The 70,543-nt window shown below is 45.5% G+C and overlaps 3 protein-coding genes and 1 long non-coding RNA gene across 14 annotated transcripts in view; 2 read left to right on the forward strand and 2 right to left on the reverse strand.

Annotated features, from left to right (window-relative positions):
- Positions 1-6,075: 6,075 nt before the first annotated feature.
- GPR27 (G protein-coupled receptor 27) lies at positions 6,076-8,292 on the reverse strand. The gene has a single exon (XM_014873584.2). The coding sequence runs from the start codon at positions 8,275-8,277 to the stop codon at positions 7,135-7,137; it is 1,143 nt and encodes a 380-aa protein (XP_014729070.1). The 5' UTR covers positions 8,278-8,292; the 3' UTR covers positions 6,076-7,134.
- A 14,790-nt stretch (positions 8,293-23,082) lies between these two features.
- Positions 23,083-40,228, forward strand: EIF4E3 (eukaryotic translation initiation factor 4E family member 3). Its single transcript, XM_088171254.1, has 7 exons — positions 23,083-23,150; positions 31,622-31,694; positions 33,563-33,657; positions 35,704-35,764; positions 37,005-37,071; positions 38,118-38,273; positions 38,786-40,228. The coding sequence occupies exons 1-7, from the start codon at positions 23,101-23,103 to the stop codon at positions 38,815-38,817; spliced, it is 534 nt and encodes a 177-aa protein (XP_088027380.1). The 5' UTR covers positions 23,083-23,100; the 3' UTR covers positions 38,818-40,228.
- A 19,718-nt stretch (positions 40,229-59,946) lies between these two features.
- Positions 59,947-68,054, reverse strand: LOC148222466 (uncharacterized). Its single transcript, XR_015805978.1, has 3 exons — positions 67,955-68,054; positions 61,823-63,125; positions 59,947-60,073 (listed from the first exon to the last, which is right to left on the reverse strand). It is a non-coding gene; the product is annotated as an uncharacterized LOC148222466 (long non-coding RNA).
- FOXP1 (forkhead box P1) overlaps positions 67,490-70,543 on the forward strand; it is a 379,555-nt gene continuing 376,501 nt past the window's right edge. For 4 of the 11 annotated variants that reach the window (XM_088171255.1, XM_088171266.1, XM_088171265.1 and 1 more), the window contains exon 1: positions 69,584-70,176. The gene's annotated coding sequence lies outside the window, so the exon portion shown is untranslated. The other 7 variants (XM_088171257.1, XM_088171260.1, XM_088171261.1 and 4 more) reach the window with 6 other exon arrangements.

Raw genomic sequence — 70,543 nt, forward strand, 5'->3', positions numbered from 1 at the left:
TGGGACCAGAAGGGTCAGCTCAGGAAAAGGCATTGGTGAGGCAGCTGCCAACATTCTCACTCTTTCCAAAAATTTCACCACATCCTGTCAAATTAGTAGGTTTTTAGTTTTTTTCCTCCCCAGTTTCTTTTCTCACGTGGATGAAACCTTGACAGAAAGGTCCCCCACCCCTTTAAATCCAACAGCAAAATTTCCAGACTGTGGTGGTGTCATAATTCCAGCTCCCTTCCCCACCCTTTCATTAAACTCCCCAAAGTTGCTAACAAATCTTTTACACATTGCAACAGAGCTTTCTACTATTTGAATTTGGTTTACATCAGCACTTTGGCTTAGACAAATATTGCACAAACAGTAAGAAAAGGTCTGTCCTGCTGAAAGTTTAGGATCTACTGGGGAGGAAAATTCTTGCCGAGCCCTCCATCCTCACTAGCAGCTCTGTGGCAGGTCCTGCAGAGCCCAGTTTCTGCAGCCTCCCTCATTGCCCTGCTGGGCTGCACTTTGGTGATGCTCAGCCCAAAGATTTCACATCACAGCTCCAGCTTTACCTCTGCCAGTGATGCCACTGGTTCCTTGGCTCAGGTGCCCATGTTGTCCCCCTGTAGTCACTGCAGCTTGGCTGAACATCTTCCCTCTTCATCCGCCTTCCTCCACACCCAGATGTCTCCTGGGCTCTGCTGGATGTGGCCCCCGGGGGCAGCTTGGCCCTGTGGGCACGCAGAGCTGGTCTCTGTGCCCCAGGGCCACTGCAGCCCTGTGGCACCAGGGGATGTCCCCTGGCCCTTGGCACAGCACTCTGAGGGACCTGCTGGGTAATGTGAGCGTGCAAAGCCTAATGAGGGAGGGAAAGGAAAGGAAAAGGAAGAAGCCCAGTTGATTTACTCGACTATCAAGCTACTCAACAGTTTCCTTTCCAGCACCCTCCTGCAAGTGCTCAGTGACAGATGGGGACAGATTGAGTGGTTCGATGCAGTGAGGTAATATTCCACTAAATCATTCCTCCTTCTCTCACTGTCAGAAGGCACCCAGACTTCAGCCTTTCCTCTGAATCTTCCTGTGTTTCCCTCTTTAATGACAAAGCCATTTTAGCTCTACCTCTGCTAAAATTTCTGAGAGAAGCGAGCACTGCTGTTTATATGCTACGATAAAATGGGTGTTGTAAAACAGCAGAAGGAAGGAGTGAATCACCCTGAGACAGAGAGGTTCTGGTGCTGTTTACTGGTGTTTCTGATCTCTTTTTCTTGCCTGTGTGCTGGGGCTGAGCCCCAGAGCCCTGCCCAGGGACCCTGGCTGGGCAGGCAGAGGCTCTGGGCAGGTGTGCCGTGGGCAGGCGCGCAGGCTCACACTGCACGTCTCACAGATGGAAGAGCCATTTTTTTTCTCTGGATGATTTGTTCCAATGGTTAATCATCCTCACACAAACACAGGATTATTTTTTTTATGATATACCAGTAAATAACGTTCAGAAACTTTAGGATGGGCTTTCTCTCCACCGAGTAATCTCTTGATTTCTGCCTACTCTATGAATGCCATGATGACTGTCTAAAATTAGCTGTGACTTCACAGCTTCCCTGTGCCCTTGCAAGACTAGCTTTGAACTTGAAAGCCTCCTACACAAAGTGCTTTGTGCTATCAACCTGGTCACGGCAGACAAGAAAAATGTGGCACTGAAGACAGTGGCCTTCCAATAAATACATCCACAGTACAGCCATGCATGACTCGAGATCAAAGACAGAGTGCAAGTGCTGAGGTCATTAAACATGAATAGAAATACAGAAATGCAACAGCTTGCATGAAAGGCTGAGCTTGACTTTAAAGTGATGAAAGCTTGTGTAGTCAGCGATTGTTCACCCGTGATAATGCTCTTGCCATCAGTGGTTCTCTGTGTTAGAAAGGTGAATAACTAATCATTCCTGGGATAAAGCATCGAGGTGTGGGGCAGTTAATGATTTGTACCAAGTGAAAATAGGCTCGGATATACTCAGCATCAGCAGCTCTAGGGAAAGTCAGAGCACAGCAGATGCCAAGCTGGAAAATCAGCTCCCAGTCACCAGTTCTACAGCTGATGGATGAGCAAGGATTTACCCCACACAAATCCTTCAGGAATGACACGGCATCAGAGGTCACCAGCATGAAAGGAGGTTTGGGGTAAGATATCCATAGGCACAGGCCCAACCTAGCATGACTCAGCACCAGCTCTTAGGAGACCATCTTCATGGATGGTCTTTCTCAGATGGCTGCATTTCTTCAACGTGTCATAGATTTTTTAATATTCTGAAGCATTAGAACATCATAGCACTGGAAATGTTTCCTGGTTCCTATCACAATAGAGTTAATTATAGCCTGTGCAGTGTTTTGAGCAACTACAAAGGAAGCTGTGCTAAAAATCATGACTTTAGGAAACCTCTATTAGAAAACAGCCCCCCTGCCATGTTTCTAATAATTTTTCGATTAGCAGCATAACTATCTAATAAGGTTTCTGGGGTATTCTGATACTGTGTAGAATGATCCAATCTGCAGCCTGAGCTAATGAAGTGATACTTAGCATTGCATTCTGCCAATATGTGTCTGTTACTCTGTCTGGAGCCACTTCCCTCAGGGTGGTTTGTTGGCAATTCTGAGCAAGTGCAGGTGCCTCCAAAGAGCAAGGTGACTGTGCTTAACCGTGTGGGGTGAGTGGCAGAGGTCCAGCCACATCCTTTCCTGGGAAGAGAGGGGAAAATGCCAGCTTTGCTCTCCTCTGAGCTCCACACAGTGTGTCCCAGGGCAGTCCCACAGCATATGGCAGAGCAGCCTTCTGAAGATGTAGCTGTACCACATCCAGGTAGAGCCTCAGGAAAGAGCTGTTGCTATCAGACAAAGCCAAATTCCCTTTACCCTTTTCCTCGAGGCTACTGGCTTCACACCATTTTGGGAGGCAGCTTTGCCTCCTCTGTGCAGACCTGGTATTGGAAAAGCAAATGATGACAGCTTGTGGGCTATGCATACCCTGCTCATCCTCCACCTCTAGCACGACCACGGAACGAGACCTTTACCCAACAACATAATTTGGCTGAGGCCGAATGTTTCAGCTCCTTTCCAAGCAAACTCTTTCCAAATCTAACAGCAGAGCTACAAGCACCCCAGCATGCTGCAGGCAGTGAGTGCTGTAAATCAGAGATCATCCTAGCTGCTAACTGGGATTTCAGACCAGTGTCATTTTTCAACCTGGCCTGACATTTAAGTCTATACTAAAAACCTCCACCGGCTTCAAGATTTTGACTGGAAACGCTTGTAAAGAATGTGTTAAATACCTGGTGAGTGAGTGAAGATGCCAGCAGCAATCAAGATTTTTCTGGAGCAATCCCTCACCACAGATATGCAGAAGCAGCATGCTGTGACCTCTGAGCCAGACTGTGAAGAATCTCTGGGGGAGATGATATTGGTATTTCCTGTGGTACTCAGCAATTCTGGTGCCCAGAATATGGAAAACTCTCATGTAGCTGCCTGGAGGGGTGGAGAGAAGATTGAATGCACATTCTGGTGAAGCACAGGTCGATGGAAGAGCTGGGAGAGCCCTGCTGCTGTGCAGACCACCAAACCTTTGTGTCTTGGTCAGTGGGGATGGGGGAGAGGGGTTCACACCATCTGAGTTTATGTAAGAGAGCCCAGGACTTGTACAAGCAGCAATAGCTTCTCATGTGGGAGTAATCATTAATGCCCAGCTCTCACTGAGTGACACTCCTGAGTGAGACTGAAAGCGCTCTGGTTTTTGTGGGATGGAGGATTTACAGCCACACCTCACAGTCCCAACAGCAGCAACCATCTCTGCCTGTGCTCATTCCATTCTCCCCAACATTATTTCTCTCTTTGTTTTTTTAATCCAGAGCAGGTTTTCATCCTCCCCGACACCCCTTCTCTGATCTTGGTCAAAGCATTTAATCTCTGTGACCCACTTTCCCCATATGCAGACTAAAGGCTGCCGTGAGAACATGCTAATGCTGAGCTTTGGAAGTGCTATTTTTTTGGCAACTTTCTTATATTTTCTCAGATTTCAGAAGTAATGTTTACCCCCTCTGGTGCTTCTCCAGCCCCTCTGGTTTTCCATACTTTCTTGGTGCACTCTCAGCCAGCAAAGTGGTGTTTGTTGGTGTGCTGGCACTGAACACGCCTTAATTTTCTGCTATGTCCTTGATATTTAGTTTCACATCTTTTGGAATTAAGCCCTATTGTACAACACCCATTTACACCCTGAATTAAAGCAACTGGAGCTCCTTCTCTTTTGTACTACCACAGCCAGGATCATAATCTGACTGACATCATACGTACCTAAAATATAAAATTAACTTCAAACAGCACTGATTTTGCCCTCTGAGTGGGCAGGAATCCTGAGACAGCCCTGGAAGCTGCGTGCAAGCAAAAGACACGGTATACAGATAATTTTTTTTTTTTGTATGCTTGTGCTGTAGCAAGGCTGGATCTGGCTGCCACTGATGGGTGATTGCAAAGCACCCCTTATCTTCACCAGATAAGAAGCAACTCACCCATCTCGTGAGGGCATCACTGAGCCAGGGGATGCCTCTGCACAGAGGCTGGCATTCAATACAGCAGCACTGCTTGATAAGCCGAGCCTAAATAAAACCATCAGGTCACCCAAAGGTGAGTTTTCATCCCCCGCATCTATGACTGACTCTACAACTTGTGCTCATTTTTTTCTAGAAGTGAAAAATCTGGTCCTTGTAGCTTTTAAGGAGGTTTTAAAATAACTATTTTCCCATCTCTGTGGTTTAAATAGAATCATAACCATACTACTTATAGCCTGGAAGAGAGAGAGGATGCTAAAATATCAGACGTTTTAATAGAGTAAAGAGAAAGAAAATATTGGCTTGGTTACCAGCAGGATTAGGAAAAAGATTGCAGGATCTGAGTTACAGATCACAGTTCTAGGCCCCTACTATGTAGGCAGCTTCTGAGGGAAATATGAGATATGAGAAAAGTTCCAAAAGTTAGAACTCTGCAGAAAAGACCTAGAAGTAAATCAGGGGTGTAAAGTATACTTGGAACACAATTTCCAGCAACAGCATCCATGCCTTACACCATAGTCTTTGTAACACAGCTCTACCCCATTACTCTCCAAGACTCACTAAGCTATCATCTGATATTCCAGCCTGAAAATGTAATTAGCACTGATAACCAGCTGCTGCTGTGATCTGAAGTATGTGACAGCTTTCCTTCTGTACCCAGGTGCATTTTCAAAATGCTTTGGAAGCTTTAGATATGATCATTAAGTCTCTCTTTGTTTTAAAGATACCCATCCATGGTCATATTTCTGAGCCCAGTTCTTTCAGCATTGGTACTGCAACTGTACCAAAAAAATCAAATTCCAACCTTCTCCTTATGCACTGCAGGAAATGTTGCCTTTCAGGCATCCAAATCCCAGCTGGGGATGGAAAACAACTTAAACCAAACCAGGAGTCCCACCTCATTTCATTCCCTGCCACAATCTGAAGGTGCCACCTTTGCCCTCTTATGATGTGCCATGTCTCATTCGTGCTCCCTTCACAGTCACAGGACAGTCACTTATTTCTCAGTTGATGTCTACCAATTTTGAACTACTCTCTACAGAAATACTCAGCAGATGCAGATTTCTTCACATCAGCTGAGGTTGTATCCCTGCCATTTTGTGTGTGACTTGCTCCAGCACATGCTTGTTAAATGTTACATGATCCATCAGAAAGGGAAGCACCTCAGGGGCAGCTTCCTCTGAGATAGCTAAGAAGCTGGGCCAGGATCCTGCCATCAGGTTACTAGCTGAAATACTTTCAGAGGCGTTTTTGTAGAACAGAGCAGGTTAAAATACCATGCTTAATAAATGTAAGCTTCCCATTAAGAATATAGTTTATAAATGAGTATGGTATTGACCAAGCCACAGTGTTAAAAAACTGCTTTGCCAACTGAAATTAGCCATCCACAATTACACACTCTTTCCTATCATTAACAGAGAAGCAATTAGCTACAACAGAAATTTGGTTTCAGCAGACACAAAGAATTGTGCTATTTAAACCTGTTGCCCATCATGAATTTAAGTCTTCTTAAAAATAGCTTTAGTCACTTTTATTGGTATAAACACCTAAATTGAGATCTAACAGCAAATAAGGATTGTGCTTGTCCATAATAACCTTAGCTGTGAAATCTACTCAGACACAAGACATACAACCTTCCACATACACAAGTTATTTGTCAGCAAAGCAGAATGCTGCCATTCTGAAACAATTACATACAGTAAAGGTTTTCAATATTTTATTAAAGAAAACAGTCAAAATGTACAAGTATTACCCAGGTTTGTAGATAACTTCCTATAAAGGCAGTAAAATATGAATTTCAATCTAGGTTTTAAAAACTGCTATAGTTGCTTATTTTTAAAGTTGGTATTTTAAAATCACGTTTCACAAATAGTTCTGAAATATTACCAAATGAATAGTGCAACAAGAAAAATTGAAATTAGTTCTACACTGTTTGCATGTCAAGCAAAAGTTATAACTAACGGCTTCAAATACTCAAACCATTTGAAAATGAATGAACCCAACAGCTCCCACCAAAACTGACTTCTGACCACATTAGGAACGTCCTCTTCATGTTCTTCACTTAAAATCAAATAATAATAATAAAACAACACCCCTTGAGGTCATCAAAAATAACTTTAGTATAAAATTGTCTTGGCCCTTATCAAATATTACATGAGTAAAATTGTTAAGCCTTTATCAAAACAGACAGGAATAGGGAAACAAAAAAAATGTCATGGCCTTAATCCATATCTGTTGGAATCATGTTTAGAAACGTTAGAAGCAAGACCAGAAACTCGGAGCCCTGTTTTGTTTTTAAAAACCACACAATCACAAAGAAAAAAACAGCTTCTTACTGCCTAAGGTTTGGGGGTGTTCTGCTCAAGTACCTGGTCCCATAGACAGCAACCTGTTATGTTCTGAAGAGAGCATACGCAAAATATAGAAAAATAAATAAAATAGCTTCTTACAGCCTAAGGTTTGGGTGCTGGGTGGTGGTTTAGTATGTCCCCCACAGGTCATGCTCTCTTGAGCTCATATGCAGAAACATGGAAATTTATATCCATCTTTCTTTTTTAGAGAGAGAAAAGCCCCCCTACATCCCAAAGCTCTTGAGATCACAAAGAATGGTGCCCTGGGTGCTCTGGATGCTTTGGCAGCATGGGAAGTGGGCTCGGAGACAGACCCTGAGCTCCTTGTTGAAGATGAAGCAGAGGATCGGGTTGACCCCTGCCTGGGCAAACGTCATCCAGACGGAGGTGGTCAGGTACACCTGGGGGATGGAGCTGGCCTTAATGAAGACCCGCAGGTAGCAGGCCACAATGTAGGGGGACCAGAGCAGCAGGAAGAGCAAGGTGATCATGTAGAACATCTTGCAGAGCCTTTTCTCCATCTTAAACTCCTCCAGCACCAGCAGCCTCTTGATCTGGCTATGGGTGGCCTGCCTTATGCCCACGAGGGTGGGCGGCGTGGGCCCCCTGCCAAAGCCAGCCGTCCAGTTCGCAGCCGCTTGGCCGGTGGCTCCCGGCCCGTGGAAGGTCCAGTTCTGGCTGATGGCCGGTACCAGCTGGGCCGGCTTCATCTTGCGGTGGCCGTGGATGAAGAAGAGCAGCTTGATGTAGACCAGGTGGGTGGCGGCGATGACAGCCGCCAGCATGAGCATGAAGCCCAGCGTGTCGTTGGCCTTGACGTAGCGGTGCTCGAAGATGCACTGTTCCTCCTCCCGGATGAACTTGTAGGTGCCCACGTCAAAGACGGGGGGAAAGGCCATGGCCATGGAGAGGGTCCACACCATGCACACCACAGCCAGGCAGGTCCAGCCCGTCATGCGCTTGGCGTAGAAGCGGTGGTGGGCGATGGCCATGTAGCGTGTGACCCCCACGCAGAAGAGCAGGAAGGCGGCGTGGAAGCAGAAGAGCACGGCCAGGAAGGCCAGCACCTTGCAGCTGAGGGGCCCGTGGGGCCAGGCGGCCCCGCTGCGCACCGACAGCATGACGAAGGGGAAGCAGGCGAGCGAGCGGAGCCCGTCGGCCAGGCAGAGGTCCAGCAGCAGGTAGTAGGGCGCGCGGTGCAGGTGCCGGTCCTTGAGGATGAGCCAAGCGAAGAGCACGTTGCCGGCCAGGCTGACGCAGAGGATCAGCCCCAGCGTGGCGAGCTTTAGCCCGGAGGCGCTCAGCAGGCCGCCGGCGCTGGGCAGGTGCGGGCTGCTGCTGCTCCCCAGCTCGCTGCTGTTCGCCATCGGGTCCTTCCTCCTCCTCCTCCTCCTCCTCCTCTCCTCCTCCGCGCGGGCAGGGCCGGGGGCTCAGTCCGGGGTCTCAGCGCCGCGGCAGCGCGCCGGGGCCGAGGGCCGCGCCGCCCGGCGCCCCCATGCCCGCAGCCGCCGCCGCGCTGCCGCCGCCGCCCCGGCCGCCCCGGCGAGGCGGGGCGCTGCCGCCGCGCTCCCCGCGGGCCATGCGGCTCCCGCGCCCGCGCTAGCTCCGCGCCCGCCGCCGCCGCCGCCCCGGGGGCATCGGGGATGCGCTGGGGGGGAAAGGGAGGGTGGGGGGGGGGGGGGCGCGGAGCGCAGCGGAGCCTCCCCTTACCGCCGGCAGCTGCTCCTCCGCGCCGGGCGAGGGGCCGGGCGAGCCTGCGCACAGCGGCGGCGGCGGCTCTGCCCAGCTCCTGCCGAGGACAATGGGGTAAATCCCCCTCCCTCTCTCTCCCTCCTTTTTCCTTTCCCTCCTCCTCCTGCTGCTGCTGCTCCTCCGTCCCTCCGCCCACGCCTCCGCCCCCCGCGCAGCCCGGCCCCTGCGGAGCGCGGGGCTGAGCCAGGCGCGCAGCGGCGCGGAGCGGCGCGGAGGTCCCGCTGCCGCAGCGGGGATGGGAGCGGGGCTGGGCTGGGCTGGGCTGGGCTGGGCGGAGCCGCCCGCAGCCGGACCCCCGGCCCCCGCCCTTCTCCCGCCGGGGGCGAGTGCCGGGGTGGGGCTCGGGGGTGCGGTGGGGTGCGGTGTCCGACCCCATCAGCCGAGGCGGGGATCCCCTGCATCCCCTTCCGGAGGAGCAGGGGAGCGTGATGCTCACACACACAGACATTCACAGCTGATGGAGACGGTGTATCTGGGCGTAAGACAGGTGTGTATGTGCCCATATACACACATACCGGTAGCCATGGCATGTGTATTGGCTCGGTATAGCCGGACATTAGTGGTACACCCGTGTCACAGTCACCACCAGTCTGCTTCTGCTAGGTTTGGCCATACTAAATGGCCATTTAGCTTCCTGCTCGCAAGCAAGGCAAGACCAGCAGCACCTGTTGCAGTGCAGCATCCGGGTGTGCTGTCCCTTCCTTGGCAGGGGGGGCTGGAGCAAGCAGGGGAGAGCAAGGGGAGGCTTGCAGCAAGCTTACAGGGCAAATGTTTCAGTGTGAACATCAAGGAAAAAGTGCCTCTGCAAGTCAGGTGCCTGACATTTGGGTTCCTAGTTGAACCTGTCACTTGGGGTCTGACTAGGGTTCTTAAGAAGATCAAACAGGATGCCCTCCATGTTTCTGTGTTGTTCAGGGGCTTAGCAACTCCCAGGCTTAGTTACATGGGACCCACGGAGGGCTGGGCAGATTTTATGAGTTGGATAAACCACATTTGACCCGACCAGCACAGAGCATCTGCTGATGCACCTGTGCAGTTGGTGCAAGTTCATAATGGGCAGTTTAATGTAGGCCAGTGAGACACAGATCCTTGTCCTCTCTCTCCCACTTTGCCATCCTTGTGTATGTAGGGCAAGGCCTCTCTGCGTGCCTTGTAAGGCACACACCAACGCACGGCCCTGGGCTCACTGGAGATGCTAATGCAATTATCGTACTATTACTGAGTTTCCTTCATGGCCTCTTGTGAAGGACACGTCTGAAATCCTTTCTGAGTATTCTATTAAAAGCCATCAGTAAATTCATCGTTATTCCAGAAACTGTAGCAATTAAATCATCTTCATCAGCCCCAAAAGCGAAGGTTGGTGGTGCATCTTTTGGGCAGATCTTTCTGGCTGGTTTCAGAAAGTCTCTCTGCATGTAGCAGGGACCAGGCTCTGACCCTGACTGTGCCACCAGACGTCCAGAGTAGCTTTGCTGACTCCTAACATTTTAACAGTGGTGAACCAAAGCCAGACTTTGGCCCAAAGATATGTCGAGGGCAATCTGTACCACACAGGACTTCATGGATCTGGTTTGTGTCCGTTATTTATTGCAGTGTTAGGAGACCAAAGAAATCCTGAGAGGGGAAAAAAAATAGGTGGTAGATAATTGAGGCTGCTTTTTGCTTCCTACCAGTGCATCTGAGCTGTTTTCAGTTGTTAGGTTTCTCATTTGCACCGAAGTTTTACTGTGACAGAGAATTGCCCACGGGTTGTTCAGTGCTTTGTGCAATTTTCCAGGCGTTTCTCACATTGATGCAGTGACTCGAGTGCCGGGTTCGCGGTGTCCCCTCGGCAGCCCTGGCACCTCTGTCAGGAGCGGTGTCTTTGTGGAGGAGCCGGGACACCGCGTGTGCCGCTGGCCCCCGGTGCAGCGCAGGAACGGGCTCTGCCACGGCAGGCTGCCAGGAGCAGTGTGCCTTGCCAAACACGAGTACGAGGATCGATTGTCCTTGGGGGCATGTGGCTTTTGAGAGGAGCAGAGGAGCCCTTATGGCCCGTGTTAGCTCTGTGATCTCTGCTACCAAATGAACAAAAGGGAATAACACACCTGCTTCCCTCCTCCGCTCCTGCAGGAAGGGTTTCTCCTCTCCCTGAACGCTCGCCAGCGCAGCTGAGCTGGCTCAGGAGCTGCCGTAATTCACTGCTATCTTGCCAGGCCAGCAGCAAATTGCTAGCTCATCTTTCTTCCACCTGTAGCGAGAAGAGAGCCGGCAGGGAATGGTGTTTCATCCATTTTCCCAGGGCTGCTTCCCTGATGAGGCTGTTATATAGGGTTATAGGAGGTGTGAGCCTAGAATTTGGCTGACTGAGAGATGTGACACTAAAGGGACAGCCAGAGGGAATGAAGAAAATAAGGAGCAGGCAGGGGGTTAACGGTCTTTATATGAGCAGGGTCCTCGCCTCCCAAAGGGGCTGACCTGGCATTAGACCCACCAGGATAACTCTGACTGTTAGTTACACCCTGCCAGGAGCAGAGCCCTCCCTGCCCCACCTGGCAGACCCCACACAGGCAAGCCAACATCAATTCATGTCCTGTTGCATCAGACCCATCAACTTCAAACAAGTTCCTCGTCCAGACTCAGTCTCAGCTTGGACCTTAGTGCCAGACTAAAAAATAGAACTAGGGTATTTTGTAACCCCTTTGCTGTTGCAGAGGTATTCAAGGAGCTCTTCCCACCTGCAGGGACTGTGATGCCTGTGGAAGTGTCAACCACTGAGTGTAAAAAGGAGCAGCAGGGACTGCCCCTGTATCCACAGGGCAAACCCTTCATCTTCGGTGCTGCTTGGCTCTGCCAGGTGTCCAGCCCCCAGCCAAGCAGGGACACTCTGTGCATGGGTCTACCCTGGACACTGAAACACAGAGCTCCTTCCTCCAGTGCCCTGGTGGGGACTGGAAACACTGTGTGTTCACTGATTTGGGCATAGCCAGACAAAAGCCAGACCCATCACAGCAGTCATGGAGGAACAGGTAATTCCCAGAGATTGTAATGGGAGTGTTAAGCTATTTTCCTTTCTCCCTTCAATCACTTTCACAAAAAGAGTTTAATGAAGAGCTATTCTCTGCTTACAAAATGGTGCTGCACAAGCTAGATGGATTCCTCTGACCTTTCACTGTGCTTTACTTGAATTGGCTGCCTCTTCATGTTCTCCTCTCACTGCCTTGAACAGGAAAGACAGCTGAAATAGGGACTCTTACAGCAAATACTGTGGCATATTGCCTTCTTTCTATCAGTCATTGGTGTGCTTCCTGAATCCTTATCTATTTATTATTAGTGGTTTTATTTGTGTTCTTGTGGCTGGGAGCTCTGCTTAACATTTCTGAAAAGAGAACTGTCCTGTAGCCCTGTAATAGTGTAGTAAAAATCAGTGTTGTAATGTAAGGGAAGAAGTAGGAAATGTCTGGACATGCCTGAAGGACAATCCCTGAGCTCCACCATGGCAGACACGCCACAGGGAAGCAGGACAGGTGAGAGCAGTCAGCCAAAGCAATTTTGCTGTCACGGATAATTCAGGCAAGGAAAAGTTTTCAGGCTTTGCAATCAAGGAGATGGAAAGGTCAGTCTGGAGCAAAAAGGGAAAACAGAGGCTTGAGTTGGATCTGGCACAAAAAGATTAAAGGTCCTCCTTCCCAGCTTCCTGTAATTCCCAGAAAGCTCTCTGGATGACACTCATTATTTGTTTTATCTTTGCACCTAGGGGAGTGAGTCAGGGACCAGGGTGCTACACAAGCAAAACAAAAAGCTGTCCTTTTGCCAAGGAAACTTAAAATCCAACAGTGCAATGGGAGAGACAGCTGCTATGAACCCTAGAGAAGGGGAAGAATGAGCAAACCACGAGGTTGCAGCCTAGGGAATGGCATCGGCATAATGGTGGCTATCAGTCATCCCTGGAAGGGGAGGAGAGAGTGTCAGGAGCTAATGAGGGAGGTTTGTGGGTGTTTACAAGGATCATGATAATACTTTGTGGCAATGACAGAACAGAAGATGACACATTAAGGTAATGTTTGGGCACTGGGTAATGTGAAAACAGCGTGAGAAGATTAAAATCTGCAAAATTTACAGTACTACCCAAAATAACTGCTCTGCAAAGGAGCCATGCTTGCCCTCTGTAACCAGGGCACAGCCATGGAACTTGCCAGAGAAATTAAGGCAGATTTAAACAATGCTGGAAGATTTCCACCCTGCCTCTTGCTTGCAGAGGATCTAGATGTCAGGTTGGGGATGGGGCGCTGGGCACTGCCATCAGGCTGGGAAGGGCAACAAAACACTAATGCTGGATTTTGGATGTGGTTTTGTTCCCATAATTATTAGCACAGTAGTGCAAAATGTACAGATGACACCAGAGTGGATGGGACTATTAATGTCACTGTTGAATCCTGATTTCCTGGATGGCAGTGGAGGATCTGCAGTCACAGTCACAGAGCTGCATCTCTGTGACAGGGGTATCTGACAGCTAGCGATCACATTTTTCAAGGGCTTATTCCTGGCTGTTTAATACTTCATATGCTCTCTTGGGGACGGAGGAGGGAAGAACGGAGGAGTATATTTGGCACAGCAGGGAAGTGGACTCGGGTCTTTTCCATCCCTTAGTGCTGTGCTATTGCAGGGGGAGAGAAAGCCTCCTTCCACAGCAGTACTAATCCTCCTCCACAGCAAGATGAACGTTTTGAACTTGAACAACTCCTCTCATTTTTCCCCCATGTGATTGTGAGTCAGGCTGAGCTTCTCTATTCTTCTCCATAATTGAGTAGGAGATTATTTTGACTGGAAATAACCAGACACAGGTATCATGGCTGTGAAAGCCTCCATGCATGCCACTTGCTAAAAGTTCTGTAGCCCTCTGCAAAGGGACCTGGTCTTTAAAGGCTTGGCTCAATGGAGAGGGAAGAAAAGCAGAGGGGAAGAATAGCTCCTTCCTGCGCACTTCTATCACTGTCTCTGCTAAACTTAACCTGCTGAATTGTTGGTGACACATTGTTCTTCAGAAGCAGCTCCTTTGTAGAAGACCTCCCCTGTGACACGGGGAATAGCTGCTGTGAGACAGGAAATATCCCTGGCATGATGGCTTTCTGCAGGTGCTCGTAGCTGCTATCCAGTCCCATGGAAATCCCGAGATAGTTATGAAAAGCCATTCCTTTAAAATCTCCCCAGGCCCAGATTTTCCTGTCCTTCTCTTCCTGTGTCCATAGTTGTCTTCCATGGGATGCAAGCCAACTGCTTGGGTTGCATTCCTACGCCTTTGTCCCAGAGGCAGGGAGTGATGGAGGAGTGCAGGGCAAGTAAGAAGCAGATGCAATGTGAGCTGTGTCAGGGCACATGGTTCCTCTGCTGCTGTGGCAGGGGATGCTGCCAGATGCTGGTTCTGGCTCTTGGTGGGTACCTTGTGGCAGGGCTGAGTTTTAGCTACACACACTCCTACCAGCAAAACCAGACACTAAGGAGCATTTCACAAGATCAGGCTTTCTCCAGTTTATATATAAGTGGGATTGCTTCAGGCTATTGAGCCAGCCTGCTGCAGACTAGCCAAGCCCAGAAGTTTTATCTGTGCTGTAGCAAACTCAAAGCACTGCTGTTCTGCTTGTGCATCTAATGTCTCAGCTGCTTGCTGAAGAGTTAATGAGCTTTTGGGGATACATGGGTGCTATAAACTCCTTAGGCCAGAGATAAGCAGCTTATTGCCTTTAGGAGCACTGCCAGCCCTTGGCTCTGCTGCTGTGGTGCTTCTCAGCCCCAAGTTCTTTGTTAGCAGGAAGGGCTGTAGAGTCTTGAAATAAGTGTGTTCCTGATTCCATGTGTACATGTGCATGCTGCAGCCATCTCCACAGGGTGAGGTGAAACCAGGCAGAGGGACAAGCAGTTTTTACCACACTGTTGTCACATCTCCCTGTGTGTGACTTCAGCCCTCACAAAACACATTCCCTGCACTGAGGCTGTGCTGTCTCATCTGTACAGGATGAATCCACCACCCTCATAACAGTGAAATGGCCTTTGGCACCCAGCAGGAAATTCACCACGGACAGTGTGGGCAGCTTCAGAACAAAAGGTGGCTCTGTTGGTCACGAGCCAAATTATTTCCACTGCTACTCTCTCTTTGCTTTTGGATAGACCTACTGTGAATGTCTGTCTAGATAATTCACTGGGTAAAAAAAAAAGGAGGTAATGCACAACTGAAAGTTCACTTGCAAAGCCACTGTGAAGGCAAGTTTATATTTTCTTCATATGAATTCAGTCCTTGCTGTTCTCCACTTGTTGTCTGCAGCGTCTACAATCAAAAACAATCCCATTGCAACTGGCCAACAGCCTGAGGTTACTACTCCTACTAAATGCTAGAGAGAGCCTTCAAATCTGCTTGGTTAGTCAAAACATTTCCATCCTTATTGTGTATTTTATTTTTTTCCTCCCCTTTTACCGAGGTATAAAGTAGCCAAACAGCTCTCTTTCAAGGCATAACTAGGAGCAGAATTTGGTATGCAACTCTCGAATTTTTATTCAGTTGCTCTCGTTGGAGCAGTTTTGGAATTAATCTAGTCATCAGGGAGTTATTGGAGGTGCTAGAAGTACCTTCTGATACCATCTTTTAATTTCAGTAGATAAAATCTGAAATCTGATTTCTTTGCTGCTCCATTGTCCTTATACGTTACCTTTCCTGTTGGTTTACACTGTGCACAGCTTAGATGAAGCCAGAACTACTCCCTTATTTTGGCACTCTGTGCAAATGGATATCCTCTCCTTGCCATAGCCCTTTTCCCCACAGCTGGTGGAAGCGAAAGGATGAGCAATGTAAAACCTTTAGTGTGACTAAAACTGTGAGATTTAACTGCAGCTGAGAGTCCATGAGCACTGCTTGCATGCTAAATTCATAGTTAAACGTCATATCTGTTGAGATAATGCCCTTGCTGGGGTGTTGGGGTGGGATGATGATCCTGCAGTGTTCCTGTGACACCGTGAGGTCAGCTCAAGGCTCTCCACCACCACTGCTGGAGCAGCACAGACAGCTCAGTGCCATGCCTGGAATTCAAATCCAGCCATCACCAGATTCATCCTCACGGGCTGAAAGTCACTAACTGACCCTTCTGTATTTAAATTAGTTCTTCAACAAAGGCGTTCTCTTGTCATTTAACTTTGAACTGTAGGAATAGCACATTAAAAGGTTTTGTAGTTTTAAAGTGTTGGTGGGTCTCAACCAACTTTGTGGGCTAAGTAAAGCATGAAAAACATTTTTCACCAGACTATCCTATCAACTGAGCTTTTAAGGCAGAATGATGAAAAGGAAACTATTCTTTTAATAGTGATTTCTCTCTGGTAAAAGGTCTTGCTAACTTGTTGAAGCGGAGCTTGGAATAACATATGAAAACTGTCAGAAAAGCTGTGATGTACTTTGGATCTGAGTGAAAATTGTGACCAAAATCTGAGTCTGCCCAAACTCTGAGTTACATGCCAAAATGCCCCAGGATTCCTTGAATCATCATGCAAGTTGATAACGGTAAGAGCTTATTTGTTTGGGATTGGGTTTATTCTCAGGCATTTCTTTTGTGCAAAGCGTTTTTCCTTGGAAGGGCTGGGTCATTTCATTTTTTATTTATTTGGCCTTCTGCCTTTGCATTTTATCTAACAAAGTTCACTTCAGTGATGCAAGACTGATGAGGAAAAACCTCCCAGAGCTGTGTTAAACCTGAAGTCTTCATACCTGAGAGAAGCAGGGCCTGGGGTTTTGGGAAAATCCAGTAGGATTCCACATTTTTTGAGATCTTGAAAAAGTTTTTTGGGGTTAAACAAAAACAAAGCTTAGGGGAAAAAAGGACAATGGTTATATGCATAGCACAAAAGCCATCCTACAATAGTAGAAAGCCTCTGGGTGCCACTGGCATGCCAACTGATTTACCTTTGCAATAAGGACATGCTGACTGGGAGGATCATGGAGAGCTGTACAAATTCTATCTGTGCAATGTGTGAGCTCAGCCTGGGAAACAAACCTCATCTTCCAAGTTCTGTAGGGCAATTTCCAGCTTTTCTCCTTGAAGGAGAGGCTCTGCTACCAATGAATAAAGTGGGAATTTTGACACTGATTTCAAAGGAAGCTAAATTGAGCTCCATGAAAAGGGAGCACTAGCACGCAACGCTGCTCTACGTTTTTTCTTATTAATGTGACTAATTAAATGTTTGTATTTTTTAAGCACTAACAGTTTTTTTGATGGTCGTTTAGAGACTTTGAGAAAGTCAATAATTTTGATGAAATAGGACTGTAGACTCCAGAACAAAGTCCACATGGAATCCGTGATGTTGCTAGGATACAGCTATTAGTATTTTCAGTGGCTGGGTTATTTTTTGGTGGTTTGTGGGGTTTTTTTTTGTTACTTTTTTTTTTTTTTTAATAGAGTTGGCCTAACCTCTCTTACAAACAGTAGAACACGTGACTGCCTGATCCCATTTACATGATGCTCCCTCAGTTTACCTTGATGAAGCCAAACTTGACCCTTTAATTTCAGGCACTTTTATGTGTGAAGAAGAAAGACAAAGAGCAATTTTGACCCAAATCTTGTTGGTTTTTTTTTTTCATGGACATGCAGGATTTTCTCCCTGAGGGTGTTCATTGCTGAAGTCAGTCTCCCTCTAGTGGTTTATTTCCAGAGGGGGCCTTTGCTTTGCTGGCTTGGACAGGTACCAAACGTGCTGGTGTGATGCAGAAAGTGGAATGACCCCTATGAGCTGAACCATAGAGCAGCGAGCTCGCATAAAAATATCACGTCCTGTGATTTTTATCTGTTGGAATGTACTTATTTTTGTGGGGGGGTTTCCATCCTAGCCTCACTCTGCAGTCCAGGCTAACATGGTTTGTGCAGTGTGTAGGATGTGACTCTTGCACATTGTTTCGTTCAGCTGTACACTGGGAAGCCTGTAAAAAAAAGATCAGTATTTAAGCCCACGTTCCACATCAAAGCCAGTGCCAGATGTGGTGCCAACTACATTATGACACAGAATAGCATTGAGGACAGTGCTATTTTGGGATCCTCCTGTTTGGGGAAGCAATATCTAAGTGAAACACTGCAGATATTTTACTGGAAAATCAGGAAAAGCAATATGTTTGGAGTTTGTTTCCAATATATAACTGAGATCTGTCAGGTTTCTTGCATTTATGCTCCTGACCTCACCCTTGCTGGGCATTTCTTTAGCACCTCAGAGAGCCCCAGTTCTTTCCAAGTGTGGAGAACAGGGAAGGATGAAAGCATAAGCCCAGTATCCAAAGATAAGTAAGAAATTCCAGTTTCTTAGTACCTGATGCATGGATTGGATGCTGGGTTAAGCCAGTTCTGCTCCCCAAAGATGGCTAGGTAAAGAAATAAAGATGTAATCTAAAGCATGATGAAGTCAATCTATGACCTTATTTAACTGTAAAGGGTTTTGGATGAAGCTCAGCCTTCCTTCACAAGTGGTGGTAACCAGAGAGATCTGTGATTCTGGAATGCATCAAGGACCCTGGAAAGACTGATGTCTTTCCAACTTGTACACTAACTTGAGGTAGGTACTGCCTTCTTCATGCTCATATCTGGCAGAATTCCATCCTGTGATTTACTTTTAATATACCGAAAGAGCTCTTGGACCCATTTTTTTTCCTTTATTAACTGTAATTGGAAAGCCTGGAGAAATCTAGGATCACCTGCCCCAGAAATTAGCAAGCTCCTGTTCCAGTTTCACAGAAGGTCGTGAGATGCCATCTCCTTTCCATGAAGCATTTTACAGAATGTTCAATTATGTAACAACTGTAAGGGTAAGGTTTTAATTTTGCTTGCCTTTTCATTAATGCTCAGTTTCCATTGGGCAATCAGGAATCTTGGTCCCTTGGGAGGTGTTAACCACCTTCCTTTGGATGCTACTCCATAAAGTCTGCACAGTGGTTTCCATGAGAGTGATTTTGGAGCCAATTTTGTATTTCATTTTTCTTTTCACTCTTCAGGATAAAGTTTCTACACAGTGTCCTGGCCAAAGTGGACTTGATTTTAGTTTATAACTTGAGCAAGAACTATTCCATTTATTTTTGGTTATATTAAAAAAAAAAAAGAACTTATTCCTAGGATGTGGACAAAGTTCCTGTACTTTTTAACAGCTTCACAGCCAAAAAAGCAGAGGTACTAATTTATTATGCACATATCCTTCCTGAGATATTTTCTACCATCAGTTACCAAGAGTAGGTTAATAGGATTCCTGTGCTTACAAGGATATTTATGAGATGCCCATCACCACATTTTATCTAATTTTATAGATTTTTTTTTAGATTTTCAAAATGCATCTGCAGGAACTTTTTTTGGTAAAGGAGGTAAGGATCTGGTTGAACTGCACTTCTTTTTGGACTAGTAAATGGTTGTGTCAGTTATAGAAGCTGAGGAAAGGTTCCTCTGCTTGTTTAACTTGGGCAAGTCCATACATTTGAAGGAAGACTTTGCTGGGAGCTTGCAGGCACCAGGTGCTTGAGGAGCCTCTCCTGTGGAGCAGGTACTGTGTGGAAAACCTTCTGTCCCAGGCAGGACTGGACACAAGCCTGTCAGAAAACCAGGGGCAGTGGGCCAGGTTGTTTTCAAGAAAACAAAGTTATGCAATATCATTTAGTTCTGACATGTTCCCAATATGCAGCAAATGAAGAACTCACTAAATACAGTATATCTCTGGCCATATCATTTGAATAAAACTTGTTTCCATGACAACCTCTGCTTAACAGCTTGGCTGATATGAAATCATTCCTAGATGAGGGAGCTTTTGCCAAAAGCATTGGGATTCAACACTTTAATATTGTGTTTTAGGGTTTAAAAAAACATTTATTTAAGCCTCTGGAAGCAAATATCAACTAAAATCCCTTCATCTTCACCTCTGCTTCAGCTCTCAGTTGATCAGTTTATCTTCCTGGGAACCTCTCAGAAGCAGCTCCTGTGTTACTTAATATGCTTCTGAAGTCCCAGGCAGTGTTTCAAGAGCAAGTGATTGTGACACCAGCATTTGGTAGAGAAATTACATTTCATGGCTGTTGGCTCAGGCTGTGAGGCAGCAGCGGCAGCAGCTGGGCACAGCAGCCAAGGCTTGTGCTCCAGCCATCCCTCAAGTTCAGGAAGGTTTATGTTCCAACCAGCTCTACCTCAGAGTGAAAAAGAGGATCTTCAGCTGGAAGGAGGTCTAGCTAAGGTTTCACACCATTCATTTTTTGTCAGCAGCACTGAACAAAGCCAGGTGATCTCTTAGATTTTTTTTTAAGGTGTGGTACCTGTCACCTCAGACAGCTGTGGAACACTTCCAGGGTGGAAATGCACTGTGGCTGCTCATATGGTGCTTGTTCCCTTCCTCCCTTCCAGGTGCTACACTATTAGAATATAGCTAAAATAAGCCTAATTCTTGCCTAATATTTCTAATGTACGCAGGCATTGCAGTTGCCACAGTGATGGTGCACAACTGTCAGCAGGGAAAGGAAGGGACTGATGGTTTTAAGAGGCATTCTGCCCCCTCAAAACACCATTGTATTGTAGCAGGGGGATTTCCTGCACCAGCTGGCAGCAGGGACTACAGCAAGATCTACTGGAACAGGCAAATAATGTTTCAAGCACATGTAATGTACCTATTGCTGTCAAGATTTTGGGATCAGCAAGGATTATAAGGGTAGGGATTTAAATCTCAAATAAAACCAAGGAAAGAGGTATGAAGTATTTATTGTTTCTTCTGGCTATAATGTGTCTTCTTCAGCTCTATTTCGTGCCAGCATGGGGCAACTTGAGTCTTTGTGCAGCAAAAAGGTTCAGGTGGCTAAAACTGGGTGCAGACAAGTGTAGATTTTTCACTGGGACACGGGGCACCACTTGTCGGGTTGTTTTCTTAAAAAAATCTGAGCAGTCATTGCTTGCTATAAAGTGCTAGGAGCACATAATATGGGGCAGAGCAGTATTCTCCACTCCAGTTTATTGGGCTTTTTTCCTCCTCAGTTGTTACCTGGGAAAATTTCAGCTGTTTGCCATTGGAAATTAGCTGAGCTAATATGCCAGCTGACTCCTGCTCTCCATACCACAGTCCTGCTTTGTAAGGCCTTAGCAGAAAATTAGCAACTTACCTGGAGAGCCCTGCAATGGAAAGGAAGATGTGGCTGAGAGGAGGTGTGAGGAATGGAGCCACAAGCCCCTTCTGTGGAGGTGAGCTTTAAGCAACTCATCTGTGCACCATCTTGTAGCACAAGGCTGCACCATAACACAGTTTGTTTCTGGTAAAGCTGCTTGGGAAGGTACAAGAGCACAGGAGGCATCACCAGTGTTTCCTTAAAAAGAAACCTTCCAAATACGTAGCAAATACCGATAAAATACATTTTTAATTCAAGTCCTATAAATACCTCTCTGAAAGCGGTAATAACTTCCTGGGATTTTTAATCTCCGAAATGATTTCACTCAAGGTGTGCTGGCAGCATGAGGTAGCTGAGCAGAATCAGGATGCTGTGCTCGTGATCATTTTTCCTTGTGAAATTCATCTCAGGAGACTCTTTCTCTGTGTCACGACTTCTTAGAAGTCTCTGTAGGCAAAGGATGCATTAATTTGATGCATCCTGTGATTGCCCTTCCTCCACAGCCAAATTAATTTACTGTTAGTTGAGATTCCCGTAACGTTCCTTGTGCCACTGTGAAGCCTGGTATTTACCAATGTAAATAAGGAATAAACGGAGGCTTTACATCTCTCATTTGGAATAATGATACAGGCTGTGCCTCCTGGCTCTCACTCCATGTCTCAGAGGTGTGGGGGTTTTATTTCTATAGCGTTCCTTGCAGCCCAGGTTGTTTATAACAGAATGATTTGTTTTCAGCATGAGCTGTAATGTTTTAACTGATGAGCAGCTCCCTCTTAATGGAATCTGGAGGTTTTCACTGAAGCGTGTGGTTCCATCAGAGGCAGGTGCTGGATTCAAAGTTAGTTTGTGGGGTTGGCCTTATTTCCAGAGTGATGCTGCTGCATGTCCAAAATTTAATACTGTCTTGGCAACCTCAGCAGAGGACACCAAAAGTGTGTTAGGCGTGGAGAATGTCATTGGCAGTCACAGAGGCAAGATGTGGCCCTTTTGGGTCATAAGAAATTAGCACTCTCCTCCTCTCCTCCTGTCTTCTCCAGCTCTTCTGAGAAAATCTGTGCCTAGATACAGCCATTTATTGTAGGGTTTTTTCAGGATTAACATTTTTGGTGGGCTCATCATTAAAATAGAGAGAAAATGCTCAGAGTGGGCATACCAATGAATTTTTAGATTCCAAGCTCTCCCAAATGGTCATTATCTTGCCTTCTATTTAAAGAGGAATAAATAAAATTGCAAGAGATGGTGTGACTTGTTCTGCAGATCTTATTTAATTCGGACTAACAGTTTTCCTTTTCCATCTGTACAACATAATCATTAACTTTTTGTGTTTCTTCATTGTCGCTGTGCAGACTGCTTTTTATAGGTGAACTTTGCCCTTTCTTACTGTTAGATTTTTATTTCTTTAAAGGAGTGTGTCTTTATTGATTTTTCTTTTAGGATGAAGTATATATAAAATTATTCATCCTGCTAAATGTGCTTGCAAAGAAATCGATGTTATTCATGGTCTTTGATCCTGTTATCGCTTATGTGGGTGTTTAACTTTACTACTGTGCACAGTCCTAATAGGGAGAATCTTAATTTTAAAAGTACTATTCTAAAAATAGTGTGAGGGGTTTTGCACATGTCCATGTTTGATTGTGAGGAACATCTGCTTGTAAAAACAGGCATGTAAATTAAATGGGCTGTAGAGAAGATGGGAAAACAGAGAAATTACTATCCCCAAAGTCTGGAAATGTTTGATGTGGCACTGTCTCCATCCATGGTCTGCACAGTAGCCATCCCTTCATTGCGTGAACGTAGAAAAACATTTTGTCTTAAAACTTGGGGTTTTTCAAAGATGTAGTGTTTTGGTCAGCATTGCCAAGCCAAACTGAGCACGAAGATTATTTTGCTGAAAAAGGCAGCACCCGAGACTTGTGAGGTCTGCGGTGTGACCTGTGTATGTGCAGAGAAGGGGCTGGCAGCAGGGTGCTGGCACTGGGGACCCTGTGTGCCCCAACGCCTCGTGGCCGTGGGATGTTGGAAAGGTCTCAGGGAGAAGATCAGCGATTCCCTTCAGCTGTGCCCTGCAGGAGAGGCTGTAACGGGATGGAGCCTGCTCCTGTGCCCCTTCGAGGAGCCACCCATGCTCTCCAATGGCCCCTCGGCCATCCCCATCTCCTGACACCACCCTGCCCTTTTCCTGTCTGTCTGTCTGTCCTTCCCGTCGCACCTCGTCCCCATCTCCCTGTCTCTCGTCCAAGCCCTCCCGCTCCCTCCTGGCAGCGTCCCTTGTCCCCTCCCCGCGCCCCGTCCCGCCCCCCGCCCGCCCGGGGAGATGGCGCCGGGGCTGCCGCTGCACTCGCCGTGGACCTTCTGGCTGGACAAGTGAGTGGGGCTGGGGGGCGCCGGGAGCTGGGGAGACCCCCCCACATCCCTCTAGGAAGGGATGAGCGTCTCTGGGATTATCGGTTCGCTCGTCCAGAGATGGGATCCGGGAAGTTAGTGCTGGGCTGCGTATGGGAAACGTGCTGGTGGAGAGGGATTGTCCCGGTGCCGGTCCCCATCGAGGAGGTTCCGCCTAGTGAAACTGGTTTGGAAACGCTTTCGGTTCTGTAGTTCAGCGGGCTCACATCGGTCCAGGCACCGTCGGTGCAGGTTTGAGCTCTACATTTACAGATGATGCCCGCCAGCCTCGGGAATAGAAGGGTAAAAGTTGTGCTTTGCTGCTGTGGTTTGTGTATCCCTGCTGCCCCAGATGGACCCGGTCCCGCCGACCGTGACATGCCGAATCTCACAACTCTTTAATATCAGGTTTGGCTCCCGCAGGTCATCAGTTCTTAAAATCCGAAGTGATACGTTTGGAAGGATTAGCTAAAATTTATTAATTACCTGCAGCTTTTTATTACATTTCGTTTGCTTGAAGTTTGAGCCTCTAATGCCGTGGAAAGAGGCGGCCAAGAGAGCTCACCCCTGTGGTGCACACAGCGAGGCATAGAGAAGTAGTGCCAAAATCAAAACTGAAAGTTTCTTACCAGCATTTGATGTTGTTTTCCTAGCATATATTTTCTAGCATCTTGTAAATCTACAGCTTCCTTTTCTCAATTTTTTGGTGTATTTCTCCTCTCTCCCTACTCCAGAAGGCAAGTTTATCAGCTTTTCTGCCACTGAACATACTGCCCCAGGCCATTGGTAAAATTCTCCTCTTTAGTTATTTTTCTGGTAACTTTCAAACTCCTGACAGAGAAATAACAAGGAACTGTTGAAAACTCAGGACCAGAAAATCAAATCTAAAAAATAAACCCACTAATTATTTCTGATTACTCCTTTTGCAGTCATGACGCAGTTATGGTCAGGTTTGGGATCCAAGTTGTATTTAGCTTCTTTGTTTTTAGAAAGTATCATTTGAACTGGTGTTTAATCAAGTCACCAACCAGGTCTGTTTGTTTACATAAGCCATGTGAAGATAAGCATGTCTGTTTTTTATGATGAGTGTCAGCAGTTAAAATCCATTTTGAGTTCCTGAGTCTTTCTATTTCTTTTTCTTGTCTTCCACAATTCTTTAGACTCTTAAAATTCAGTTATTCTATAGATTTTTTTTTTACTTTTCAGATCACATGTAAATGTATTTAATTAGTACTGTTGTTTCTTAACTTACAAATCCAAGAGTGTATATATAAGAAAAAAAAAAGTGGAACCATATATGTGTTTTGTTTACCAGTAACAGGCATAGAATAAGGTCAGGGAACAAGAATGACAGCAAACAATACATGTTTTATACACTCAAAAATAACTTAAAAAGCACACAGGAGATGGAACCGTGATCCTAATTTACTGCTGTGTGTGGAAGTTCACTTCTCTCTGCAGAGCCCCACGGAGGTGGCTGGGACATTTATTGGTACATCCACAGAGATTTGATGGAGACTTGTATGAGTTGGACTTTCTGTAGAAGATAACTGTGGGCACTTTCTTAACTTACTTCAGTAGGTCAGTAGCACCTAGTGTGGAGCAGTGCTGTTTCCTCAGGAGATGGTATTGATTTTTGACCGCTGCTACATTTTACTGTGTACTTGCAGAGAAAAGCAGGAAGAAGTGACGCTTAAGGATAAATAGATGTTGAGATGGATACATAGTTATCTCTTTCTATTAAATTACTGTGAGACAGATCTATGACATACAATTTTAAGATCTCTAAAACATATCTTTTCATTAAGTCATGCTGTTAAAATAAATATCCATCAGCTAAGTGGTACTTTCTGTAGCAACTAGTGATGTGCTACCCTTGGAGTTCACGGCCTTGCTTTTATCATAGCAGCACTGGATCCATCTCCTGCTTTAGAAGTAAATGCCTTTGTTTTACCTACATCAGCACTTGTTTCTGTGAATGCCTTGGCACAGGCTGAACATCTGGAGGCTGGCATCCTGTGGCCAGGTCCTGGTTCATTGCCATCATCCCACACGTGTCACAGGGCATCTGCATTTCCTGTTAGTGCTAAGCCTTTCTTGGTATCCGTGTCTGAAATAGCAACCATCTGATAGTGCTCCCTGCTATCTTACCCTGTAAATGCCTTATGAAAATGAGCATGATGAAAGCTTTGGGGGAATATTATTCATCAGTTTGACAAGAGATCCTATCTGTGATCTTGAAATGCTTGCAGGTCAGCCCTTCCAAAGAAGGTGCAGAGAAGCTGGCAGGTGTTTTCCTCTTAAGACAAATGAGATTTCCTTTTTAACTGTTAAAATGTTCCAAGGTCAAGTGCTAGAAATTTGGAAAACAGGAGTTTAGATCTGCTGTTTATTTTGTCTTTCTACAGATTTCCAAGTTCATACCCACGTGTCTCATTGGTAGATTTTTGCCTGCAGTGATGTTAGGGAGCAGGGGGAATTTCGGCAAGGCTTGCAGGGGCTTTTGGTGCCGCCTTGGGAAACTCATCACGCTGGTGGCTCTTTACACTTGTGCTTATCTCAGGAAGACTCTGGTTCTGCTTGTAGTGGCTTCTGGCTCTGAAAGGAAAGTTTGCTTTCTTAGGTTTTGCTACATTGTGTGGGCTTTCAGCTATTTTTTACTCTGAAGTGTCAATATGCATCACTGAATTGAACAAATAAAATATGAGCATTACCAATCTGGTCACTATATTGTGTAGCACATTCAACACTAGAATTGCCCAAAAGGAAAAGTCAAGTGACATGACCATCAAAGACTGGGATGTCCTGGATAACAAGCCACCTTATGCACTTGAAACCATCCCTTAATGGGATTTGGGGCTGTGGATCTGGGTGTGATATTTGTGTAAATACAAAGCTGTGAAGATGGTTATACTTTTTGATGTACATGTGGACATGATGCAAGTATCCTACTTAATAAACTTTGCAAATCCCATCTTAGCCTGGGTATCACACAGTGTGGTTTAACCCCAGACAAAACCCAAGCACCACACAGACACTTGCTCACTCCCCCACCAGCAGGATCAGGGAGAGAATTGGAAGGGTAAAAGCTGGAAAAGTCGTGGGCTGAGATAATGACAGTTTAATAGGGAAAGCAAAAGCCACACACGCAGGCAAAGTAAAACAAGGAATTAATTCACTGCTTCCCATGGGCAGGCAGGTGTTCAGCCACCTCCAGGAGAGCAGGGCTTCATCCCATGTGACTTGGGAAAACAAACACCATCACTCCAAACATCCCTCCTCCCTCCCTCCCTCTTCCTTCCCCCACTTTATATACTGAGCACAATGTCAGATGGAATATCCCTTGGGTCAGCTGAGGTCAGCTGTCCTGGCCGTGTCTCCTCCCAGTTTCGCTTTGCAGGGTCGTGGCCTGCTTGCCCTGTTTTCTTGCCTGACTTCAAACAATGCCTTCTAGATAATCTTAATTCTCTTGCAAGAATAGTTTAATTCTTCAGTATCTTTGTGAGGGGAAGTATGTGCACATAAAAATTGTCAAATAAGCAGTGTTATTTGTCTATTCCAGGAAAGACAAAATATTCTTACATAAGATGTTATCCTGATGCACTGATTTTTCTCTCTGTATGTTGTAGATGAGTTCTATATAAAACTGAGTAGATACATTCTGATAATGGAACCATTTTAATAATGTGTTAATCTTCCTAACTGAACACATTAGACATATGAAACTAAACTTAATAATTTCCCTTCTTCCCTATAGCAAAATTTATTTATCTAGGATCATCTATTTCATCTATTACAGCTTATGAGTAGGTGGCTTACAATGAAAAATGATGGTTAATATCATAAGAATGTTCAATCCCGTAAGTGCATTTTGACAGGCCTTGATGGCTTGAAATCAGTCTTTGTATTCAAAATGGATTACCAGATTTATTTAGTTGCCACAGCATGTTTTTGACTTTATGCTTTGTAAGTAAATATTTTGCTTATTTATACCAAAAGCAGTTGTGGCTAAGCACTTACAGGGGTATTTTCAAAACTGTTTGGCAGCTTTTAAAGCTTCCACTAAAGCTGTGATGAGATTCCCACTGGGAAACAAAGGCCAGTGTGAGCATATATGAAACAACTTCTATGCTTAATTCTTTGCAGGAAAACAGAAAAGCTACAGTTCAGCATCAGAAATTAACATAAGCACAACCACCTGGAGGTTTATTCATGGATAAAACAATGGAATTTATCTTTGTATCCTTTGTTCTTTATTCATGCTGGAATAATGAAGGAGTAGCGAAGAAAGCTGGCATTAGGATTCATTTTGTGGAGATTATTTCTGTTTCCACGTTCCCATGTGATTAACCATGAGATGCTGTACAGTGGGTCTGGCCTGCTTAGGCAACTCAATTAGTCCTGACACTGCATTAAATTTTCTCCTATAAAGGTTCTGAAGATGCAGTGGCATCACTGGGCATGAAAACAGGCAGACCAGGAGAACCCTTGAAATATTTTATGTGCAGATTCTCCATGAGAAACCTAGATGCACAACTGTAGGTGAAGTGGTGACAGAAGAACTATGTCCACCCCCAGAGGATCTGTCAGAGCCAGGCTGGTGGCATGATCCAGCTCCTTCCTGTTCCTGTGCTCATGGGGATTGGCAGGGCCAGTGGAAATGAATGAATTGGAAATTAATTCATTGGAAATGAATTGTTCACCATGGCAATAACTGACAGGTCAGTAGGGCATATTGGATTAATTGTATTGTTGATGGCAGTAAAATTATCTGAATGGGAAGAATCCTGGCTTCATTTTGAGGGTCAATATTTGCAGGGTCTTCTTTTGTAGTACCATGTGTACTGAGGTTTTTAGTAAAGTACACAACTGTCTCACTTCTCTTACCTTGTAGTGCAAGTTTTTGCTGGAGAGTTACAGAAATAGGAATTTCTACAGATTCTTTCACTTGAAAATCATCTGTCATTTCTGCTAATTTAATTTAAACTTAACTTAAAATGTGTACTCAACTAAAAAGAAAATAAATACCAGTGTCATGGGTTTCAAAGCACAAAACTCCTGAGTGGTCCTCTGCGTGGATCTGGTGAGTTTCTGGGTGAAACAGAAACACTACGGTTCAGATTTGCTAGCAGTCTGAATTTTGCAGGAAATTCAAGGCTTTTTTCTTCTGTCTCTCTGATTAAAATACTCTCTGCCTTACAGTCATGCATTAAACCAAATTTGTGCAAATGATCTTGAACTTTTAAATTGATGCATCATCGTTTTCTCAGTTACAGTTTTTTAGTAGGATTTTGTTTGTTTGTTTTTCACATAAAAACATTTGGGTGTTCATGCTTATATCCATAAATGACTGACACTTTCCAGAACTAAATGAAAGGCTGAAATAACACTGTAATCTGGTGGGCCTGGAGCACTTATCAGGCAGGTTACTAGGAATAAATGGTCACTCACCATAACTTTTAAAACAGGTAATTTGCTGGTTGGTTGGTTGGTGCTTTCTGCCAGCTGATCATAGTTTCTCTGGAAAATGTTATTTGCAACTATCAAAATGAACAATTTTATAACATTGGAGTGGTATATTCTGTCTACCTGTCTTAGCTGCTCTTTTAAATGGCATTAAATTTGCTAAATGGCTACCGTGATGATCTAGGTAACCTTTGAAGGCTATGGCTAGAGAATACATTTTAATCTTTTATTTAAGTAGACCTTACTATTGAAGCAACTCAGTGGCAGTATCAGCACGAGGATATCAAGTGATGATAGTATCTGTTGTACAACATATGTAATGCCAGATGCCTTGGTGACTGCTAAGCCACCAGTGGCAGAAATAGTCCAGAAGAGAAATAATTTCTTGGGCAGTGGGGTGAGACAAAAAGAGGCAAAATTTATCCCAGGTTTTGCCTGTTTGTGTTCCATTCTACATGGAGCAAAGTGTTAGTAAAGAGGTGCTAGTATGGTTAGCAAGAAAAGAACAAGTGGTAGCTGGTTGTAAATCCTCTACTCTCCACTGACAAATTGTTAAATCGCTTGATGAGTTTTAAAGACTGTTTGAACTTATTACCTTTTGTTCGTGTTTTCAAAAGCAATCTGACTCTGTTTCTGTAAAATACTGTAAATTTATCTTTCTGCACTTTAATGCTGAGTGTAAAGTGTACCTAAAAAAATGCCAAAAGAAACACACAAAAAAACCCCAGACCTCCAAAACTTACTATGATAATTCTTTTTATCACATTGATGACAAAATTTTTTGTTGCTGGTTTTAAGTTATCAGTTTTTTCATGGCAGTTCTCATAGTTCATGAGCCACTGGACTACAAGCTGTGCCATGTCAATTTCTTGTTGATTTTTTTTTGTTAGTTTCCTGCCAGTTCTACCATTGTAATGTGCTCTTAGTTCTGGTAATTAACAGATAAATAGTAAAGCAGATGTTAGTTTGCCTGTTTTATACTGAAAAAGTTGGGTGGTATTTTTCTGCTGGTTTTGTATGTATTTTTAAAGCAGCTTATTTTAATAGGAGCCCTGAAAAAACCTTAGAGCTATTATTAGACTTTTGAAGATGTGATGCTCTTTCAGTAGTTTTGCATATTAAATTTCTTTCTTTACATGAATATCTAGGGTTTGCCCAAAGCTTCAATTATATCTGTAACAACTGAGAGAAACTTCAGAGTTTCCCTGGACATATTTCATGCTGATCAGATGTATCAGGGAGGGATGCTGAGATCTGGTTTGCTTTTATCCTTTCTTCAGCTGGTACCCGAGCAACAGCTGCGTTTGCTTCTGTTTCCTTAAACCTGCTTTCTTGCTTCTGTTTCCAGATTTAGTAATTTTACACATTTTTGTTTCCTTTTCTGAGACACAATGGGAGGTTGCTTTTGTCTTTGATCTTCGTTTTTCTTTCAGCTTCTGAAGGGAAAGAAAAATGTTTCTAGTTCTAAGAAATTGAATGTGCCTTAGCAATTTTGACCTCATTCCCCCAAAATTGTGCCTGTGAGATTGTGTGCTGGGAATTGTAAGGTGGGTGTTACGATGCACTGTTACTGCAGTGACAGGAACACAGGGATGTCTGGGGGTGTGGATGCACCATCCCCTGTCTCATGCACTGAAGAGTAATGAAAATGATTATAAATAGAACCATTTAGGCTGGGAAAGACCTTTCGGATGATGGGATGCAGATGGTGCTGTGTGTGCCTAAAAAATCACAGAATATCCTGAGCTGGAAGGGGACCCCTGAGGATCAAGTTCAACTCCTGGCCCTGCACAGGACCATCCCCAAGGGTCACACCCTGTGCTTGAGAACATTGTCCAAGTGCTCCTGGAGCTCTGGCAGCCTTGGGACTGTGACCATTCCCTGGGGAGCCAGTTCAGTGCCCCAGCACCCTCTGGGGGAAGAACCTTTTCCTGATATCCAGCCTAAACCTTCCTGGCACAGCTCCAGCCATTCCCTTGGATCCTGTCAGTGGCCACCTCAGAGATCAGTGCCTTCCCCTCATGAGGCACTTGTAGACTGCAACGAGGTGTCCCCTCAGTCTCCTGCAGGCTGAACAGACCAAGTGACCTCAGCCACTCCTCTTATGGCTTCCCCTGAGGGAGAGAAGCAGCTCTGGGTGGAGCTGCTGATGGTCGGTCTGAGGGTGAGCTACAGAAGCTGAACCACGCCTGCTGTACCAGGGTGTCTGGCACCGAGACCGGCCCAAGGATCTCTTGGCTTTACAGGGCTGTTGCGGGTAGATGCGGCTTGAAGGCATCATTGCCGGCGGTGGGAGAACTGCCTGGAGTCATGCAGGTTCCGTGGGTGCGCTGAGTTCCCTGTGGGACTCGTGCTTCTCCTTAGCCCGTGTGCGTGTCCCACCCTTCAGGGCTAACGGTGCCCGCCCGTGCCGTGCTCGCCTGGGCCGTGCCCGCGCCCGCCCGTGCCGTGCCCGCCTGTGCCCGTGCCCGCGCCCCGCCGTGCCCGTGCCCGCCCGTGCCCGCGCCCCGCCGTGCCCGCCGGCTGTGTGCCTGCGCCACCTAGCGGCCCGCGCTGAGGGCCCGGCCGGCGCAGGGAGCACAAGGTGTGCGGATGAGTTTCTTTTCAAAGCGTGAAGCACCGGGAGCGCCTTAAAATGCTAAAAACGGACGCTAGGATGTATTAAAAATAATTCCGGGGTAGGATCATGCGATCCCCTTCTGGTAGCCCATCACCTGTGAACAGCAGGGCTTTGATGGTGTGTGGTAGCTCTGAGAGCAGTGCTGTGCTGCTTGGCTAAAACTCCTGATACTTCTGTTTAGTTTTACGAATTGCCTGCAAATATTAATTTATTCGCAAGTGATTCGTGATAATTTGGAGCTGAACTTCCCCTTTGACATGTGAACATTTCAACTTCACACTCATGCGATTCACATTCCCTCTCCATCTCCCTTCTCCCCCTCCTTGATAAAACAAATATTTTAATTAATCAGTGCTTTGTCTTCAAGGTCACTTCCTGGTACAACAGCAGCTGAATGTGCATTAAATTTGAAGAAGATTTATACAGTACAAACAGTGCAGGTAAGGGTCTGGCTCTGCTACAGGAGCTGCCACATGTTATTAATGTAACTTCACACCTCAAGTTTTGTTTTTCCTCCAGGATGAGTCACACCTGTGGCTTTGCTTACCTGAGGTGTGAAACGTGCGTGTTACTGGTGCTGTGTGTTTGTATTACTGAGTCAGTGTTTGAATTCCATTTGGCTTTCCGGATGGGGAAAGGAGGAGGCGTATTGGACTGGGCATGCTGGATTCTCAAACCTTCCTGAGTTTCCACTAGTGCATTGAATTATTTTATTTGATGTATTTTAAATATCTTTCTGCCTTTTCTAATACGGAAATTAATTGCGTGAAGACTAAAAATTGCAGCATGTGGCTTTATTTTTGGTGGGGTTTCTCTCCTTGAGTCTGTATCTGAAAAAAGATTCTAGCAAACTGAATTAAAAGGCTCTTAAACCATGTAATACTTGCAGCAGTGAGAAATTCTGCATGTCTATGTCATCTGCCATTGCCTAGTGGTGGGTATCTCTTGCAAGCGAAATTGTATTTCTATTTTAATACCACAGCATGAAGTGTGTAGCAAATTGGTATTTGTCTCACCTTAGTACTAAACTGACTAGTTCACTAAATCTCTGAAATTTTAGGGTAGTGCCAGGCCCTTCTCTTTGAGAAGCACACCTGTAACAATCTACTGAAGTTTTAAATAAACCTTTCTCATGAAGGTCTGCACAACTTCATACATTGCACGAGATTTCCAAACACAAAACCTTTCAAACTACGTTCAGGACAAAAAGAGCTCTCAATGTTCCCACAGCCATATGCCAGTGTACCTCTGCTCCGTGTTCTGCAAGTACCTTTAGGGTTTGGGCACACAACGATTTAAGAGTAAGATCATAGTTGTAATGGATGTTTCATAGCAAGACTTTCTATTTTTAGTAGTCTTCAGTTTCTTCATGTGGCTGGGTAAAGGTAGTGGCTTGGCAGAGTTGCCAAGGGCCACAAAATTTTATCACATAATGTTGCAATCCTTGTTTCTAAAGTTGTACTAGCGATTAAGTATTAGATATTACTTAATGTATTAGATAATACTTAAATATTATGTCTAGATAATGCTTAATGAGTTGCACTAATGATTAATATTGCATCACTGCATGTTGATGCAGCTTAAGTCTTTAAAAATCCTTTCTATTCCCAACTGTTGGATAAAGAGAGAAGAGATTGGGATCTCTTCAATCATCCTTCCCTGTTCCTCACTACTGCTTTTGGGTGCCTTTTTATCCACCCCAAATCTGCCTGACAGCTTCTGCTTTTACCAGCAGAAATACTGGGAAGTAATCCAATGGTTCCTGGTAACTTGAAACTTTGAATTTCTCCCCCACTGCTGGATTAACATGTGCATCTCAAGTTCTTTGCATCTGGTTGAAACCTTTCATTCAGACAAACTAATTGGGTTGCTGGTTAGGCATTGAGCTCACCAGAATTATTGTTTGTGGTGTTTATGTAACTCAGGATAATTGTAATGACACAAGATAAATATTTGGTATAAATATATATTTTTAATATGCTAAGGAAGTTTTTTTTGTAATGGTTTGTTCTGACATACACAGTGTAACTGGTTTTGATGGTTTTTTTCCCTCTGTATTCAAAAGGATAATCCACATTTGGATTGCTTCCCTTTTTTCCACCTTCATGTATGCAGGATTGGCATCTTAAAAAAATAAAAGTAGGAATGATTCTGTAAGAATTTCTTTTCAGAGCTTTTTATTATAACATAGAAAGTCCCCGTTCTCTAGGAGAAGGATGTATAGTTGGTTCAGAGAAAATTAGCAAGGAAATAAATCTCCGTGAAACACTCTCTTGTGTTAATGCAACCAATATTTTTCCTTTTTAAGGATTTCTGGAGTGTCTACAACAACATTCCTCCCGTGACAAACTTGCCTCTGAGATGTAGCTACCATTTAATGCGGGGAGAAAGGCGCCCGCTCTGGTACGTGTGTTGTCACCAGACATTTCTGGGAATGGGCAGTGGAATAACTTGCAGGAGTGAAAGGTGTGGGACAGGAGGGTCTTGTTTCTGTTGGCTGCAAACACCTGAACTCAAGAGAGCAATGAAAGAAATACCCTGAGGTTCTTGTTCGGTTGAAAAGTGACTTGTACCAAAGAGTCTTTATTAAAAAACAGACTGTAATTTCATTGTCCACCTCTGGACGTAAATGTACAAAAATTGATTATGAAATAGAAGCTAAGAAATTAGAATATGACTCTGAATCTCAGTTCAGGAATACACAGAATAAGTTACTTCTGTTTGCAGTTTTTAGCTTGCACATTATTTTCTTTCCACTGAAGCTGGTGAAATAATGATGCAAACAGCTGATGATCCTTCACTCCTTTTCAACTATGCAAAAGTACAGGTGAAGTATGTGCTTCATATGCCTATACGTGACAATGCACCTTGGATTAAAAGTAATTTAAGACATTAGGAGGTGATTCATTGCAGCAAATTCATACTTGATTGTAGGATGGTAATGGAATAAAGTAGAAATAATTGATATTTTCCTTTCAGAAATCAAACTTTGCGTCGCTTCTTCCTGTTGCAGTTCTGTCATATCTCAGAGAACCTCAGCACTTTCTGAAGAGTTTTGATCTTCTTGGCATCATTTCTGTAGATTGTGATTGCATTGGGGCTCTTTAACTTGATCATAGTTGTCTAGCTTTGACTACAGGATATTTCTGTCCTACTGGAAATGTAAATGTTCCAAAGTGAAATGCATCTGAAGGTTACTTTTGTGAAAATACTGTGACTGGTCAGGATAGCTAAAATGGGCATGAAAAAACATTGGAAAATCATGAAACATTGAAAAAACATGAAAAAATGAATTGGACCATCGTGTGCAGGTCTTCATATCTTTATAAGGATGAATGAGAGCATTTAGGGGTTTGAGTTTTTTGAGATTGTTTTTCCTATTTTTAGTTTTTTTATTTTTATTTGTTAAGCGACTATGGAGGTGTAAAATGCAAAGACAATTTCTGAAAATTAAACACTTATTTAAGCCTATCAAATTGATTTTGAATTTTAGGAAGGAGATTGCAAGAGATTGATCTCATCATCAGTAATTTGCTAATTTTTCAATAATTACTGCCAGGAAGCTTTTCTCAGACTCTCATTACGGTATACTGGCCAATTTCAGGGTTTTTTTGTTTGTTTCTTTTTTTCTTTTAGAAAGGGAGAGAAATCCTGAAGTAAGAATTGAGGATGCAGATTTTTGAAGATGTCCTCCCAAAGTTTCCCCCCTCTTTTCCCCAGCATCTGTCAGGATTGGTGGGGGACCACTGATCCTGAGGAATCTCTATAGGTGTCACACTGGGTTTAGATATTCCAAAGATGAATTTTTAGGTTGTTCCTTTAATTTGGTCTTTACAGAGTTTTAACAGGAAACTAGAAGCCCTAATTTGAAGTCTTAGAAAAAGAATTGTGACAGGACAAACTTGAGAAGCTCACAGGTTAGTGCATTTTGCCTTTATCATTTCAAGGCAGTGTAATGGTTATGTCTGCCCTGACCTGGGGCAGCTCCAGTCTTTTTTTAATAAGGGCAATTAATTTCTAGCTGTCACAAAACTGAAATGAAGTGTGCTCATGTTCTTTTATTAAATTGAATAAATGGAAGAGTAAAAAGCTGCTTCTGTGAAAATACGCCAGAGGTTTTCCAAAATTAAAGGTTACCATAGTAAAATGTAAAATTGTTTTGTGGCTTGTTTCCATACAGTGTGCAGCCACTTCAAAGATGGTCTGTAGTCAGGGAAAATACAAGTACTTTCCAACACACAAAACTTAGGAAAAAGATTAGGTGTTGAGAGATACACTTCATATGAACAATGAAAGAATTATCTCTGATGTCAGAAGTCAGAGTCATGCTCTCTGGAGCTAGTAATTGCATTTCAGATGAGATTTTTCTGGGAAAATTAAACCACAAACATAGGGTTATCTAGATGTGGATGTAAATGTTTATTTTCACTGATCTATTTCCCATAACAGGGAAGAAGAAAGCAATGCCAAAGGAGGTATATGGAAAATGAAGGTCCCTAAAGAAAGTACAGTATGTTACATTGATTCTTTACTCAGACCTTGTTTAGTAAGGGAGTTTCTTTAAACTCTGTTTGATAAAGCTGTTGTGAAGGTTTTTACTTCTTACATCACCCAACACAACAATCAAACACTATTTTAACTTCCATAACCTTTTAGAGGCACTGAGCAGAAGTTTCTTTTCCAATAATTCCATATATCTTGCTTTAGATAACATTTGGCAACGTATTATAAAACAAATGAAAGCTATAGTGTTTCAGTTTGGAAACATGGTAATTTATAATCACCATTGTTCTCAAGAATGTTTTCTTATAGGCATACAAAGAAAAAATAGAAATACCTTTTCCAGATAATCTATGCTAAATTATATATTTTTTTCATTTAAAAGTGTGAAAGATGAAGTCTATTCAGGCATATCCTTGAGCTCTAATGAAATAACTGTGTTTCACTTTGCCTCTCTAATCAAATGCATGTGAGTAACTTCTGTGAACTGCCACAGAAAGGAGATTTGACCTCTTCACACATGGTGTTTATGTGTGTAAGTGTGCTCTGGATCAGGCCTTTAAACAGAAAAAGTGAAGTGTCAGAAAAATGTGACAGCCTCGCAGAAGGCATTAAATGCTGAAAGATGGTACTCAAAATTTCAGCTGAAAGTTAATTGATTTTTGCCTGTGGGCTTTTTTCTTGTGACTTGCAGCTTTCCTCCCCTGCAGTCCCAAGTGGTCACAAAAGACTGAAATTGAAATTGTCTTTTTCCTCCTATAATCCAAGGTGTGAAGATTGTCAGAAGTGACAAGTGGTTTGGAGAGCCTGAATTACTGGGCAGTGAATTTAGAGACCCCAGAGGCCTTGTTTTTCAGAGGCTGAATGACAGCCCCTTTTTGACATGAAGGTACTTTTGATCTCTCAAACTATGCAGCACATGGCCTCAGTCACTTCTGAAAGGTTTGCTTGAAGGTGAACTTCAGTCAGCTTTCAGTGCCTTGTAAATAGCATAAATAACACCTTTATGCCTGTTTCTCTTTTTTTTTGCTTCATTCTTCATCACACATGGGCACAGCATCTCCTTGGCTAAGATGAACCATCTTGTACAGACCTAGCAATCAATTATATAACACAGCATGCACTTACAATAGATACTCCTTTTTGTCTAGACAACCGCAGAAAGAGAAAACGCTCAAAACTGAGCTATCAAACCTAACTTTTAATTTAAGAAATAATAATGTCAACATAACGTTTTTCTGCCTCCTTAGGCTGCAGTTTGGAAAGAGCTACTGCTAGCAACTATTGGAGAGCAGTTTACAGATTGTTGTGCAGCAGGTAATGATTGAGACATTTCTTCATCATTTCTTTTCACCATATTTGCTTCTCTTCTAAGCATGAATATCTGATAAAAGTGGCTGTTACAGTGACAGTGAATATCCTGTTAGAAATTGTCTTTCACTGGCTATCAGTTCATGAAAAAGAATGGCATTTCTCAGGTTTACAGAGCAGCTCAGAAATAACCTTTCAAATGGTCTTTCATACCCTTTATACACTGATAGGGTTGTCTTGGGGTCACTTTAAGCAAATATATGAATTCTGCTGCCCACAGAGGTGGTTCTTGTCCTTGGCCATGTGCTTCTTACACCACCTTTGTGCATTGTTGGTGACCCTTTCCTTGGGATGCACAGAGCAGCTGTGCCATGGAGTTCACAGCTGGATCAGCCACTGCACCCAGCTGTGGCATGGCCTTTGAGCTCTCCAAAAAGCTGCATCCTGAGAACTTCACACCAAAAAGGGCTTCTTCAATGTAGCACTGAGTTACCAGCACTGGCAGCAGCAGCAGCCTGACTGGGGCTTTATTAATTTCATTAATTTTGTTTTCTTTTTTTTTTGTTGTTGCTGCCTTGACAAAATGTAAAGGAAAAAGAGAGCTAAGTCTGGAAAAGCTGGTGTCTGATCTCTACCAGGTACTGTTCCTGGGGTTTTAGTTGTTTCACCCTCATCCTCCCACTTCTGCTTGTAGGCATCCCTGTAGGTAAATTGTCTTTAGTAGTTCATATTGCTGACCTTATTGGAGGGATTCTTGTGATTCCCTTCTAATCAAGTCTAAGAGTGCTAATAGCAAAGATGAATAATCCTATGGCACTTCATAAAAAACACCATGAGGTAATATTTCCAATAACTTCTAAAAACAGTTTCTTTCTGGTAACTACTTTGTCTGGTTTGAATGTTGGTATTTTCCTCACTGGAGATTGCTCTTTTTTTTACATCTTTTTTTTTTTTTTTCCAGCTTTTGACCACTGTTTCATAATACACAAGTAGCAAATTAGACATGTCTCACTTTTAAAGTATTCCTTAATGTTTCTTCCCTTTCTGTGCAGATGATGAAGTAATAGGGGTTAGTGTCAGTGTTCGTGACCGTGAAGATGTTGTGCAAGTCTGGAACATGAATTCCTCTTCAGCAAGTGAAGCAAACGTTTTAGAAAAGATTCATAAACTTCTCCCACACACGTCTTTTAAAGCGGTCTTTTATAAATGTAAGTATTTTGTACTGTTCATTTCTACCTTCATTACAAAAACAAGATGCTGGTAGGGTATTTCAGTGGGAATATCCTGCCTGATTCATCATTAATCACTTAGGAACGTAGCATCTGTCATTGCATTAAAATTATGTCCCTTCAATGTAGAAGTTAGCTATCATTCAAAAGATATTTTTAATTTCATTGTACAATCTGTTTTGTTTCATGTTTAATTTGCTTGATTCACAAATTCAACAAATCTCTTAATAACTCTCAAGGATACCTACTGTCCAATTTAAGTATTGATTTAGAAGAACTATTTGCAATCAGGATTTTAAGGAATCTCATATTTTAGGCTCCCTATAAATGTATTATCAAACAGTGTATTCTAAAAGATCCCTTGTTGGCACATTGTGTTCTCCCTTGACTGATTTATGCATTTTTATCTTCTTTTTTTTTAATCTTTTCAACTCCTCGACAGAGTTTACATATTCTTCTATTCCTTTTTTTTTTCCTTCTCTTTTCCCTAGCCCACAGAGAGCATCATGCTTTTGAAGGCTAATGTGGAAAGCATTGAGTGCATTGTATGCCAGGATCATTTGTTGTTATTTGGTGTTTTGAGCTGGTCTGGACAGGAGGAGGATGGTAGAAGACCTGCAGAATTGCTACATGGAGTTGGCCCTTTTGAGTTTCTGACATTTCAAACTGGCCTGTTGCTACTGAAAATGAAAAAAACCTGAACAGTTGCCTTGACCACTAAAGATCTGATTCATTCTTTCATGTTGAGTTGATGTTTTTAGTTCTTAGTTGTTTCTTTAAATAAATTTTTTGGCCACTTGTTTGTTCAGCCAGATTATATTTGTTCCCATTTCTTTAAGATGGCTTTTTCTTCTTTGCTGTGCTTAGTGAAAAGCAAACATGCAGAGATGCTATGCTGTTTTTCCAAGATATACTGTACATAGAGGAATCCTGGCTTAGGGAAATGTGTTTTCAATTTTCACTTTGAAACATTCCTATCATGTTAAAATTTACTCACTGGTTTTGTCCCAAGAGAGAAAGAAATTGCACTCCATTTATTCTAATGTTCAGTGTAATCTGGTCTTGCACTGACAACAGCACATACTGTAAATGTAAACAGAAAAGGGTACCTTAAATAAGCAATTAAAGAGATCACATTTATATTGGGACTAACCCTGTGTAGGATGATGTTCATGTCTTTTAACGTTATTGATTTCAGAAGAGCCCTTGTTCAGGTTAGAATCAGAAATTTCTCCGTAGGAAACTCAACACCTCTTATTAAGGGTGATAGGATATCTATGGTTTTATGTTGTATTCTCTCTTATGGTACCTTTCTGTACATCCATGAAAAAGTGTCAGGAATAATTTCTAATGAATTGTACGAACTGGGTCCATCCCTCCCACTTTCTTAAGTACATCTGGCCCATATCTGCACCCACTATGTCAGTGTCAGAATTGCTGCTGACTTCAGTGCAAAGGAAGAGATCCCATTGTCTGTAGCTTCAAGCCCTCAAAACTTCCTAAGTGTCCTTTTTAAAATAAACAAAAAGTACAGAAAAGAAATTTGTATTGCAGCTTGAATAGAAATATCAGCAGTGTTAAACCTTTAACTGTTTGTCTGCATTAACTATTTGAGGTGTTCTGATACACTCCCAAAGACTGATGTGGTTCCTTTTACAAGAAGCTGCAAGGTAGAGATGAACAGACTCTCTGCTGAGCACTCCTTCATCCTTTAGAGGTTTTTGTCTGGCAGCTCTTCAAGTTGCACTGTTTTTCACATCTTTAGTATATTAAGAAGCAGCCATAAAAATCAAATAAATTTAAAAATAAATATCACACATTTGAGATTTTTTTTTTACAACTTAATCTTGTACTTACAACTTTAACTTGTATTTATGGATTAAAACTCTGTAGTTAATGAGCATTATTAATTAAACACGTTTTCTAAAATCCAAGTGTCTTGCTTCTGTAATTACTTTCTGGGATGAAATGTTGCTGGTCCTGCTTTTTCAAACTTGTGTATTTTACATTAAAACTCACTCTCTTAAAAGCTGTCTGTTTTGTTCTTAGATTAAATTTTTTTCAGTGAAGAAGTGTGAAGTACAGTGGATACTTGCAGGGATGTACCTGGACAGCCTCCAGGCCTGTGTGATGGAGGGGAAGTGACTTCAGAGAAGTGAGGGTTAGAACACAGTGAGGAGAAATGTTTTCAACTGCCTGATGAGCAAGATTTCTCACTTGAAGTATTTCCTGGTCTTTGGAGGAAATGTAAGTGGAATACTAATGGAGAATTAATCATGCACCTTTCCCTCTGCTTCCTTTCACTTTTGGAAAGAAGCCACAGCCTCTTATTTCTTCCCCAGGTTTGTGATGTTGATTCCTGTAGCATTTGAGCTGCTGGGAGAAGGGGCTGATCTGGTGATGTCACTGGAACTTTCCAGTTTAAGGTATTACTTTATTCATCCAACTTGAGGCAAATACTGTTATTTTGTTGTCTAGTGTGCCCCTTTAATATTAAAGACCTCTGCTTCAACACTGGGTAAAGACTTGAAGACATCATTCTAGCTGTAGGGCAGGGTTATAGGCTGACTGTCAAGGTCCATATTTCAAATTGTGGTAAATTTTTCATTCTTCTAAGTTCCTAGTCTGTAAATTCAGAGATTTTTTTTTTCATATGCCTTAATTCTAATAGTAGTTTTTAGTATTACTTAGAATAAAGCTTGATGGATATCTTCTCAACTAAAATTCAGTGTTTCTTATGCCACAATCCAGGATTGGGCTTGGATCAAACTCGCCAGTGCTAATTCACAGGAACATGACAAATTACATATTGGAATTTTGCAACCACAGATTTTAAGACTTAGAATTTTTGAACTGTCCTTTCATCTCTACATCTGTAGGGATATATTTATACCAAATGATGTTGAACAGTTAATTTTTATACTCTTTTAAATATTCATTATTTTCACCTGGAGATTTGCTTTATTGAACTTGATTAAATGAGTCCCCTAGTACTTCAAAATCTTCTAAATTGTTTAAATGGATATCAGAGAAGTGTCTACAACTTCCAATCAAAATTAATTTCTGCTGGCATTTCAATGTCAAATTAAAACATTTAACGTTCATGGTGACAGACTGCAAAGAAACTCCAGACTAGCTGAATGAAAGAAACCTGCTTCCCTCTTGGGGTGGGAACAAGCCCTGGCTGATCCCTCCCACACTGGAAGGGTGCCCTCGGGCACTATCCAGAAAGGCTGAAGCTTTTTCTGTGACTGGAGCACTTGTCACTTTTATCCAGGCTGTTTCGTGAATTTTGTGGAAACTTCATATCCTTGATACACCTGGGAAGCCGGGTGAGATGAGAGCTAAGAGAAGAGTTCTGTTTTTGTTTAGAAGTGTTTGCAACACTTGTAAAATTGCTCACTGCATCCTCCTGGGGAAGCCTGGATGCTGCAGGGTGCTGGGTGGAGGGTGCTGTGGAGCTGAAGGGCCACTGCCGGCCTCTTGTTTGGGCACAGGCATGGACTGCACCGAGGAAGGAAGGGGATGCAGCCCAGGGGAGCACAGGGGAAGGGGAGATGCTGGCAGGCTGTGGTTGAAGCCACCTGGGCAATGGAGCCAGGAAGGAGAGCCATGGATTGGTAAGAGGAATAAACAGTTTTTTACTTCTGAGTGTTGCACTTGTGCTGTCTGCACCTTCCCAGGGCTGAGGACAGCCACTGGCAGCAGGTGAGGGCTGAGCTCTGATGGTCCCCCCACCTTTGTGGCCATTGCTAATTGCTCTCTGGGGCTCTCCAGGCTGCAACACAATGGCTGCTGGAGGGATTAGTTGGGAATTTCACTTAACAGGGATGAAGGGATGTCTTCTGGGGCTGGCTAATTAACAGGATTTTACTCTAGTAATTAAATAGCAGTTTGTTGAACACAACTTAGTTGATGAAATCTTTGGAAAACATAACAATTAGCATGCATGGAACGGCAGCTTTGCCTCAAAAGCTTGTCCCCAACCAGTTGCTGGCATAGTTTTAACCTTTCCTTACCCAGCAGAGACAGTGCTGACTATTAATTTATTTGGGTTTGCTGCTGTGGTTGGACAGCTTGTTCACCCTCTGCTGTCACAGCAGCTGGTTCCTCTAGGGCTTTATCTCAGCTGAAGGGGCTTGAGATGTGCCACATGTTGCTCTCTCTGGCACTGCCTTCTTAAAAGCCAGCGCTGGAAGACAGGAGTGTTTGCTGCCAGACAAAATAATGTTTTTATTTTTATATTCTTTCTATGGCAGATTAACCAGAGGGGATGAAATCTAAGAGTTGTCTTTAAAACATAAACCTGACAGAGGGAAATTATTGATCCCACACAGCTTATATAAACCTTCTCATCTGCACACACACGGAAGGGGGAGTTGCCTTCACTTGGAAATTGTTCCTGTCTTCATCTCTCTACTTCTCCCTGTCTTGTAATGATTCTCTCAGGACAATGAGGATGAGGAAATTAGATTAGACAAACAGTGGGAGATTCCACAGTTTGCTATAAAAGCCACCTCCAATCTTTGCTACACTTTGACAGCTCTCAGTTTCTTAATTTGACAAGGTAATGAACACTGGATTATTTCTGAAGCCACAGCGCAGGGGAATGGGGGCTGCGCTCTGCACGGGGACTACCCACCCCAGCACCTTCCTCCCGCCCAAGTTACGAATTCTCATCTCTGGGAGGGAGGTGGTGTGTGCAGGAGCCAGGGCTGGGAGCTGTGGTGTTAGTGCAGGATGCTCCTGTGCCAGGAGACAAGTGGACCTGCCTCGGGAACCTGTGTCATCTCCAAGGAGCCGTGCTGCAGCTTTTGACCTCCCCGTGTTTTGCTTGGCTGGGCAGTACATTGTTTCCTTCCACTCTCCCCGAGGCTGTGCAGACGGTGGAATGGGCCGGCCGAGCCAGCCAAGCTAAATACAGCAGGAGACATCCCGTGGGTACCTCCCAGGCACAGCATTCCTGGAGTGGGCGGGTGGGCATCCATGTACCTGCGTGGCTCTTGAGCCCAGCCTGGTGCCCTGCTCCTAGCCAAGGGGCAGGAAAAAGGGCTTTAAATGTGGTGGAGAAACTACCAGCTGTTGGGAACAGTGTCAGTGGGAAGTGCAGCAGTTCTGGACCAGTGCTGGGGTGTTCCTGCACAGTGGTGAGGCCAGGAGCAGATCTTCAGCTTCTACTGCTCCCTCTCCAAACTGCCCATTGCAAGCGCAGTGCCTGTGATGTGCTGTGTCTCGTGGAGGAACTGAGAGCACACCCATCAGCACTGAGACTCCATAAATAAATAAGCACATGGAGCAGGCTGGATTTGAAGTAGGTATCATTCATCATATGAGGGGGCCTGGAGTATGTTCAGCTCATAATGTGTACAGAGTTATGAACAGGCATGGGATGGATCCCCTTCTTTTTGGATCATGATTCTGTGTAATAAACATGCAAGACAATTTGTATAAAATAGTGAGGATTCTTTCCTAGAGAAGTCATTTAAAGCTATATTTGCACATCAGTGAACAGCTCAGAGGAATGTTTTGTAGTTACATTTCCATACAAGTGTGCAAAGAGAAAACAACCCAGTCAGCAAGTGATGGATGGTGCATGTCATCCTGTGCCATAATGTGCCCTCCCTGGGTAATCATACTCCATGGCCTCCCACCAGGGAAGCACTCATCCTGGCACCCCTTCCTCCCACTGGATCTATCACAGCCATGGGGTGGATCCCACTGTAAATCCCATCAAAGGTAGAAGGGATTTTTCCTGCATGTCTTTGGTCATGAAATAGGGGTTTGGAGTAGGAAAATCCTGACCCAAATGCATTAGCATTGCTGGTTCTTAGCAACGTTTCAAAATAATATTTGCCTGTGAAAAGACAGCGTGGCCTGCCAGGTTAACTGGGAAATGATCCTGCATTGTGGCACAGGCACAGTCTGCACAGAAAGCTTTATGGCTTTTTTTTTTTTTTTTCACTTTGCAATAATTTCGGGGAGATGTTTTTGGGTTTTTTGTGTTCAGTATTTCCCAGCCAGATTGTTAGTCTCTCCCTACAGCTACACCCTGCAGCAATACTGCCACTCTTTTGGCTTTGTGTCTCATGCTCTTGCTGTGACTGTGCAGTGAGGGTCAGCTGGTGATTTTCCTGGAGTTTCTTCCAGCAGGATGCCTGACCACAGGAACACAGGGTTGCCCCTCTCCATATTTTCAGAAACAGTCAGGGTAATATTTCTCCCTCTGGAGTCAGTCTAACTACAAAAGTGATGTAAGCCTCTTCATTGCCCTCATCTCCATCCTTCCTGCTTCTTAGAAAATAAGTTATCTCTGCTGATTCTTCTCTGTCCTTGAGCTTTCTTGGAAGTCTTAAGTTTCTAAGTTTTAAGTAATGACAAAAAACTCTCATTTAATCTTTTCAGGATTTTTTAATTTTATGTTTTATTTTTATTTTTGCGAGTTTATAAATTTAAGGCCTCAACAGCTCAACAAGAAAACACCTGCAAAGAGCTGAAAGCAAGTGAAAGGCTGGCACTGGAGCTGCCATGAGATGGCACTGCGACATCAGGCATGGAATTGAGCTGCTCCATCCCGCCGAGGTGTGCAGGGAAGTACCTTCCTGGAGAGAGAAAAAATGCCAGGGAAGAGAAGGGACTTATGTAAGGATAATTCTGCTATTAGTCAGGAGGAGCTGTCATGGAGCCGTGTCTGGACTGGACTTTTCCTGCTTAAACAAAGCACATAATGCTATAGGAATTCATGTATAAACAGTGCAAATAAGAGGGGAGGGTAGTTAAATTATGAGCAGCAGTAAGGAAATAGATTTTCTTTAACTGATACTGGCAAATTCAGAAAGTCTTTGATTTCTGGGAGGTTTCTGAACACAACTGCATTCTAAAAATAGTCATGGTGTAACTTTTTTCTGGACTTGTGTGTTTCTCCCTTTCTTTGAGCATACAAAAAGTTTAAAACAAGCTGTAGGAACAGGGAGAAGTTGTCATGGCTGGGCAGGTTTGCAGCTGGAGTGGGGCTGGCTGTGCTGCCCTGGTGTTTCTCCTTAGGGATTGGATCTCTTCATAGGAAAAGCACTTTATGTCCACAGTGGGGCAAAGCAGCATGGTCCTTACAAAGGGCCAGGCAACACTGGTGGTGTCGGGTGTCATGTCTGACACCATAAATGAAACACTCTTGAAAAAACGTTTTGCCAACCATTTTGTCAAAGCCAGGCAAAAAGCATGGGATGGAGAATGCTACAATTTCTAATTAATTGTAATTAGAAATACTACAAAATTGAGGGAGCCTCTATATGCTGTGAGTGGCTTCTCCCCTCTCTTGAGCTAAATGGAATATCTGCCTTTCCCTCTCTGCTCCTCACCTGGTGCTCAGACAAGCCCTTGTCCAGGTCTGGCTCTTGGAAAGTGAACACAGCTCATCAAATGCATTTCTGCAGTCAGAAAGTAAAAGTGGGCTGCATCTTCATGGCTTCCCCCTATGGTCTGACCAGGTCAGAAGCAATTCTGAAGAAAAGGGTAAAGCCCATCCAGGAGAGTGAGCTGGAGGTGGTGTTTCCTGTTTCCTGCCCCACAGCACGAGGAGGGATTGCTAACTGGGACCAGCAGTGGGATTTTTTCCTTGCCTATGTGTTAAATCACCTGCCTTTTCCTGCACTCCCGAGAGGAAAAGAGCTTTGGTAAGGAGTAGTCTGGTACTGGGGCCAGCTTGTCAGCAGAGAAGCTCTTTCAGGGTGTAACAGGTTGCAGAAATCCACCTGAGCTCAGAGACTTCACCACTGCCACTGCTGATTGAGGTCTGCTTTTCCCAGGCACCATGATCTGTGTTATCCTGCCCATTACATTATTAAAAAAGAAAAAAATTAAAGAAAAAAAAAAAAGACAGCTTCTCGTACTTGACCCACATTTCTCTGAGGTCCCTTTTTTCTTCCCTATTTTTATCCTCAGAATCTGTATTTCAGTCCAGACAAGGAGCAGAGACAGGACATGTCTCCTTCCCCTGCCGCTCTGAGCCCAGCAGGCAGCCACTCCTCCCGGCACTGCCTTTTTCTCCAAAGGCACAAAACTTAGTTTTTAAGGGTGTTTTTTAAATGAGACTTTAGGGAATAATTACCCTTTATGCTACTTCAAAGAAGTCCCCAGCACGATTAGCTGTACCCTCAGAGGACTGTGCCTGTTAGGAAAATACGCTGGCTTAAGCATCTTGTGAGTAATACAGACTTTGAGTGATGGTACTTAGTACAAATGGGCCAACGATCACATGCCTGACTCCCCTAAAGCCATTCAGGAGATTTTTGCACCAACTGCAGCCTATTCATCAAAATAAGATGCCAATAAGTAAAGCATTACAACGCTTTCAGAGGGGAGTGTGCAAAGTAAAGTAAGGGAATTCTGCCCCCAAATGGATATTCAATCTTATGACAAGGATTGTGTATTAGAAAAGGGGAATGCCTTGGCTCCTGGCCATATCGGGATCCTAGGGATAATGTATTATCTCCGTTATCTTTCAGCTGCTTTCCTGCCTCTGTCACATGTGGACATTGAAACGACATTAACAGCCAACTCCAATAGTAAACCATTTTTAAGAGAGCATGTTTTTTGCTGGTTATATCCTGAGCTCTTGAGTTCAAGTTTCCTAGCTTTTTCTCCATGATTCCGAGGATGCAGATACCCCTTCTATTTTTACTACTTCCCCAAGTATTTTTAAGGGAAAGCCAAGCACCTTGGCTGGCTGACCCTAGGACATGGTGTTTTAAGGAGCCAGTTCCCTGCAGTGAAGCCTGCAGGAGCTGGCAGCACCATGGTGACAAATCATGAGGTTGGGATTCACCTGTGGGGAGCAATTGGTGCAGCCAAGAGACTTCTGACTTCACAGTCGAGCTATCTGCATGTACTTGGAAGCACTGATCCAGAAGCTGGCATGGGAATTTTTGGCTGCTGTGGTCATCCCATGGAGGAGCTTATACTGCTGTGCAAAGGACAGGTGTTGAAGAGACACCAAAAGGACAGGTCTGACATGGTGAGAGGGCCAGGCTCCCTTAGGTGCCAATGGCAGGGAGGTGTCATGCAGTCCATGGTTGCAGGGATGCTTGAGGGACACCAAAATCAAAGCCCACTAGGCTTTTGAATGGGAGGGAAGGAGTGCAGACAAGCTCTTCCCAATCAGTCCTGTCCCTGCTGCCTCACCCACACCGGTGTGTATGGGTTTGTGTTTAAACCATTACAAATGCAAATGATCCCTCTCAATTACAAAAGCCTGTTCGAACTGGCATCTTTGAAGGAAACTCTGAAAGAGCTCCTGGCACAGCTCTTCTTCAAATATTTGGAAGCTTTGCTAAGTCTCCTGTAACAAAGACAGGCGCAACCTCCTGCTCCTCTACACCATCCCTCCTATGAGTGCTCTGTCAGAATATGTTGAGAGAATGTCACTGCTTGAATAGTGACTGTGTGACAAGGGGTGGGAATGGGTGGAGATGCCACCTGGGACAGCAGCAAGACTGTGGTGGCTGCACTGCAGCTCATCTCCAGGTGCCCTGCCACAGAGCAGCGCCTTGGGAACACCTTCCTTGCTTCAGTATCCAAATTTCCCTCCTTATTCTTCTGCTTTGTCCTGCTGCATTGGCCTGAACTTCGTTTCCCTGTTCTCTGCCACAGGCTCTCTCTGCACTGAAGGTGCCCTGGGACAGTGAGCTGTGGTCCAGCTCCCCTCCTCACTGACACTGGCCAGGCACTCCTGAGGAAAGGATGGGCAGAGCCATTTGGAGAGCCTGTCCCCTGGCTGACTGGAGCAGTGGGAATGAAATGAATGATTAAATAAACGTGGTCACTACTGCACACCCTCCCTCCACCAGTACTTCCAAAGCACTGAAATGTCCTATTTCAGATTTGATATCTGCTATCAATTGAGATTGAAGGTATTGATCCAGGCTGATTGCTGGGGATAATCAGTAAGTGGAGGGGTAATTGACTGTCATGTCTCTCATTGATTGGGCACCACAGTTCACAGCAGCCAACATTATTTTCGAGCACTTTGCAGCATCTTCTTCAATAAAGAAATACAGACTTTAAGTAACAGTGATTTATGTGTACTGCCATTTAGAGAGTGGATGAGGACAACCTTAGCCAACATGTCCTTGCCTTAAACAAACTTAAAGGTGTCAGCAGGAGAGTGCTGGAGCAGGAAAGCTTGGATTTTGGTTTGCACATGTGTCACTGTGAGCCAACACCCTGCTGTGGAACCATCCCACTCGCTGCTTGGCTGCAACAGATACTAACAGAGGACCTCTGAGACAGCAAAGGCACTGCACATGGGCCAGGAGAGTGTGACCTCCTCTCTAGGTTGTTTGAAATGTTAAAGCAACAAATATTTTATACCGTGTGTTCTACCAGGGCTTGTTAGCAGCTGATCCAGAGAAACTGCCCCGGGAGAAGAACAAATCAGGAAACATCCCAAGTTGCTGCAATCAAATCCACAAAAAGTTCACATAAAATTTTTATATATAATCAGAAGGATGGGAAAATTACCTTATTTCCTGCTATGCACTTCAGATTAGTATAGACAAACACTATTCAATCCTAATACTTATGGTGACCATGAAACCTCTTTCTGTACTTACCAGGAACCAGGCAGATAAAATTGCTTTTCTTCCAGAGGAGACACTGGGTTAGTAGTGCCTGCTGTTGTTTTTTAACAGTCTGTACTACCTGATTTTGCTGCCCCTCATCTGCAAGCTCTTTTGGATAGGAGCTATTCCCTGTGAACAGAGGTCCAGTGAAATGAATGGGATTGAGTTGTTCAATTAATTCTTGTACCTAAATACCTTAGTGAACTTGCCTTTTAAGTGGGTTCAGAGATGAAGGTCCCAATTTTGACTCCACAAAGCCCAGAACTGTTTACATTCCGGTTATGGCTAAAGCAAAGCAGGCTGCAGAGTTACTGTACATGCTGGTTTCCCACCTGAACATTGTTTATAGGCAGATTTGGAGGCTTTTCTTGTGTTTGTCTCAGATTTCTCAATGTCTGGCAGCCTGTTGGGAGCTGCCAGATGTCCAGAGACGCTGACCTCGCCTGCTAAGCATGCACAAGCTCTTTCACTGCAGGCTCAAAGCAAGCCCAGTGCCTCCAGCACCACGGGGTTGGCCATGCAAGTGGTGTCTGGCCCTTTGAAGAGTGCGGAGGAAGCCCAGGAGATGCCAGGGATTGTGTCTTCAGCCCATCCCAGCAGCACAGCCAGCTTCAGTCGCTGTGGTGCATCCTGAAATCCTTGTCCAAGTGGGCAGCACTATTTGTTCAAGCCATTTGAGATTCAGGAGCAATATAGTGGTGGGAAAACGTGCAGGAAGATGTCCGTGGACTTTGTGAATGTATGTAAAGCATGAAGGCAACTCTGATAGATCTGCAAGTGTGTAGCCACTGCTCCTCGAGCACTTGCTCTAAGCCCCAAAGTTGGCTTTTTCCTTACAAATGGGGCTTAATGAGCTACCCCTGACATTACCCAGATTTCTCATTAATTTCCTTCCCAGTTTTCAGGTGGTCAAACCCCATTTCAGTGAGTTTTGGATGCTTCTCACCCACCATAGTTGCTGAATCGAGCTGTTCCTCACCTTGGGTTTTAGTCTGTTAAACAGCTCAGCCCAGCCTGCTTTTGGTTTGCTTTGTCTTTACTTTTTGGTGCTGCTGGTGAACCGAAACACCCATCTCTTGTGTCGAGGGCAGGGCTGACTGGGGAAGTCACTGAAGCCACCGAAATTTCACAGTGACAGGTGGCAGCCCTGCGGGCATGGCTCATGAGTCAGCCACACCGCGGGGCAGCGAGGGCGCCTGAAGAGGTTTCTCATCCCACCCAAGTTTCCTTTCCTGGGAAGCAGGGTGGCTGTGCTGGGGTGCGTGGGCTGTGTGAGCTCCCAGAGAGTCAAACCCAAACTGAGCTGACGGAATAGCTGTAGCCTCAAGCACCCCAGCAAAAACCTCCTGTGCTGGAGGCTTAAACTGCTGATTATACAGAGCTGGCTGGCCCTGGATCACAGTCGAGGTGCTGGCTCAGGCCATGGTTAAATGTGCAAGAGAAACAGAAAAAATGCTGTGCTAGATGGGGTCGATGCATCAGTCACTTCAGAGAGAGGTGAAACCTACAAACAGCAGCCATGTGTTGCTTACTCCCCCTCAATTTTTTCTGTTAATCCCAACAATCCTGTACTGGTGGGTTTATGGAAGTGTAAGACTGGGATCCCCTCCGACCCCTCTTAAAATAACTTATGTGAGAGCTCCACACACGCTTTTAGTGAGCAACTGCAACACTCTTTCCACTGCAACTGCTGAAGCAAGGATGATGAGAAGGAGGAAAGGGAAGGTTGTGTGAACCAGCAGTTAATACTGAAGGACAAAAATATTTAAAAGTTTAGTGTCACAGCATTAATTTACACAAAATAAGAAGCATTTCTCCTTATTGAGTGGATATATTGCAGGAGTATATGACAGGACAAGCAGGGCAAATGCATGCTACAGTGAAACAAGAGTTAAACAACATCAAATCATCCCTGTGATGGATCATTAAGGATGTGGAGTCTAAATGTGTGTAAAATTACAGCATCGTGCAGATGCTCCTATACCAATGACTTATTTTACATATTGCAAAGTATAGAGGTAATTCCTAGTAGCAAATGCACACCAAGACCAACCTATCCCACAGTGGATGCACATTTGGAATCTTGGACAAGGTGAATTTTGAGGGGTGAGGGGGACTGAGTTGAACTGCTGCTGCCTGGGATTACAGCTGCCTTCAGCTGGAAATGGGACTTGTTTCCCTGCAACCTCCCCACTTCAGGCCAGCCATGTGTACAGTAGGGATGGATCAACAAGGAGTGAGAAAGGGTAAATAAAAGACAGAGCCAGGACTAAATACATAGATGCTGAGGAATTATCTTTTTCACATGAATATATATTGTAAAAAAATTTAAAACATTCCTCCTGCTAATTAGTGTTTCCTCGGCACTGTGAAAACTACAGCTGTAGGAAGAATTCAGGAAAAGTAATCAGCAGCACAATTAAGCAATCTGCCATAATGACAGAACATAACTTTAGGGATAGAATAATCAGAAACACATGTATTTCTCCTTGATTTTCATTTCCCACCCAATGATTTGCCTTTGCAGGGTGTATATAAAGCAATGCCTGATAAAAATGCCCATTTTTCTCTGCTACAGCTTGTAGACCTTGATGCAGTGAGGATGCCCATGTTAAATTCCTGCCAATCACTTACAACGAATGTTATTTTTACTGTCATTTTTGAAAACCTAATGTTTGATCTGCTTTAATCCTAATTTTGCCACCCTGTCTCATATAAACTCCTTTAAGGTAGAAGGTCCAGCTCCTTTAAGTGGAAGGTATCCAGACAAGAAATCCTGGAGCTGAGGTCCCTTTTTTTCCTGCCAGCCATCCCACCCAAGGAAGCAGAGCAGGGAGATGCTTCACACTGTGTTTGTGCAACCTCCAGCTCTGCTCAGGAGAGGAAAACGCCTACACCTGTGAGCAGACAGTGAGGGGAATGGCCCTGACCTGCTCCATCTGCACAAGCTGTTTTCCCAGAGCTCTCTCAAGCTGCAGGAGCCCACAAGGAAGGTAAGTTCCCTCCAAGGAGGTGGTTTGGAACGGAGAAGAGAAATATGGCCCTTGAGAAAAGGGTCTCATGCGTTTCAGCTCTCTGCCAGTCATGGACCAAGGCTGGTTGGAAAGAAGCCACAGGAGAGAGGGAAGCTCCCCTGTGTGTTGCTGTGGGCAGGTAGGTGTTCTCCTTGAGCTCTGCTTGGGGGTTTACTGGCTGTGGGGAGGGAGTTCTCATGAAAAACTGAGAAAGAAGCAGTTTTGGTGGAGTCAGGAGTGATCTGTATGCTGTGGTAGGCCAGTTGTTAACAGTGGGACTCGGTGAGTTTTGTGATGGTAATTCCCAGGAGCTGGCAATATTGTTATATTGGAAATGGCCACCAGCCTTTCCTTGGGAGGTGGTAGCACTGCAGTCCTTCCAGGATGGTAGAGCAGGTGGGATTGCTGCTGAAGGTGTCTGGATGGAGCTCCTAACATGTGCTCTGTTCAGCTGAGGTGTGTTGGTGCCCTGTTATCCTCCCACAATCATGGGTTTCCTCCTGCTCATTCCTAGATGGAGCTTTTGGTTATTATTCCCCTGTATAGAAAGACTTGGCTGGTCCTGGAGGTTCTTAGAGGTTCTCAAGTTTGTAACCTCTGGTATAAGAGAGGGCCTCAGGTGTTTTGAATTTACATGTGGCTGCTAAAAACTTAGCTTCCATCAGAAATAAACTAGGAACTGTAAATATTATACTGAGGAGTCTTTATAAATGCAATTCTCTGGTTTGCGTCCTACATAACCTAATGAAATGACAACTACAAAGTTATATATTTCAGTAATTAAATTTTCATAATGGGATAAGTGCAGCTGGCAGCCCGGAACTTTGATAACCTGAAAAACTTTTATTTTTGCCTTAAGGGATTAGCTTGAGATAAAAGCTTAAAGAAACACCTAACATAGAGGAGCCCAACACCTCCTCATGTGCAGGAAGATGTGAGTTCCACCTGCTTCAGGCACTAATGAAAAATCTTAGTGCTACTTAAATCAGTTTCTGGTATTTGTCTTAGTATGGCAAAAGATAGGGTGTCTTGGTGGCCAGATTCTTATGTCACTAAAGCTGGTGAAAAGTCACATTACCATGATCCCTCCCAGAGCTCTCGGATCAGAGCTGATACTCTTCTGCATGCTCCTTTGTCATCAGAGACACTGGCTTGCAAACAAACACACATACACAGACCTGTTCCTCCTTTTCCTGCGTGCCCATGTTAGTGGAAATCATTGGGATCACCAGGTCCAGGGAGCAGAGATCTGTCTATAAAACTCGTTCACAAAATCCTAAATCATGGAGGAATGCTGGCTTAATTTTTCATCTGAGTATCAGCTGAAAGTAATGTAAACCCCAAATTAATGCAGACAATTCCTAGTCTGGTCTGCAGGCCCTCTGTATTTCTTAATTCTTTTCTACTAAAACTCAATAAAAACATGGGGGTGGGAAGGTGCTGCTGGGAATTTGCTTTTTGTTCTGCTTAAGTGCTGTATTTCTCAGCAGTCTTCAAGTTGCTCAGCATGAAGATATTGTTACATTAGAACTACTGTGGGTTTAACACAATTCGGAATTTGCAGGCAAATGGATATATTGTGTTGGGGCTTATCCACAAAGGACTGTGAAACTACAAATTACAACCCAGCTGCATTTTCTTATCTGGATTTTTTTCCCCACATGTGCCTGTGAGTCCTCTCCTGTTCACAAGCAGAAGGTGTAAGGAGAAACCCAAGTGAGAAAAAGAGACATAGGCCTGAAGTCAGAAGGGATCCTGACACTGGAGATCCTGCCCATGTCCATGGATGATTTCCATTAGCAGAGGATATGATGCCTCTGGATTTAGTGTTTTTGTGATTGCCTGAGAACTTTGTTTCTGTCATTCTCCCTAGGAAACTGTGGCAGATGGGGTAATAGTTAACACATCCACTGAAGGCTTCTCTGACAAGGAGGAAGAAGGGGGCTATTGATTCTCATGGATTGCTAAATATGGAAATAAAACATAGGATCCATGCATGTTATGTTCTCAGCTGTTCTTCATCCTCACTCTTCCTCTTTGAAGGGAATGAAAAACCCCAAGCAGGTCCATATGGGAGAGGTAGGAGGCACTTACACTCTGCAGTAGTTTGAGACAAGGCTTTTAGCAGCCCTTGCTAGTCCTGGGCAGGTTTTTCTGACCTTGTCCCAGTTACAGAGCTGGGGCCAGGTTATGTACCAGAGCCCTGTGCCACAAGCATGGATACCTGGCTTGGAGACAGCACTGGAACAAGCAAGTCTGTCTGGGCAGAGGTGCTGCACCTCAGAGAGACAAGTTCTTGTCTTTCATTCTTCAAAGCAAAGGGCCATATTAGCTGATCTGAGTGATACTCTGCACACCTGCTAGCCAGTAATAGGCTGAAAACTCAGTGACCCCACCATAATGTTGTTATGTTTATTTGCTTCCTTTCAAATGGCTGTTCTATGAAGGATGCTGACAAATGGGACCTGAACTCATGCATTTAGTGGGCCAGGAAATAAATATATCAGAGAGACAGTACTTCTTTGGACTCTTCTGAGACTTGGGAGTTGCTGGCTATTCTGTTTGCTGGCTCAGTTTAAGCAGCAGAAATGTCCATGTGTTCTGTCAAAGCACTTTACTTGTGACAGGTAAAGTGCTGCCCTGACCTAGAAAACCATTCAGAGCAAATAAATGCATTAATTCAATGTGGAGTATCTTATATTTGATACACACCACTTCCTAATCACTTTACTGAACATCTGGATTGCCTTGAAATAAAACCAGTGATGGCGTCATCTGCAATTTGGACATGGGATCCATTTCGGGAGGCTTTTTCCAGGAGTGCACCTCTTGGATCTTGGTATGATTTAGGTTGGGTCCTACAGGTCTAATCCAGAGTAAATACAATTAAAGGTTGCTTCACTGCTGAAGGAGGACAGAAAGTAGCACACAGGAGCCAGCTGGGCCCTTTGATACTTGTAGTCCAAATTGTAGAATCATATTAAAAAATGCAGATGTTACCAAAGAACAGGGATTTTTCATATGGCGGAAGCAGGGTCTGTGTCCCTTTCTCTTAGGGCAGTACAGGTATGTTCTGGCAGAAAAAAAATGGGAAAAATTCATTCTGACTGTTAACATGGTACAAGAGGCTGAAGTTAACCCTGTTGTGCTGGTAAAAGTTACAAAGGAACACCAAGGGTGCAGAGACACTGCAGTGGCTGCTGTGTGTGAGAAAAAGCAATGACTTAATGAACGAGAGATGCACTCACACTGCAACTCAGGCTCAGCTGAGCAACAGCAAGAGCTATTTGCAACATCTTTTTGTCAACATCTGTTTGTCTCTGAGTTCATGGGAGTGAAAAAATTCTCATTGATTTTTTTTTTTCCTTGTGTTGAAATTTTGCACAATTCTTTCTGTTATTTTGGCAGCCAAAATGATACTGGAATGTTTCACCTTCTTTTTCCAAGTTTTTGAGCTGAGTTGTTCAGTTGAGGTTTGTCACATAAACCATGAGGTTTTACTTCTGCTGCTAGCCAAATTATAATCTTTATATCATAAGTCTTTTGTTGTTTATTTCTTTTTCTTTAAAACTCTGGCTTCTGGAATCATGAGAATGCATGAAAATCTCTACTCCTACTTTCTGTCGTGTTTGTTTTCCCTTGAGATTTTTAGCACTGAGAACTGTGGAGAAACTTCTGGGTGCCATCTGAGAGACGAAAAATTGAATACATTAAATTTTGTTTGTTTGTTTGTTTTGGGTTTCTTTGTTTTGTTTTTTTAAATAGAACTGGGATCATTTTCGGAAACTATGACTCATGATTTTCAATGTTTAGATTTGGCAACACTGTTGTTCTCTGTGCTGCTTCCCCAGGACCAGGAGTGTTGGAAGAAGTCATGTGGGGCTTGTCTCCACAGACAAGTTCCAGCACAGAGAGCCAGGGTGTGAATTCACAGTGCCCTAGTTAGGCTGCACAGATTGCCCATGAGGATGCAGAGTGTGCAGTACCTGCCCTTTGGAAGCATTCTCAGGGCATGTCTCTGTAACATGCAGCCCTTGAGCTCACACCAGCCTGCTCCAGCTCTGGGCTGAAGGCAGCAGGGCCATTCCATGCTTCCAACTGCACTTATTGGAACTGAACTTATGGACACAGCTCCGAGGTGATGCTGCTGTGGGGGTATTGAGCTGTGCTGGGCTGTGTGGATGTAGTGGGTGGGATACCTGTGGATGCTCCAGGTGATGCTGAGCCTCCTCAGGTGCCCAGGGCTGGCTTCTCCTCCTCCTCCTGGCACCCATCCCCTGTCTCTGAAGGGGAAACTGAACTGGTCCATTTTCTGAGTCTGTTGGTGAGGGCTTGAGGCTCTGGAGCCGACCTTTCACGCAGTAAGAGCAAATGTGCTCAGCAGCAGCCAAGGGCCCTGTAGGGAAAGCAGTGACCCCTGTGTGCCCTCTGGGGGCTTTGTGAGGTTTGTGTGACTTGGGTTAACACTGGAACTTGCCTGTAGGTTCCCAGCCTTCAGATTGCTCTGAGCATGGCTTGCCTCCCTGGAGTCACAGGGATGGGAAAACGCTTTGGCACCCAGTGGGGAACACACTGGATGAGGGATAAACTCGAGGGAGCAGTTTAAAGTTCCTTTTGGCTGCCCTATCAACTATAGAGAAAAAAAAAGAAAAGGAGGCAGTGGAGTATACCAGGTAAAGAGGGACAGGGGGGAGAAGAATCCACTTAGGAATTATTCAGCCCCTGGTGTCAGAAAAGCTGTGGAGGCTGCAGGATACCCACTGTACCCAAGGCTAAGTTTGAACAGCTGCTGGGATAAAACCCAGGAGACAGAGATGTTACTGCTAGAGCAGCTCCTCTGGCCAGGCCAGGTGGGAAAAAAAGAAGCTGCTGTGGCTGGAGCCCTCTGGGAAGGGTGCTCTGTCATGGGAAAACCAGGATGCTGCAGGGTGGTGGAGGAGGGCTGGGAGCAAGCTGAGGTCTCTGCTCCTCAGGAAGCCGTGAGGGACTTGTGTGTTTTCCAAGGCAGCAGAGACAGGATGCTGAGGGGTGGGAGAGAGACAGATTTCCTTCTGCAGTGAATAGACTGGGGTGGGGGATGGCAGCTCCAATTTAACCCTTGCCTGTTCCTTTCATCTCCAAAATGAAATGGTGGCTTAGGAAACCATTCCAAGAAACTGCATAAATGAGAGGCACAAGAAGTACTGGGTTGTTGGCACCAGGATGATGCTGTGAGTTTATTATCCCAGTTCTCTTGCCCCCAGGCATGTCTCCCTGGCTCTGGCATTCCTTTTTACTTTGAAGTTTGTTTGTTCAGTGGCACTGGCATTGCTATGACCCACATGAACACCAGTGATGCCAAGGGAGAGGCTTATGGGACATTACCTTGCATCAGATAGAAGCAGCTCGTGGGAGACAGCCTCAGATTTGGGTGCTGTAACAATTTTCAGAAGAAGCCTGAAAAGATGGGATTTCATTTGTCTTTCACATCAAGGGTAGGGAAAAAAAATCTTAGGAGTAACTCCTGAAATGGTTTCTGTTCTTGTTCAACACCGAAGGATCTTCTGCATCTCTTGTAAAGTCATTAATAGGACAATCTAGAGGAGAAGTGGTAGAAAACCCAACTACCATCACCCCACTCCCACCAAATCCATGGAAATGCTGTGGAAACACGACCTGCGTGAAGACCTTTAGGGTGTAAGTACATGAAGCATTTGGGAGAGGTACCTGGAACATGGGAATCCAGAGAAAACTACTTTGTTTACTGCACTAGAGTCTCCCAGAGCTGTGGAGAGTCCACACAGCTGAAAGCTGGCAGCCAGGCTGCAGGTGTGGTGAAAGAGACGTGTTTTCTAAACACACCAAATACTTATTGCTCCGGCCTTTTGTAGATAAAGATCAGCTCTGACTTTAAAAGAAATTACAGCAGAAGTGCTTGTATCTGGGAGGATGAATACCTGCTTCCAAGTTGGGCTTTGTAGAATTGAACTTCATAAACAAATTACTTGATGTGATTAACCAAGTCAGAGGGTTGAAGGAAATGTGCCTCTGACTCTGACAGTATCGGGGTGGAAGCTGTAATGTGTTGGCCAGAGAATTATCCTGGGTAGGAACAACCAGCCACAAGATTCTTGGGTGTGAGGTTTCCCATTAAAACAATATCTTCTCTCTGAAAAAAAAACCCACAGCAGAAAAAAAAGAACCCTCCTGAAAGCCTGAATTTTTTCTGAGATTCAAAACACTGTCTTGACTCTGCAGTTGTTTGACATGCAAGGACAGCAGAGAGCAGTTGTGAACCAAAAAGAGCTAAGAAAACCAGAAAACATCTGGTATCTAGACTGACCAGATAAAGAGTTTTCAGTAGCTCTGAAAACATTTCTGCCCTATGATTGTGCTAATTTCACTAGGAAAAACAGTCCCTGCACTGACCTCACTCAGTTTTACAAGTTTGAAGGTTGGAATTCACAGATACTGGTCTACTTGTTCCTATGGTAAAGGTGACTTAAAAAAAAACCCAACGAAACAAATATAAAGCAAGCAAAAATTTGAATATTTTGATGATGACATAGGCAAAAATATTGCAAAAACAAACAAACAAAAATATAAAGCCTGAAATAGATCAGCAGGCAAGACAAGCTGACCTTCTCAGAGCCTGCTTCAAGAAACAAAACATTTCCTCATGCCAAGCATGCTCTGCATGAGCTGAGTTTGCTTGGTCTCAAGCTGATGACAGTAGCTTTTGCCACTTTTGACAAAACAAATAATGCAATGGGGAAGATGGTGCTCTCTTAGGGCAATTTTTTTTTTTTTTCTTTCTTCCAAGTGAGATATCAGGTGCCTGCCTGGTATCTGAGCCCATTCACAAACTGGGCAAGGCTGGACAAGTCATTTCACCCAGGATGAAAATCCTACCATAGCTGGGTTTGCAAGGAAATACTGCTTTGTGCTGTTTGGAAATTATTCATTTGGGATAAAAATATATGTTTAAGGGGAGATTTCTACCCGTTCTCAGGTGGGATTAGCTATGCTTGGGTGCTCACAGCAGTTGACAAGGAGGTGACAATGGGAGAACAGAATGTGTTGTGCTGTTGTCTAAAAGCAGAAGGGTAGGTGGGAACCTTCAGGCAGGTTTCTGCCTGCAGTGCTTCTCGTTTGGTACACCTGGCCTGTGGCAGGCAAGCCTGGATTGCCCTGCGTGTCCCCATGAAGCTGGGCAGCACAGGGCTGAGGTCTCAGCAGCCACCAGTGTCACTGTAGGAGCCACAAGTGTCACTGTGCGTCCCCATGAGCTGACAGCATGGGCAGAGGCAGTGCTGTGTGCAGAAACGCTCTGGAGGTGGGAGTGGGGGAGAGGGAGGCTGGGGAAATGTGCTGGGATACGTGGGCTGTGCAGAGAGTGCAATGCATGAGTGGGACCACGAGTGCAGGTGACATCCCTCCCTCCAATGGGCACTGTCCATCCCATCCTGTCCAGCCAAAGTTCCCACCCCATCCAATTGCTCCAATTAGTGCTGTGGGGGATTTTTCTTTATTAAGAAGGTGGCTCGAGACCTGCCTGGTTTTGAGTCCAGGTCCCTTTAATCTGTCCCTACCATGATTGAGGTTAACAGGGTTTCCTGCCCAGCAGCCTCTTTGGCAAATTAGAGAGAACCAGTGAGACACTGTCAATAAACTTCCCACTATATAGATTCTGTCCAGCAAGCCTGAATAAATTGGGTCATGCTGCCATATGTAATCCATGCTCTTGAGGTTTGACCTAGCTCCTGTGCAAACCAGTGGGCAGGGATGTGTCTGGGAGCTGGACTGGAGCTCTGGCTGAGACAGCTGAGTTTTGAAAGAGCTGGGGTGGAGCCGTGCCGTTCATTTTTGTGGACCAGTTTCATTTGTACGGGGAGATGATTGATGTCTTCCCGCGGGAGCTTTTGTCTGTGCTGGAGTGTGTCTCAAACAACATTGCCAAGATACCTTGGGGCTGGGTTAGGTAATTATTTTGCGATTAGATACTGAAATCAAATAAATAAGTTAATAATTTTACAAGTTCAGAAGAAAATACATTTATTTAATCTGAAACTTCTTCACAATAGCAATGCATAACTCTGTCTTTTCCTGCATGATGTTGGCCTCAGGTCAGATGATTTCCCACTGAACAATTCGCCAGCATTCCATGGCCCTGGTAATGCAAAGTCACCTGTTCAGAAGGAGGCAGGATTTTTGTCTTTCTCTCCTTTGGGCAGTTGATGAGAACCTTGCAAGTGGTGGTGATGGGCCAGCATGGCTGCCATCAGTTGTTACAGTTCATATTGGCAGCACAGAAAAGATTAGTACACTAACAGAGGAGACTTCTCTTTTGAAAAGAGGCTTTAAATGATGTCAAGAACCACCACAATGATATGGTTTTTACATAAATAATAATTAATTACATGTAAATCAGACTTTTCCCCACCCCTTCCATTAGTATCATCTCTGCTAAGCTCTCTGTCTTGTTTCTGTCCTCTCACTCTGAGTAGTTGAATGGCAACAGACATCATTTGCAATGCTAACGTCAGATACGGGTCAAAATGGACAAGGAAAACACAACCCGGGGTTTTATCAATGCAATAACAACTAGTTCTGTCTAGAGATGGCAGTGTACTGGGCTTTAACCTCTTCACTGCCACAGAGCCAGAAACAGCAGGAATTTACTTTCCTGGTTTCCTGTTCTGCTATTTCTAACTTCCTTCTCCTGGCCACTCTCTTTTTCCCCCCCTCCTCTCTCCTTTCTGGTGTTTACTAGAGCATCTGGTAGTGTTTATCTCCCAAGACACAGGAGACTGTTGTTTTCATAGATATGTAACTAGCCTAAAAGCTTTAATCTTTGTTGATGTTGGACTTTTGGATTAAAAAATAGTCATAATAGTGGAAAAAGTTAGGATGAAATAATACTTCAGCACAGAACACTTTGGAGACAACATCAACAGAAAACCCTTCACAGGGAAAGCTGCAATTACTGCACCTCCTTCACAGGCAATGTTGAACTTGTAGGGAGAGCAGGGCAGAGAGTGAGGAGAACAATTCCCTGAGATGAAACTGCTTGTTCCACTGGAAGAGGAAAGTGTGGCGTGTCCTTGTGGAGATTTCTGCATGTGCTCCTGCAGCAGGAGTTTCAGCAGACCCAGAAATGCCAACAAGATGTTAGAAATCTGTTTCCATCTCTGCTGGCTTCCAGTGCTGCCTTCTAGGAAGGCAGGGGAAGGAGCTAATCTGGTTTTTAGCAGAGTCACACCACACATGACCTGGGGGTTGTATCCCCTATGGAGTAAAGGCTGTGCTGGAGGTCGGAGGAGAAGAAGGTGTTTTGGATTTGATCTCTTGCTCTAGAGAAGTACGCTGGTTTTCTCTGAAAGCTTCAGAGATGATGAGATTGGGTTAATTAGAATTTGTCAAGATGCAGCAAGAAGTGTTGCTGTCATCAGGGAGATGTAGAAAGTGTTAGAGAAATTTGGTAGCAAAAGGCAGGTAGGTGTCTGTTATCTGCAGAAGATCTTATTTGCTGCCTTCCCAGGGGACTAGGCACTGTCCCAAACCTGCAGCAAAGTCAGCTAGGCTGGAAGCAGACCTGCAAAATCCGGGTGGCTGCTGCTTTCTTAGCAAGAATATATTCAGTTGCTAATATTGTAAATGCTTGCTGGTACATTTTTATAGCAATAGCATTTATGTAACTTAAGGTTTTTATGTAATTTAGGATTTTAAATTAAATGTCTTCATTCAGGTGATACATACCTCTCTTTCCACTCCTGCTCTGCTGCTACATAAGGTGTAAACCAGACTGTAACCTCTCCCAACTTTTTGGGATAAAACATTTTTGGAAAACCCTCACTTTGGGGAGGCAGAGAGCAGATGAAAGGGAGCTTAGCAGTAATGAAGCAAGCTAATAAATTACCTAATGTCACCTTAGGATAGGTCCGTGGCCGCCTGTCACACAGCAGCACATCAAGCTGGAGATGCACAGTCGGTCTCTCCTAACCTTTGTACCTCCTCTGGCTAACCAGGGAGCTGGTTCTGGAAAAGACCAGGCCTGTGGAGTCCTGCAAACTGAAGGGTAAAATATTAATAAGCCAAAGAGGAGCTGGAGGTGTCAGTGAGGCTCCTGCACAGCCCAGCCATGGGGGAGAGGGCTGCTGGTCCCCACACAAAGGGAACGGCAAACGCCTTCTCCGCAGAAAATTTCACCCTACCAATTTTTTTTTTTGCATGCAAAAATGCAGATTCAGCAGCACCAAAACGGTCTGTGCACACATGCCAAACTTGTCATTTATAAAAACTCAAAAAAGCTCTGACAAATGCTGAAGCTGTTAGTTTTGACACTTCTGACATGAAACACTTTGATTTTTCATTTTGAAACTACTTTGTGTTCAAAATGTCCTTTAATTTTATTTTCAAGCAAGGGGGTGTGTGTCTTTTTTCTTATTCCCCAAAAAAAATCAAAATTGAAATGAAATCTTCAGATTGACTCAACATGAAATTGTTCTTGGATTTTTGATTTCACAAGGCTTTTTTTTTTCTTATATGTGTTTGGCTTCAAGTCACTTCTTTTTCACCCCCAAAATTTGCCAGTTGGTTTATCAAGAGCCACAGTGAACATCAGCCCCTTTGAAGGGGCGCAGCTGCCACAATAGAATATTTTTTTCATGGCTGTCAGTTGCGGAAAGAAGGAAAAAAAAATAGGAGCCTTGCTTTTGCTTTCCAGGAGATTGAGTTCATTTTCTATCTGACAGGGATAAATAATAAACAGTATTTTTTTTTTTCTGCTGTGAGGGATTGTGTTACGTTATCTGTTTAAACATTCCGTTACATTTTAGTAATGTGAATAATGATTATTCCTGCGCTTCTGAGCTCTCTCTCTTGGCTCGGGCGCCGGAGGTTCAGGAGACACCTGGCATTGTTGACAGAGTGCTGAACTTGAACGCCTCTCACTGTGACAGGGCAAGCCCAAATATTTTGGGAAGAGTCCTTGTTATGTTACGACAGGGGTTGGTAGCACTGATGCTGGGGACGGGTTTTGCTTTAATACAGAGCTGATTATGCTTTATTATTCGGGGAACAGCGTGAACTTTGGCAGGCGGGCTGCTGGGAGAAGGAGGATTGCACTTGGGCACTTCTTATTTGTAGGATGTGCTGAAGGTCTTCCAGGGGATGCTGTCTCTCAGAAGAGGCCACGATAGGAGGCCCTGAAAGATGCTTTTCTGTAAGTGAGAAAGTGGAAGAAATAGAGCGTTTTTTCAAAATAATATAAATGTTTAATGTAATCCCTACATGTAGACAAATACCTGGGGAAGAGCTTGTATTAAAATACCTTTTTAATCATATTTTCTATCCCTCAAGGTGGTGTTTGCTTCCCACAGTGTACATCTTCCCTCTTTTATTGGCTTCCTCTCCTGAAGTCAAGCTGCATCTTGGCAGTGCTTTGTGCATCTTCAGTACTGCACGAGTGTCCAGCTCGTGGTGTTTAATCGGTCATAGACTTTTCAATGAGATTGGATGTCTTGTGGTGTTTGCCAATTCACGTACAGCACGTAATTATATTCAGGAAGCAATAGGAATTAAATGACATTAATTCCCATGAATATTCATTTAAGAATCTCGACCAAATTCAGGCAGATTAATAGTCCAACGCAAATACAATGGCTATTCATTGCCCCCACAGGAAAAGGAAATATGTATTGGCTGGCAGGTCAGGACAAATGGAAATGTGCTATAGAAAAGTTATCTCTGGGTGGCTTCTGGTGCAGGGGCAGCTGGAGGGACACCTCCAGGAGTAAAGAGGATTAGTGTGGGTACAGGCATGGGGAGCCTTTCCCATCCACTAGGAACCCAGAGGAGTCTGGGGTGAATCCAAGACTCATGTCTCTGCACTGCCCATGCAAATCCAAACCAACTCTGACTGCAGTGGAGCTTCTCTGGACTCACAACAGAGCAAAATGTCATTTATTCCGTGCCTGACTCGTGCTGCCCTGTGTGTGGAGCCAGGCTCCAGCCTGCTCTGCCTGGATCGTGATGCTGCGGGGCAGCACAGCCATTTCTTTCCCTTACAAGCAGCACTAAGCTGGCTGTGCTGCTCGCTGCCTGCTCTGCCACAGCCAGCCCAGCACCAGCCCTCGAGGTGGCTGCAGGGCAGCCCGGTCCTGCCAGGCACCTCCTGGCACATGGAAGCTCGGTTCTGCTCCAGCTTGTCCTCCCAGCACAGGCCAGGACATGGCTTCTGCTGTGGCCAGGGAAACTGGGAAAGTGTAATAGCAAAAGCAGGTGAGGGATGCAAATGCGTTTGCAAGAGAGGGATCAGAATTCGGGATGCTGGAAACCCCCTCTCCAACAACAATATTTAATTTTAAAAAAATCTGGGTTTGGTTATAGCTCCCATTTGGGAGAATTTACACTTTTCATTCTGTCAGATAAGCTTGAGACCTTAGTTGTGGCCCATTATCTCTTTGTGGGACTTCCCCAGTTAGAGAACAGATCCTGCTTCCACTAAAGCTGGTGCAAGTGTTGCCATGAGCGTTGGGCTTAGTCTCTAAGATGATGTTTACACCTTTTAAAATTCTCCCTCATAGGCAAGTTGGCCTTTCCTGCCCTTGAAGTTCTCTGAGCAAAAGAAAGGTCCAGCTATTTTACCTTGTACATGTACCATGTGATGGGCAGAGATGCATTTTCTACTTTTTTGAAGGTTATTTGCTGCCAGACTGATCTGACTTGCCCTGACTACACTGAAAACAAGGAAATGTGGAAAGCAGCAATCACTAGCTTGCCAAGAAGGGGTTTTGCCTGAATTTGCAGTACGAGGGTACTCACAGGGCTGCTTCTGCTTGCGCTTATTTGAAACAAAGTCAGATAATCATAAAATCAGGCTGTAAATCCAATGTACATTTCTCTTTATGTCTGCCAACTTTTTGGGGCAGTACATAGTGTGCATCTCATCTTTACATGTCTGATGTAAAAGGTAAAATAACAGCTGAGTACCCACACGGGCTTTGCACCTACACAGGAGTGCCAAGTGGGCCAGGAACCCGCCGTGCAGCCTGGTGATGTGCTCTGCAAAGCCTCATAAACCAGTGACTAAGGCGGAAAGGACTCCAAGGCCTGGCTCCTGGGACATTGGAGGTGTGGCATTACAGTAGCTTGGAAAACATTCTGACTTTATAACAAGTAACACCTATAATTACAGAGGCGTCATCACCTTCATAATATATATGTGTTTTTTTTTTTTTTTTAGCTAACAAGCTGTAGTTGTAGCCTGTGTAGATCCCTGCCAAAATCTGCCAAGCATTTGCTCTTGGGATGGTTCTGCCGGTGGTGGGAATATCAAGCATCTTTCTCCAGGCACTTGTAAAACAATACAGCAGTAAACAATTCAAGTACAATTAGCAGCTACATCGGCAGAGGGGGAGGGAGAAGTCCCACCGCTGGTACTGTCTGTGGAATTAATCATGTTTTACAGAGTTGATATACTGGTTTGGATGTGTGAAGTTAAAAACAGGAGATGAAGAAGTAGCCAATAAGCATTTATTCGAGGATGAAATGTAAAACAAGTATTTTTTGAGCGGTATAGGGGAGAGTGTTTAAAAATGCTCTTTTAACAGGTTTAGCTCCTTTTTCTTCCTACTGAAGAAACAGATGAACTAAAAAATATAACAAGACACGCTGAAAATGATGTTTGCTTTTAAAGCTGGTGGTTTTAAATCCCGGTGTCTCCTGCAGCACCGGGGCTGGAGAAAGCGGGATGCTGAACGCTCCGCTCCCGGCTCTCGCCCGTTCCCGGCCCCGAGCGCTCCCCGCCGGTCTGAGCGCACCGCTCCGGCAGCGGCGCGAGCATCACCTCCGCAAATATTTATTTGCAGCGATTTTCCGCTCTTAATTATTTAAAATATAATGAATTAGGCATAAGTACCTCGCTATTAGGGTAATTCCAGGTCTTAATTGCTGCCAGAGCGGCTCCCGCCGTTCCGCCGGGAGGTGGCGCCGCGGGCCCGGCGCTGCTGCCGGAGCCGCCGGGGCCGGGCGGGGGACGGGGACCGGGAACCGGGACTAGGGGACAGGCTGGGCTCAGCGCGGGGTTCCCGCGGGCGCGGTTCGGCCCGCGGTACCGCTCCTGGCACTGTGTGAAACCATCGCCCCCTGCCCAGGGTCAGTCCTGCGGGCAGCCACACGCGATTGCCCAAAAAAACAAAGGGAGAGAAGAGAGCCGGGCGGGTCAAGGAAAGAGTTTTTTTTCCCCCGAATGAGTCGGTGGCTCGGTAACTTCGCGGCCGCGCGCTGACTCCTGCCTGCAGCGCCGGGAAGGACGCGCTCCATCCCTGCGGGGCGCCCGGCGACCGAGCCCCGTCCCCTCGGTGCTGGCGGCAGCGGGCCGGGGTCCCGGGCAGGGCAGGGCAAAGGGCTGCACGGCGGGGCCGCTCCTCTCTCCTGCTCCGGCCGCCGGCAAGGGACCCCCGCGCCGCCGGAGGTTCCAAATCCGCGCTAAGGCCGTCGGTGTGTTAAAACTGGCGGTGCACGAGTGCCGGAGCCGCAGGGCTGGGGCAGCCGGGTGGTCCCGACTCTGCCCCCTCTCGCCCTCTCCTCGGCAGCCCCGACGGAGCGGTCGGGAGCGTTGCCGCTCCGCGCACCCACCGAGATGCGGACCCACCCCCGCGGAGCGGCTCCGCACCCATCCCGGCCCTCGGGACGGTCAGTCCCGCTCCGCGGCCGGTGCGCGCCGCTGCGCACCCGCGCAGTGTGTCTAAGCGCTGTTTGCGCCCACAGCGGCGAGCGCTGCGGGGGAACGCGGGCAGCGCCAGCCTCGCCGCTCCGCGCAGGTAAGGCGGCTCCGCGGCTACCCGCGGAAGGCACTCCGGGGTCTCCCGCATCCCCCGTCTCCGCTGGCCCGATGCCCCGCTGGCCCCTGCGCGGCTGCGGAAAAGTTGGTAGGGGCGCGCAGCGCTGGGCCCCCACCGACGGGGCAGCCCCGGCCCGCGCTGAGCTGTCCCTCGGGGTGCGGAGGGGTGCGCAGGGATGCGCAGCGCTGCGCACCTCGCTCCACCGCCACTTTCGCTTCCCCGTAGGGCCGCCCCGCCTCCCCCGGCCCGGCCCCCCCGCCCCCCCGCCGTCCTGCGCGGAGCTCCGCGCCTGCGGGGCTCTCGCCCTTCACCCCCTGCGCGCTTCACCCCCGGCTTCTATTATTTTATTTTTTTTTTTATTATTATTTTTCCCTTGCGCCGAGCCTTGTTTACCCAGCAGGTGGATGTGACGTCAGAGACTGACAACAGCAAAAAATAACAACATCTCCCTCCGCGGGGGTGTCGCGGGCCGCCCCCGGCCCGCCCGCGCGGGGCTGCGCGGGGCGGGGAGGGGGCGCGGGGCGGCGCGGGGCGGGGGCGCGGCGGGGCGGCGTGCGGGGCCCGCGGGCGCGGCGCCGGGCGGAGGGCTCTATTGTTATTTACCGAGCGGCGGAGCACGCCGCCGCGCCGCCCGGGCTCGGCGTGCCGGAGGGACGGGAGGGAGGGACGGGACGGAGGCAGCCCCGCGCCGCTCCGCGCCGCCGCCCGCCCGCGCCGCGGCCGCGCCGTGCTGGGCAGCGGCAGGGCCGAGTCCTGCGGGTGAGTCCGGCGCCCCCCGACACTTTCCCCGCTCCTCCGGGGCTGTTGCACTTTTCCCCCCGCCGGCCCCACGTGCCCGGCCGCCCCTCCCCGACCGCCGCCGCGGTACCGGGGGGGTGGGGGGGGATGTGGGGCGGCGGTGCGCGGATGCGGAGCCCCCTCCCCGGGCTGCGGGGCCGCCCGCACCCCCTCCCCGCCCACTTTGGAAACTTCCCCCCCGCCCCGCGCTGCGCGCACTCCCCGCCGTGGTGGGATGCGGAGCGTCCCGCCCCCCTCCCATCCCCGCTCGCGCTTTCCGCGTGTTTTCCGCCGGGTCTCTCCGCGCCGCCGCGCAAGGGGCGCGCACGCCCCAACTTCGCCACTCGGGGCAAGAAGTTGCGGTGGGGCCGCACCCCCCTCACCCCCCCGCGCCGTGCCCAGCTACCCGTTCCCCCTTCCCCGGGCACCTGTTGCGGCTTCACGCCCGCGCAGCCCCTTCCGCAGGCGCGGAGCCCCGCGCCGTGCATCCGCCCCCACCGCGGGTCCCTGGGACGCGTTGCGCCCATCCCCCCCCCACCCCATTCCTTTTTTTTTCTTTTCTTTTTTTTTTTTTTTTGAAACGAAGTGTTTGAATAAACACCCGCGCCTCCCCAGCTCAGCCCGGCGCAACTTCTCGCTGCGCGGGTGCGGACCGCGCGTCCTTCAGGCGCGTGTGTGCGCGCACGTCCCCCTCCCGCGCAGCCCCGCGGTGCGGAGCCTCGGGACGGAGCCGCGGCTCGCTGCGCGCCGCGGAGCCGCCGCCGGTGCCCGGTAAGTAGGGCCGCCCCGCGCACCTGCCGGCCCGCGCTGCGTGCCCGCGTCCCCGGGCAGCGGAGGGGTGCGCGCTGCGGGCGGCCGAGCGGCGTGTCCGCGCCTCCCTCCTCCCCACCCCCGCCCCGCCGGCTTGTGGGTTTCTTTCTTTCCTGGAAAAAAAAAAAACAAACAAAAAAAACCCAACAAAAACAAAAAAGCCCAAAACAACAAAAACCCAAACCAAGCCAGCGAGCGGGGCGCGGGCAGCTGCGCGGGCAGGGCTCCGCGGAGCGCAGCGCAGCCTCCTCTGCTCCGCCCGGTAACTCTTAATGACCGGGCGCGGAGAGCATCGCCCGGCGGAGCGCCGCGCTTCTAGCGAGTCTTCTGCTGCCACTTCGCTGTAGTGATTTTAATTGCTTGTTTTTGCTTTGAGTGAACCAAGCTGAGCGAGATTACTTTTTTTTGGGTTTTGTTTTTTTTTTGTTGTTGTTGTTTTTTTTCTTTTTTTTCCCCGTCCTTTTTCCCCCCCGGTTCACCCCGAGCCTGGCAGCGGCGGCGGCGCGCAGCGCTCCCGTCCGTACCCGAGGCATCTGCCGCCTGCGAGCGCTCTCTGAGCCGCTTCTGTAGAGAAGCTGGAGCCCAACTTCTGTGCTCAGAAGTTTAAGGTTTCATTTTTAGTAACTGTTCTCGGAGTGAGTAATGGATATGTACTGCTCATAGTGTGTCGTCTACACCGTGTAGCCTCCTGATTTCTGGGTGCTGGATGGTTGTAAATATTAAAACAATTCTCTAAACTGTGTTTCTTTTCCATACAGTTTTTCTAAACTTGGATTTTACCTGATTTGACCAAATGTTGATGTCACTAGTGACAGCTGCTTAATTACACAAAGTTGCAAGCATGTCATCGAAGAAACTTTTTTGCCTGTGCTATTAATCCATGGCTTGCTTTAATATTTTGGAAAACAGGCATTTTGCTCGGTTTAGTATTATTTTTTACAGTTTCTGTTACCGCTGAGAAGCTTTTACATTTTGTAAGTTTGAGAGAGCCTGAAATAACTCAAGTTCCCAGAGAAGCGAGTGTGGGCAAGGAGGTACTGTGCATCTCGGCAACTAGATTTGGGGGAAGACAGGGAAATCGGGGCTACTCCTTTCAACTTTTCTCCTCTGAAGCTTTTCCTCTGCACATTTTATTTGAACTATCTCCCAGCCATATTGAATGGACCAGGGCACTGGGGGAGGAAGCTCTCCACTAGTTACCATTCAAAAGGTGTCGGCTAAAATCTCATTGCAAAAAGGTATTGTAGCTTTAACATCTTGCATTGGCAGCATTCTTCCCCCTTAGTCTTTGGATTAGTCATTGTATGAGAGACAGGAAAAAAAAAAATCACTTTTTTTTTTTTTTCTGGAAAAAGTAAAGTAAACAGCCTCCAACAAGTGAACCTTGACAACCCAGATTAAGGAAGGCAGGAGAGATCAAACAAAGCTGCTGCTGGGCTGTTGTCAGGAGCTGCCTCACTGAAAGCTCTGGACTATTCGATCAGGCAGCAAGGCTATATGTTCACTTATGCAGAAATGGACCATTACAAATGCTGATCTTTGTTGTGAAACCAAAGGATAACTCTGAGAAAAATAACTACTATTTCAAACAAGGCTTTCTGTTGCTTACGATTTTGATTGCAAAGTTAGTTTTATGTGCATGGGTTGGGGTTTGGGGTTTGTTTCTTTTTTTTTTTAAAGTAATTATGGTTTGAAGTGCATTTGTACACTTTCAGAGGGACTTAGGATTTGATTTTGTTTACGCTGTCTAGATCTGCAGAGAAGAAGGCTTTACAGTAGTGCAATGCAGAAAACGTAGAAGTTCTGTGGAATTCAGCTTTTATTTCTGGATCACTGAATTGTAAGGAAATGCGGATTTGGTTTTTTTTCTCTCTGTGTGTAAGTTCTGTGTTGGTGTAAAATAGGGGAGTTTGGTTGTGATTAAGCACTGTATGTTGGATGACTGCATTCCTAGAGTTCGGAAAACTTGTAATATCCTTCTTTCAAACATATTGCCAAGCAGTCAGGATAGACTTTGCTTTTGATACGCCAGGATTTTTACAAGACTCTGTGTAATGTGTCTTCATGGCTGTATCAGAGAGATTGTTACTGTGTAGTTTTTTAGTGGAAATACAAGTAAAGAGTATGAATAGACACTTGATTTTACTTCAGTAAACAGTTAGGATTTGAGTACTAATCGAACTGAACCAGGGGAGTGAGGTTAGTTC

This window comes from Sturnus vulgaris, chromosome 11 (assembly GCF_052056855.1).
Source record: "Sturnus vulgaris isolate bStuVul1 chromosome 11, bStuVul1.hap1, whole genome shotgun sequence".
Taxonomy (NCBI): Eukaryota; Metazoa; Chordata; class Aves; order Passeriformes; family Sturnidae; genus Sturnus; species Sturnus vulgaris.

What these genes read in the sequence shown, in the direction of transcription:
- EIF4E3 (XM_088171254.1), top strand. Translation starts at nt 23,101, where the DNA reads ATGGCGCCGGGGCTGCCGCTGCACTCGCCGTGGACCTTCTGGCTGGAC. An exon ending in TGGACCTTCTGGCTGGACAA is followed by an intron (nt 23,151 to 31,621) that starts GTGAGTGGGGCT and finishes TTTGTCTTCAAG; the next exon opens with GTCACTTCCTGGTACAACAG. An exon ending in TACAGATTGTTGTGCAGCAG is followed by an intron (nt 37,072 to 38,117) that starts GTAATGATTGAG and finishes CTTTCTGTGCAG; the next exon opens with ATGATGAAGTAATAGGGGTT.
- GPR27 (XM_014873584.2), bottom strand. Translation starts at nt 8,277, where the DNA reads ATGGCGAACAGCAGCGAGCTGGGGAGCAGCAGCAGCCCGCACCTGCCC.